Raw genomic sequence first — 72,089 nt, forward strand, 5'->3', positions numbered from 1 at the left:
AGAATAAGCTGGCGTTTGAAGCTTGGGTAGAAAAATCATATTAACGGTAAAAACCGCGAACCGAGCCCCAACCGCAGCAAAACCATCAGCGGCCGAACCGCCCGAAGAAGAAGAAGACCCATCGTGACAAAGTATTCAACGAAGACGTTAACGGAGGAAAAAGGAGGGCGCTTCACACAAACAACTCCATCGCCTCGCCCTGTGGCCACGTGACAACGACGAACCTCAGAGGACAACAAGAGTGAACCCCAAAACCCACAACCAGTTAAATCAACAGGTTTCGAATTGGCGAGCATGAATTCCTGTCCCCTCGAAGCTTAATCTAGTTAGGTATTGGGTTGGGATAAGGATAAGGGGATTTTTAATGTGTTTGTTGCCTCGATGTGCCATGTGTTCCTCATTCCCAAATTGTATATGCCTGTAATTATTTCAGTAATTCTCAGTAAGATTGTGTTTTATTGTGCCTTTAATAAAAATTGCGGTTTTCTTGCACCAAACCACTTGTCTACTCGATTTTCTGTATCGCCACCTGTACCTAAGTCCGGTGTCTAGAACCCAGGGGTGTGGGAGCGATTCGAACCACTCAGAGGCAGTCAGGGGCAGAGCTAACTGGGCACACGCCACCCCCTACAACAGAGACACTGACACTTTAAACAGACACAGAGACACTGTCCTTTTAAACAGAAACAGTGACACTGCCCCTTTAAACAGACACAGAGACACTGCCCCTTTAAACAGACACAAAGACACTGTCCCTTTCAACAGACAACAGTGACACTACAGTTTAAACAGAGACACTGCCCCTTTAAACAGACTCACACACTGCCTGTTTAAACAGACACAGAGACACTTTCCCTTTAAAGAGGCACAGAGACACTGCTCCTTAAACAGACACAGAGACACTGCCCCTTTAAACAGAGACACTCTCCCTTTAAACAGACACAGTGACACTGCCCCTTTAAACAGGCACAGAGCCACTGCTCCTTTAACCAGGCAGAGAGACACTCTCTCTTTAAACAGACACCGAGACACTGCCCCTTTAAACAGACTCAGAGACACTGCCCCTTTAAACAGACTCAGAGACACTGCCCCTTTAAACAGATACAGAGACACTGCCCCTTTAAACAGACTCAGAGACAACGCTCCCTGTGTTCTCCGGCACCGATGCGCCCAGCGTTTGATTGACAGCTCCCCCGTCGAGCCCCGCCCCTCTCCTCCCCAAACCGCAACCCCCCGCCGCCGCTGATTGGTGCGGAGACGCGCGCGGTGCATCGGCTGACGTGCCTTGCGGGCTCCCGCATTGGCCGCCTGGCTGAGTGACAGGGGGGCGGGTTTAAACTCGTCTGACCCTGGAGCCGCGCGGGTGGGGCGGAGTTATGCGCAGGCGTCGGCTGGGTTGGGCGGGGCAGTGCGCAGGCGCGGGGCCAGTACATTGTGGAGAGTGCCCGCGAACGGATCGCAAACGTTTCGCAGTCGTTGCCGAGGAGGTAGGAGCGGCCCCGGCGGCGCATCCGCTTTTCTCTGCGGCCTTGCACTCACTCACGCACGTGTTGGTGGGGTTTGCACACCGAGTCCGTCGTGGCGCCGTTGCGGTTGTGATCCGGTTCTGGAAGCGGGCCCTGGTTTCTAGCGGGGGGCAGTGGGGGTTGGGTTGTTGGGGGGGGAGAGTTCGTCCGGCCGCCATTTTGGGGTAGGAGGGAAGCTGCCCGCGGCAGGGAGCATGCGCGGCGGCCATCTTGCTGCAGGGAACTGCGAGAGGCAGGGCTCGGTCTGACGTCACCGGGCATATTCCCATTGTTCCGCTGCTGAAAGCGGGGGCAGTGCGCGTGCGCCATCTTACTGCAGGAGCCACAAGAGGTGAGGCTTGCTTTGACGTCACAATGCTGCTTCACAGCCTACCGCTGCTGACTGCGCAGACGCGGCCGCCATCTTGCTGCAGGGACTTGCTCTGATCTCACACGCTGCTGCTCCCCCCATTGTCTTGCTGCGGGGCAAGGGAGCATGCGTGGCCGCCATTTTGCTGCCGAGTGGCCATCAGCGACAAGATGGTCTCCACTGACAGCAACAACAGAGCTGCAGCAGCTGGGCTGGCTGCTCCTGAGAGCAGGGCAGATTTAAAAGTGCTGCTCACAATCACAGAAGGTTTTTTGATACAGAGCATAAGGGGACTGTAACATACTGAAATAAAAGTCAGACTTGCATTTACCCAGAACCTTTCACAACAACCACCCGATGTCTCGAATCTGTTTACAGCCAATTAAATACTTATTGGAGTGCGGTCACCGTTGTGATGTAGGAAACGCGGCATCCAATCTGCGCACAACAAGCTCCCGCAAACAGCAATGTGATAATGACCAGATCGTCTGTTTTTTAGTGATGTTGATTGAGGGATAAATATTGGTCCCAGGACTCCCCCCTTCACCCATGCTCCTCTTCAAAATAGTGGCCCTGGGATCTTTTACATCCACCTGAGAGAGCAGACGGGGCCTCGGTTTAACATCTCATCAGAAAAACGGCACCTCTGACATTGCGGCGCTCCCTCGGTCCCGCTCTTCCGACGGTGCGGCGCTCCCTCGGTCCCGCCCCTCCGACGGTGCGGCGCTCCCTCGGTCCCGCCCCCTCCGACGGTGCGGCGCTCCCTCGGTCCCGCCCCCTCCGACGGTGCGGCGCTCCCTCGGTCCCGCCCCCTCCGACGGTGCGGCGCTCCCTCGGTCCCGCCCCCTCCGACGGTGCGGCGCTCCCTCGGTCCCGCCCCCTCCGACGGTGCGGCGCTCCCTCGGTCCCGCCCCCTCCGACGGTGCGGCGCTCCCTCGGTCCCGCCCCCTCCGACGGTGCGGCGCTCCCTCGGTCCCGCCCCCTCCGACGGTGCGGCGCTCCCTCGGTCCCGCCCCCTCCGACGGTGCGGCGCTCCCTCGGTCCCGCCCCCTCCGACGGTGCGGCGCTCCCTCGGTCCCGCCCCCTCCGACGGTGCGGCGCTCCCTCGGTCCCGCCCCCTCCGACGGTGCGGCGCTCCCTCGGTCCCGCCCCCTCCGACGGTGCGGCGCTCCCTCGGTCCCGCCCCCTCCGACGGTGCGGCGCTCCCTCGGTCCCGCCCCCTCCGACGGTGCGGCGCTCCCTCGGTCCCGCCCCCTCCGACGGTGCGGCGCTCCCTCGGTCCCGCCCCCTCCGACAGTGCAACACTTCCTGAAGACCACACTGGAGAGTCAGCCTAGTTTTTTGTGCTCCAGTCTCTGGAGTGGGACTTGAACCCACAACCTTCTGACTCTGAGGCGAGGGTGCTCATAATCCAGAGGCCTGGACTAATGATCAGGAGATAAGAGTTCAAACCCCACCGCGGCAGCTGGGAAATTTAAATTCAGTTAATTAAATAAAGCTAGTATTGGAAATGGTGAACATGAAAGCTACCAGCTTTGTCGTAAAAACCCAATTGGTTCACAAAGGTCCTTCAGGGAAGGAAATCTGCCGTCCTTACCCAGTCTGGCCTATATGTGACTCCAGACCCACAGCAATGTGGTTGACTCATAACTGCCTTCTGAGGTTCAAGAAGGCTGCTCACCACCACCTTCTCAAGGGCAATATGAATATATATTTTTTTAAAAAGGAGAAACTGTTTCCAGTGGCTGATGGGTCGGTAACCAGGGGGGAGATGGAGAATTTATTTACACAAGTTTGCTTTGATTTGGAATGCAATGCCTGACCGGGAGGTGGGAGCAGATCCTTCAAGAGATTTGGTTAAATTGGTGGTTCAGCTGTACATAGGAACAGGAGGAGGTCTTTCAACCCCTCGATCTTGCTCCACCATTCAATGAGATCATGGATGATCTGCGATCTAACTCCATATACCCGCCATTGGCCCACATCCCTTTGGTTAACAAAAATCTATCAATCTCCTATCTTCTATGTTTCTATGTAACAATTGATCTCGCATCAATTGCCGTTTGCGGGAGAGTTCCAAACTTTTACCACCCTTTGTGGTAGAAGTGTTTCCTAATTTCACTCCTGAAAGGTCTGGCTCTAATGTTTAAACTATGCCCCCTAGTCCGAGACTCCCCAACCAGCAAAAATAGTTTCTCTCTACCCTATCTGTTCCTCTTAATAAAATCACCCCTTAACTTTCTAAATTCTAGGGAATACAACGTTAGTTTGTGTAATCTCGCCTCATAATTTAACTCTCCTTGGAGTCATGGTATCATTCTGGTAAACCTACGCTGCACTAAGGCCAATATATCCTTCCAAATGTGCGGTGCCCATAGAAACATAGAAGATAGGAGCAGGAGTAGGCCATTTGGCCCATCTAGCCTGCTCCGCCATTTAATGAGATCATGGCTGATCACCCAAATTCAGTACCCTGTCCCTGCCTTCTCCCCATATCCCTTGATCCCTTTGGCCTTAAGAAATATATCTAACTCCTTCTTAAATATATTTAATGAATTGGCCTCAACTGCCTTCTGTGGTAGAGAATTCCACAGGTTCACCACTCTCTGGGTGAAGAAATTCCTCCTCATCTCTGTCCTAAATGGCTTACCCCTTATCTTTAGACTTTGACCCCTGGTTCTGGACTCCCCCGCCATCGGGAACATCCTTCTAGTCCTGTTAGAATTTTATAAGTTTCAATGAGATCCCCTCTCGTTCTTCTAAACCCCAGCGAATATAAGCCCAATCGACCCAATCTCTCCTCATACGTCATTCCTACCATCCTAGGTATCAGTCTGGTGAATCTTCGCTGCACTCACTCCATGGCAAGAACACCCTTCCTCAGATAAGGTGACCAAAACTGCACACAATACTCAAGGTGTGGTCTCACCAAGGCCCTGTACAACTGCAGCAAGATATCCTTGCTCCTGTACTTGAATCCTCTCGCTATGAAGGCCAACATACCATTTGCCTCCTTAACCGCCTGCTGCACCTGCATGTACCTTCAGCGACTGGTGCACAAGGACACCCAGGTCTCGTTGCATTTCCCCTTCTCCCAATCTATTGCCGTTCAGATAATAATCTGCCTTCCTGTTTTTGCCACCAAAGTGGATAACCTCGCATGCACCCAACCTGTCGAAATCATACTGGAGTTTCTCGGCATCCTCCTCTCAGCACACATGCCCACCCAGCTTTGTGTCATCTGCAAACTTGGAGATATTACATCTAGTTCCCTCGTCTAGATCATCAATGTATATTGTGAATAGCTGGGGTCCTAGCACCGATCCCTGTGGTACCCCACTAGTCACTGCCTGCCACTTGGAAAAAGACCCGTTTATTCCAACTCTTTGCTTCCTGTCTGCCAACCAGTTCTCTATCCAAGTTAGTACCTTACCCCCAATCTCATGTGCTTTAACTTTACACACTAATCTCTTATGCGGGACCTTATCAAAAGCCTTCTGAAAGTCCAAATACACCACATCCACTGGTTCTCCCTTATCTATTCTACCAGTTACATCCTCAAAAAATTCCAGTAGATTATTCAAGCACGATTTACCTTTTGTAAATCCATGTTGACTTTGTCCGATCCTGTCACTGTTTTCCAAGTGCTCTGCTATTACATCTTTTATAATAGACTCTAGCATTTTCCCCACAACCGATGTCAGGCTTACCGGTCTATAATTCCGTTTTCTCTCTACCACCGTTTTTGAATAGTGGAGTTACATTAGCTACCCTCCAATCCATGGGTACTGTTCCAGATTCCATCGAATGTTGGAAGATGACCAGCAATGCATCTGCTATTTCTAGTGCCACTTCCTTAAGTACCCTAGGATGTAGATTATCAGGCCCTGGGGATTTATTGGCCTTCAATCCCATCAATTTCCCTAACACTATTTCCCTACAAATACTGATTGCATACCGTTCCTCCCTCTCATTAGACCCTATGATCCCCGACATCTCTGGGAGGTTATTTGTGTCCTCCTTTGTGAAGACAGAACCAAAGTATGTATTTAATTGGTCTGCCATTTTTGTTCCCCATTATAAATTCCCCTGATTCTGACTGCAAGGGACCTACGCTTGACTTCGCCAATCTTTTTCTCTTCACATATCTATAGAAGCTTTTACAGTCAGTTTTTATGTTCCCTGGAAGCTTACTCTCATACTCTATTTTCCCCCTCTTAATTCATCCCTTTGTCCTCCTTTGTTGAATCCTAAACTGCTCCCAATCCTCAGGTTTGTTGCTTTTACTGGCCAATTTATATGTCCTCTTCTTGGATCTTATGCTATCCCAAATTTCCCTTGTTAGCCACGGTTGAGTCACTTTTTTTGTTTTATTTTTATCCATGTTCATCCATGCGATCTTTAAATGTTTGCCATTGCCTATCCACTGTCAACCCTTTAAGTAACATTCCCCAATCCATCCTAGCCAACTCGCCCCTCATACCATCGTAGTTTCCTTTATTTAAATTCAGGACCCGAGTCTCTGAGTCAAATACTTCACTCTCCATTTTAATGAAGAATTCGATCATATGATCGCTCTGCCCAAGGGTCCTCGCACAACAAGATTGCTAATTAATCCTTTCTCATTACATAATACCCAGTCTAAGATGGCCTGATCTCTAGTTGGTTCCTCGACATATTGGTCCAGGAAACCATCCCGTATACACTCCAGGAATTCCTCCTCCACAGTAATGTTACTAATTTGGTTAGCGCAATCTATATGTAGATTAAAGTCACCCATGATAACTGCTGTGCCCTTATTGCACGCATCTCTAATTTCACGTTTAATGCCATCCCCAACCTCTGCATTACTGTTTGGGGGTCTGTATACAACTCCCACTAATGTTTTGTGCCCCTTGGTATTTCTCAGCTCTACCATACAGATTCCACATCATCTGAGCTAATATCCTTCCTTACTATTGTGTTAATCTCTTTAACCAGCAATGCTACCCCACCTCCTTTTCCTTTTTGCCTGTCTTTCCTGAATATTGAATACCCCTGGATGTTGAATTCCCAGCCTTGGTCACCCTGGAGCCATGTCTCCGTAATCCCAATTATATCATATCCGTTTACATCTATTTGCGCAGCTAATTTATCCACCTTATTACAAATGATCCTCGCATTAAGACACAAAGCCTTCAGGCTTGTTTTTTTAACACTCAGACCTTTTAGAATTATTATTTACTGTGGCCATGTTTGATTTACACCCTTGATTTCTCTGACTGCCACTTTTGCTTTTCTCCTTACTGTCTTTTGCTTCTATCCTTGCTTCCCTTTCCTCTGTCTCCCTACACAGGTTCCCAACCCCCTGCCATTTTAGTTTAAACCCTCCCCCCGAGCACTAGCAAACACTCCCCCTAGGACATCGGTCCCGGTCCTGCCCAGGTGCAAACCGTCCAGTTTGTACTGGTCCCACCTCCCCCAGAACCGGTTCCAATGTCCCAGGAATTTGAATCCCTCCCCCTTGCACCATTCCTCTAGCCACGTATTCATCTGAAATATCCTTCTATTTCTACTCTGACTAGCACGTGGCACTGGTAGCAATCCTGAGATTACTGCTTTTTGAGATCCTATTTTTTAATTTACCTCCTAACTCCCTATATTCAGCTTTTAGGACCTCATCCTGGTTTTTACCTATATCGTTGGTACCTATATGCACCACGACAACTGGCTGTTCATCCCCTCCAGAATGCCCTGCAGCTGCTCCGAGACATCCTTGACCCTTGCACCAGGGAGGCAACATACCATCCTGGAGTCTTGTTTGCGGCCGCAGAAACGCCTATCTATTCCCCTTACAATAGAATCCCCTATCACTAAAGTTCTCCCGTCCTGTGCAGCAGAACCACCCACGGTGCCAGGAAGTTGGCTGCTGCTGCCTTCTCCCGATAAGCCATCTCCCTCAATAATATCCAAATTGGTATATCTGTTTGAGAGGGGGATTGCCACAGGGGATCCCTGTACTACCTGCCTGCGCCTACTACTCTACCTGGCAGTCACCCATTCCCTTCCTGCCTGTGCAGCCTTTACCTGCGGTGTGACCAACTAATTAAACGTAATATCCACGATGTCCTCAGCATCGCGAATGGTCCAGTATGTATCCATTCGCAGCTCCAGCGCTGCAATGCGGTCTGCCAGTAGCTGCAGCTGGATACACTTCCTGCACACATGGTCGTCAGGAACACAGGAAATTTCCCAAATAGTGCAGGAGGAGCATGCCACGGGGCCGAGCTGTGCTGTCATGACTTACCCTTCATCAATTAATTTAAATTAAATTAAATCAAATCAATACCACCAATTACACTATAATTAAATGATATACTCAAGGGCCCTTGGTTACTAGCACTCCCCGATACACAACAGAGACCGTAGAAACTATAACCACAAAAATTAAGACCGTCTAAACTTTATAAGCTATTAACCTTAACTGTCAAACTATAGAGTATATATAAATACTCACCTGGCCGTGCTCACTGTGGTAAACCACTGTTATAGTTATCACTGTATATTGTTCTCACTGTTCTCACTGTCACATCACTACACGAGGTCGCCTCTTGTCGCACTGTTATACCTGGGCTGACCACCTCCGACTCCGCCCATTACCTGCCCAGGTATAAAGGTAGCTGACTGGCTAGTATTCCTCCCTGTTGGATCGGATCACCCACGAGGGTGGGCTCTGTTATTTAGCCAATAAAAACCTTCAGTTACGTTCTTAACTCGTCGCCTTTTATTGGACTAATTGATAGGCATATCACTCACCCAATCAGCTGCTTCCTCTTGCCCGCGTCACTTTTTGAATCATGGCGTGGCTCTGGAACGCCGCCGCCGGTCTGCGAGATTGACCGGCCTTTGAGAAAAAGCCAGCGAAAGTGAGTTTAAATACTCACTACTCTCCTGCTGCTCCCGATACCGGCCTCTCCTACAGGGTAAAAAGTTAGGAAAAACAAAGGCGAAGCAAGGGAGCTCCTCCTTCCACTCCTCACCTAACTCTGACTCACCCAACTCGCAGTACTCTTGAAACCGCACTCAGTCGCCCAGAACTGCTCACTACTCCAGGTGTGGTCTAACCAGGGTTTTGTATAGCTGCTGCAGCATAACTTCTACCCCTTTGTATTCGCGTCCTCTCGATATAAAGGCCAGCATTCCATTAGCCTTTTTGATTATTTTCTGTACCTGTTCATGACACTTTAATGATCTATGTACCTGACCCCCAAGTCTCTTTGGACCTCCACTGTTTTTAGCTTTTCACCATTTAGAAAGTACCTTCTTGTATCCTTTTTAGCTCCAAAGTGGATGACCTTACATTTGTGTACACTGAAATCCATTTGCCGCAGTTTTGCCCATTCACTTAATCTGTCAATATCCCTTTGTGGGTCTTTTTCCGAGTGGCAGGCAGTGACTAGTGGGGTACCGCAGGGATCGGTGCTAGGACCCCAGCTATTCACAATACAGGAAACTTTGGTTTATCCAGAGGTTGTATGTCCGGAAACCTCGGTCTAACAGCAGAAATCAGCAGCCGTTTTGGTGAGGTTTTTTTTCTTCTCCTAGCATTTTTTTAACAGTCAGGCTCTGGAAAGCGTCTCTGTAGATTAGCAACAGCTTCAGAGACGCTTCCAAGGTACGGGCCGAGTGTTTACAAGCTGTTGCTAAGCAACAGTGTTTGTTGTCAGATACGGAGATGAAAACCTCCGTATCCTTCAACATTAGCGCTGGTCTATCCGGAAGTTTTGATAGATCGGCAGCAGCTCGGTCCCGTCGGTGCCGGATATCGTGAAGTTTCCTGTATATATTAATGATCTAGAAGAGGGAATATCTCCAAGTTTGCAGACGACACAAAGCTGGGTGGGCGTGTGTGCTGTGAGGAGGATGCAGAGAAACTCCAGTATGATTTGGACAGCTTGGGTGATTGGGCAGATGCAGTACAGGAAACTCTCGATTTACCGGCACCTAAATAACCGGAAATCTCTATGCTAACCGGCAAAATTCAGGAGTAGGTTCAGGTAAGTTTTACTTCATATTAGTGGCCGTTCCTGGATCTGTGGCTGTGTAACTGGGGTTCCTGCACCTGTTGCTAAGCAACAGGGACGCCTGGATCTGTGGCTGTGTTCCGGGGCTCTCGTACCTTTTACTATACCTCTCTGTAATCTGGACTTTTTGATAAACAGGCACCACGCCGGTCCTGTCAGTGCTGGATAAAAAAGAGTTTCCTGTATAATGTGGATAAATGCGAGGTTATCCACTTGGGTGGCAAAAACAGGAAGACAGATTATTATCTGAATGGCAATAGATTGGGAAAAGGGGAAGTGCAACGAGACCTGGGTGTCCTTGTGCACCAGTCGCTGAAGGTAAGCATGCAGGTGCAGCAGGCGGTTAAGAAGGCAAATGGTATGTTGGCCTTCATGGCGAGAGGATTCGAGTACAGGAGCAAGGATGTCTTATTGCAGTTGTACAGGGCCTTGGTTAGACCAAACCTTATCTGAGGAAGGATGTTTTTGCCATGGAGGGAGTGCAGCGAAGATTCGCCAGCCTGATACCTGGGATGGCAGGAATGACGTATGAAGAGAGATTGAGTCAATTAGGCTTATATTCGCTGGAGTTTAGAAGAATGAGAGGGGATCTCATTGAAACTTATAAAATTCTAACAGGACTAGACAGACTAGATGCAGGAAGGATGTTCCCGATGGCGGGGGAGTCCAGAACCAGGGGTCAAAGTCTAAAGATAAGGGGTGGACAAGGGTGAGCCAGTGGATGTGGTGTATTTGGATTTCCAGAAGGCATTCGATAAGGTGCCACATAAAAGGTTACTGCATAAGATAAGAGCTCACGGAGTTGGGGGTAATATATTAGCAGGGATAGAGAATTGGCTAACTAACAGAAAGCAGAGAGTCAGGATAAACGTGTCATTTTCTGGTTGGCAAACGGTAACTAGTGGGGTGCCACAAGGATCGATGCTGGGGCCTCAAATATTTACAATCTACATTAATGACTTGGATGAAGGGATCGAGTGTAATGTAGCCAAGTTTGCGGATGATACAAAGATGGGTGGGAAAGCAAGTTGTGCAGAGGACTCAAAGAATCTGCAAAGGGATATAGACAGGCTAGGTGAGTGGGCAAACATTTGGCAGATGGAGTGTAATGTGGGAAAGTGCGAGGTTATCCACTTCGGCAGGAAAAATAAAAAAGCAAATTATTATTTAAATGGAGAGAGATTACAAAATGCTGCAGTTCAGAGGGACCTGGGGGTCCTTGTGCATGAAACACAAAAAATTAGCATGCAGGTACAGCAAGTAATCAAAAAGGCAAATGGAATGCTGGCCTTTATTTAAAGGGTATTGGTGAGACCACACCTTGAGTACTGCGTACAGTTTTGGTCTCCTTATTTAAGGAAGGATATACTTGCATTGGAGGCAGTTCAGAGACGACTCACTAGGTTAATTCCAGAGATGAGGGGTTTGACTTATGAGGAAAGGTTGAGCAGGCTGGGCCTGTACTCATTGGAATTTAGAAGAATGAGAGGTGATCTTATCGAAACACAAGATACTGAGGGGGCTCGACAGGGTAGATGCAGAGGATGTTTCCCCTAATGGGGGAATCTAGAACTTGGGGGCGCAGTCTCAGAATAAAGGGTCGCCCTTTTAGAATTGAGATGAGGAGGAACTTCTTCTCTGAGAGTTGTAAATTTGTGGAATTCTCTGCCCCAGAGAGCTGTGGAGGCTGGGTCATTAAATACATTTAAAGTGGAGACACAAATTTTTGCAAGATAAGGGAGTGAAGGGTTATGGGGAGCGGGCTGGAAAGTGGCTTTAAGCCCAAGATCAGCCATGATCTTATTGAATGGCGGGGCAGGCTCGAAGGGCCAAGTGGCCTATTCCTGCTCCTATTTCTTATGTACTCTATTGGCAGGATGTGACTAGTGGTGTTCTGCAGTGATCTGTGTTGGGGCCTCAACTATTCACAGTATTTATTAACAACTTAGATGATTGCATAGAGAGCCACACATTTGACGATGACACAAAGATAGGCGGCATTGTAGGCAGTGTAGATGAAAGCATAACATCACATAGAAGTTAGGAGCAGGAGTAGGCCATTCGGCCCCTCGAGCCTGTTCCGCCATTTAATGAGACCACGGCTGATCATCCAAATTCAGTACCCTGTCCCTGCTTTCTCCCATATCCCTTGATCCCTTTAGCCTTGAGAAATATATCTAACTCCTTGAATATATTTAATAAGTTGGCCTCAACTACCTTCTGTGGTAGAGAATTCCACAGGTTCACCACTCTCTGGGTGAAGAAATTCCTCCTCATCTTAGTCCTAAATGGCTTACCCCTTATCCTTAGACTGTGACCCCTGGTTCGGGACTCCCCGCCATTGGGAACATCCTTCCTGCATCTAGTCTGTCTAGTCACAGCCTGCCTTCCTGAAAAAGACCCGTTTATCCCTACTTTTTGTTTTCTGTCTGTTAACCAATTCTCGATCCATGCTAGTATATTACCCCCATTCCATGTGCCCTAATTTTGTTCACCAACCTCTTGTGTGGGACCTTATCGAAGGCCTTCTGAAAATCCAAATACACATCTACCGGTTCCCCTTTGTCTACTCCACTAGTTACATCCTCAAAGAACTCCAATAGGTTTGTCAAACAGGATTTCCCTTTCATAAATCCATGTTGACTCTGCCCAATTTTACTATTAGTTTCTAAGTGCCCAGTTATTGCATCCTTTATAATAGATTGCAGCATTTTCCCAACTACTGATGTGAGGCTAACAGGTCTGTATTTCCCCGTTTTCTCTCTCCCTCCTTTCTTAAATAGCGGGGTTACATTTGCTATCCTCCAATCTGCAGGAACTGTTCCAGAATCTATAGAATTTTGGAAGATGACAACCAATGCATCCACTATCCCAATGGCCACCTCTTTCAAAACCCTAGGATGTAGGTCATCCGGTCCTTGGGATTTATCAACTTTTAGTCCCATTAATTTTGCTAGTACTGTTTTTTTTACTAATAATTTCTTTAAGTTCTTCATTCTCGCCACACCCTTGGTTTTCTCGTATTTCTGGGAGGTTTTTTGTGTCTTCCTCCGTGAAGACAGAAACAAAGTATTTATTTAATTATAGACTAGCAACCTCCTCACAACAGATGTTAGGCTAATTGGTCTATAATTCCCTGGTATTCCCCTCTTGCCATTCTAACATAGCAGAGTGACGTGCAATTTTCCAATCTAAAGGGACGGTTATAGTTAGGGCATCTGCAGTGTGCTCACCTACTTCCTTTAAAATCCTGGGATGGAAACAATCTGGTCCTGGGGATTTGTCACTCTTTAATGTCATTGTTTTCTTCATTACTGTTACTTTACTTGCGTTAATTTTATTGAGTCCCTGTCCCTGATTCAGTATTAGTTTCGTTGGGATTTCTGGGATGTTATCCTCTTCCTTTACTGTAAATACTGGGGTAAGGAGGAAGGTCAGGGAAACATAGAATAGAAACATAGAAAAATAGGCGCAGGAGTAGGCCATTCGGCCTTAAGAGCCTGCTCCGCCATTCAATATGATCATGGCTGATCCTCTATCTCAATACCATATTCCCGCTCTCTCCCCATACCCCTTGATGCCTTTTGTGTCTAGAAATCTATCTACAGTATCTCCTTCTTAAATATATTCAGTGACTTGGCCTCCACAGCCTCTGTGGTAGAGAATTCCACAGGTTCACCACCCTCTGAGTGAAGAAATTTCTCCTCATCTCAGCCCTAAATGTCCTACCCCGTATCCTGTGATCCCTCATTCTATACCCCCCCAGCCAGGGGAAACATTCACCCTGCATCCAGTCTGTCTAGCCCTGTCAGAATTGTATATGTTTCAGTGAGATCCCCTCTCATTCTTCTAAACTCTAGTGAATACAGGCCTAGTCGACCCAATCTCCTCATACAACAGTCCTGCCATCCCAGGAATCAGTCTGGTGAACCTTCGCTGCACCCCCTCTATGGCAAGTATATCCTTTCTTAGGTAAGGAGACTAAAACTGCACGCAGTACTAGGGTTGCAAAATTCCGGGAATTTTTAAAAGAGGTAACTTTCCATGGGAATTTTGAGTTTTTTTGCACACTGATGGTTTTTGTCGCTGACCCTTATATTTTTGTCATCAAAATAGACATACTGTTCCATACAAATAAAAACAGGCTTTCAAAACATTATTTAGCTTATAATTTTGAACTTTATTGAACCCCCACAAAAAGACCCTTCTAAAATAAAATAAAAAGAGCGTCCGCTTATTTAGCCTGTAATTTGTCCTTATTTTGTCCCTTTGAGTCTTCTACTCATGAGTCTTCTATGTCTTCTACTCATCATTGCTCCTCCTGATTCTCTGGCTCTGACGTGTCCATTTCCTCCTCTGTGTCACTGTCTAGCTGTGTGGCGGACACTCCAGTATCTGGCTCAGTAAGTTGTAGGTTCGCCCGGATAGCCACCAGTTTCTCCACTCTCTTGTTAGTCAGCCTGTTGCGCACCTTTGTATGCGTATTCCCAAAAAGTGACCAGTTTCGTTCAGAGGCCGCTGATGAAGGTGGGATTTGGAGTATCACCGATGCAATAGGTGACAGGGCCTCAGATGCACAAAGTCCCTTCCACCAGGTATGTGCACTGATATGCTTGCATGATTCCCATATCCCGTCCCCATTCCAAAGACCTTGCTTGGTAGAGAACTTTGCCAGACTTCCCCCATGTCCAGATTGAGGTGGCTTGAGAGGGTAGAAATCACACTAAGCGCTGTTGATCTGTTCTCCAGAAAGTATTGGTCTCCCAACATGCTTTGGGTCCAGCATGTATGCTGCAGCATGAATCGGCTTGACACAAAATTCTTGACACGTCTGTATGAATTGAACAATTGCCTTCTCTGCTTTGAGCAGCAGGGATGTGGGTAGGGCAATGCTGATTTGTTCTTTTAAATCGGCAAAAAGCCTGAACATCTGACAAGACAGCGTCATCTCCTTCAATCTGAGCAATTGCAGATGCTACTGGTGAGAGTAGTTTAAGGCTGCTAACCACTCTCTCCCAAAACACATCATCCAGCAGTATTTTCTTGATGGTGGTTTCCATATCCCCAGACTGAGATATTGCCATTTCTTGCAGTGACTCCTTACCCTCCAGAAGGCTGTTGTACATTATGACAACACCACCCCATCTAGTGTTGTTGGGCAGCTTCAGTGTGGTGTTCTTGTTCTTTGTCATTTGCTTGGAGTTGTAGGTTGCTACAACTACCTGTTTTCTCCTGACATACTTAACAACTTGCTTGCCTCTCTTGTACAGTGTTTCCATGGTTATCAAACCCATGGGCCCAGAAATTCGTGTCGGGGGCTTCCCGCGGGTGCAAGCCCCCGACCTACACTTACCTAGCGCGCCGGCAGTTGAGGCCTGGGCCTGCGTGGATTTCCTGTCTGTGGCCCGGTCCAGCTCCCGGTGCGCTGTGCTTGCGTGATCCAGCGGCGTACTTAGTGCGATGCGTCGGCTAGGATCACATGAGCACTGGGCAACCAATCGGAGGAGGGAAAAGTCCATTCATGAGTTTGACAGTAAGAACTGTCAAACTCATGAAAACTCCGGGCGCCCAAAACAGTACTTAACCTTAAAATAAATTTGAAAAAAAATCACACTATTTAAATCAACTATAAATAACATTAAATAACTATTTTAAACAATAATTTAAATTTTTGAAAAAAATAATTTTATAAAAAATCAGGGCTAAAAATACACTTACCTTACTGTAAAGTATTTAAAAATAATAAACCTGTGGAAAAAATGTTCTAATTTTAATTAGTTGACCACTTACCTTTTAAAATGAATTCCTTACGCCTGGTTTTTAGATGTGCAAAAAGTAGAGGCCTTCACGCACGGGCAAACCTGTAAAAAAAAAAGGGAAGTTCAACGCGCAGACTCCTGCGCGCACGCGTTCGACCTCTGAACCCCTTGGTTCAGAGGATCGGAAATGCCGGTTTCCCGTGCATGCAAGAAACCGGCACTTCCATTGGGTCCACGCGTGAGTACTCCGTCCGTACTCGCACGTTGGGACCCGAATTTCTGGGCCATGATGTCCTTGAGGAGCAGGTTGAGCCCATGAGCTGCACACCCAATAGACGTAATATGAGGGTAGGCCTCCTCCACTTGAGCCCGAGCAGCCTTCATGTTCACAGCATTATCAGTAACTACTGCAAAGACTTTTTGTGATCCAAGATCGTTGATTACTGCTTTCAGCCTGTGTGTCTGTTGTCCTTCGTGTCTGTGCTCTTGAAGAACACTGGGAGAGGAGTGGAGACGATGTAGTTTATGATGCCCTCCCCTCGTACATTTGACCACCCATCTGAGATAACTGCAACACAGTCTGCCATCTCTATCGTTTCTTTGAGCTTTCCTTAGATTCTGTTATACTCAGCCTCCAGCAAATACGTAGACAAAGCATGTCTGGTGGGAGGACAGTATGCAGGGCGAATAACATTGAAAAATCTCTTCCAGTACACACAGGCTGTGAGCATGAGGGGTGAGCCTGTCGCATATACAGCTCGAGCATGGCACTCATCTGTATTCTTCTGGCTATGGTTATCCATTGTATCAAAGAACCTTCCAAGTGGGCCAGGAGTTGCTGATAAGGAGCCTGATGCTGAATGTGAACCATCATCTTCTTGAATGGAAGCAGAGGAACTCTGGGCTGATTGCTGTGAGCTTTGAGTGAAGTTGTTGCATTTGGATAAATGCTGCTGCATCTTTGTGGCATTCTTTACATATGGCTTTGTACAGTGTTTGCACATGTACACAGTCTTTCCATCTTTAATGCCTGGGGTAAAATGCTTCCACCCATCCCACGGTAAACGTGGCATTGTTCTACGCAGAGAAATAAAGGGCATTCATCTCTGTGTCGAACTGCAGTCGATCAGCACGATTGCAACAGGGTGAGTACATTTTTCCTGATGCTCCATGTGATGGAAGCATGACCTGTACACACACGACACTACATCACCAATAGAGGGAGCTAATCGCTCATCCAACCAATCAGGACACATTTGTTCACAGTCACACACAAAACTTGTAATTATTAAAACACAAGCCAAGAGAGAAGATAAAGAAGAAATTCCTTAATAATTAAAATTCCATCTCTGTTAGTAATTTTAAGAGAGGACCTGTGGGGAAAAAAATGAAAGAAATACAAAAAAAAACAATGCATGTGCTTTTTTGGGCAAAATTCCCACGCTAAATTTCCTGTGGAAAATTTCCGGAAATTTACCAGAAACTTTTCACCCCTTCGCAACCCTACACAGTACTCCAGGTGTGGTCTCACCAAGGCCCTGTATAACTGTAGTAAGGCATCAATGCTCCTGTACTTACATCTTCTTGCAATGAAGGCCAACATACCATTTGACTTACTAACTGCTTGCTGCACCTGCATGTTTGCTTTCAGTGACTGGTGTACAAGGACACCCAGGTCCCTTTGTACATCAACATTTCCCAATCTATCACCATTTTGGATAACTTCACATTTATCCACGTTATACTGCATCTGCCATATATTTGCCCACTCACTCAACTTGTCTAAATCGCCTTGAAGCTTCTTTGCATCCTCCTCACAACTCACAATCCCACCTAGTTTCGTGTCGTCAGCAAACTTGGAAATATTACATTTGGTTCCCTCATCGAAATTATTGATATATATTGTGAATAGCTGGGGCCCAAGCACTGATCCCTGCGGTACCGACCCCACTAGTCACCGCCTGCCACCCTGAAAAAGACCCATTTATTCCTACTCTCTGTTTCCTGTCAACCAATTTTCAATCCATGTCAGTATATTACCCCGAATCCCATGTGCTTTAATTTTGCGCACTAACCTCTTTTGTGGGACTTTACCAAAGGCCTTCTGAAAACCCAAATACACCGCATCCACTGGTTCTCCCTTATCTATTCTACCAGTTACATCCTCAAAAATCTCCAGTAGGTTTGTCAGGCCATCTTAGATTGGGCATTATGTAATGAGAAAGGATTGATTAGCAATCTTGTTGTGCAAGGCCCCTTGGGTCGGAGCGATCATAATATGATAGAATTCTTCATTAAGATGGAGAGTGAAGTAGTTGACTCAGAGACTAGGGTCCTGAATTTAAATAAAGGAAACTACGATGGTATGAGGTGCGAGTTGGGTAGGACTGATTGGGGAATGTCACTCAAAGGGTTGACGGTGGATAGGCAATGGCAAACATTCAAAGATCGCATGGATGAACTACAGAATTTGTTCATCCCAGTTTGGCATAAAAATAAAACAAAAAAGGTGACTCAACCGTGGCTAACAAGGGAAATTAGGGATAGCATAAGATCCAAGGAGAGGACATATAAATTGGCCAGAAAAAGCAGTAAACCTGAGGATTGGGAGCAGTTTAGGATTCAACAAAGGAGGACAAAGGGATTAATTAAGAGGGGGAAAATAGAGTGAGAGTAAGCTTGCAGGGAACATAAAAACTGACTGACTGTAAAAGCTTTTATAGATATGTGAAGAGAAAAAGATTGGTGAAGTCAAGCGTCGGTCCCTTGCAGTCAGAATCAGGGGAATTTATAATGGGGAACAAAGAAATGGCAGACCAATTAAATACCAATTTGGTTCTGTCTTCACAAAGGAGGACACAAATAACCTCCCAGAGATGTCAGGGAACATAGGGTCTAATGAGAGGGAGGAACTGAAAGAAATCAGTATTTGTAGGGAAATGGTGTTAGGGAAATTGATGGGATTGAAGGCCGATAAATCCCCAGGGCCTGATAATCTACATCCCAGGGTACTTAAGGAAGTGGCCCTAGAAATAGTAGATGCATTGCTGGTCATCTTCCAAAATTCGATAGACTCTGTAACAGTACCCATGGATTGGAGGGTAGCTAATGTTACCCCACTATTCAAAAAAGGTGGTAGAGAGAAAACGGGGAATTATAGACCGGTAAGCCTGACATCGGTAGTGGGGAAAATGCTAGAGTCCATTATAAAAGATGTAATAGCAGAGCACTTGGAAAACAGTGACAGGATCGGACAAAGTCAACATGGATTTACAAAAGGTAAATCGTGCTTGACTACTGGAATTTTTTGAGGATGTAACTGGTAAAATAGATAAGGGAGAACCAGTGGATGTGGTGTATTTGGACTTTCAGAAGGCTTTCGATAAGGTCCCACATAAGAGATTAGCGTGTAAAGTTAAGGCACATGGGATTGGGGGCAAGGTATTGACTTGGATAGAGAACTGGTTGGCAGACAGAAAGCAAAGAGTTGGAATAAACAGGTCTTTTTCCGAGTGGCAGGCAGTGACTAGTGGGGTACCGCAGTGATTGGTCCTAGGACCCCAGCTATTCACAATATATATTAATGATCTAGACGAGGGAACTAGATGTATTGGCCCAGTAATTCCTCTCTCAACGCGTGAGTACGGTCGGGGTACTCACGCGTCTGGCCGGAGGAAATGCCCGTGTTCAGCATGCACAGCGCATGCGGGGAAAACCGGCATTTCCAGTCCTCTGAACGAAGGGGTTCAGAGGCACAGCGCGTGCGACTGCACAGGCAGCGCGTGCGCAGTGAAATTCCTTTTTTTTTCCCAGAGTTGCCCGAGTGTAAAGGCCTCCGGTTTTTACGTGTGGAAAAACCAGACGTAAGTACTTAGTTTTACAGGTAAGTGGGCTTTTAGTACAATTTAGAATTTTTTTTTCCACAGGTTTGTTATTTTTAAAGAATTTACAGTAAGGTAAGTTTAGTTTTAGCCCCGATTTTTAAAAAATTTATTTTTTTCAAAAATTTGATTAATTGTTTAAAATAGTTTTTTAAAGTTATTCATAGTTAATTTAATTATTGGGATGCTTTTTAAAATTTTATTTAAAGTTTAAGTAGTGTTTTGGGGTGCAGTACTTTTCATGAGTTTGACAGTCTTTACTATCAAACTTATGAATGAAGTTTCCCCTCCCCTGATTGGCTGAACAGTGCTCACCTGATCCCAGCCGGCACATCGCACAAACTACGCCGCTGGGTCAGGTTAGCACAGCGCGCCGGGATCAGAACCGGGCCACTGACAGGAAATCCACTGCGGGCCAGATTTCAGATGTCGGCGCGCAGGGTGAGCGCACATCGTGGGCTTGCACGCGCGGCAAGCCCCCGACAGGAATTACTGGGCCATTATCTCCAAGTTTGCAGATGACACAAAGCTGGGTGGGCGTGTGTGCAGTGAGCAGGATGCCAAGAAACTCCAGTATGATTTGGACAGGTTGGGTGATTGGGCAGAAGCATGGCAGATGCAATATAACGTGGATAAATGCGAGGTTATCCACTTTGGTGTCAAAAACAGGAAGGCAGATTATTATCTGAATGGCAATAGATTGGGAGAAGGGGAAGTGCAACGAGACCTAGGTGTCCTTGTGCACCAGTCGCTGAAGGTAAGCATGCAGGTGCAGCAGACGGTTAAGAAGGCAAATGGCATGTTGGCCTTCGTAGCGAGAGGATTCGAGTACAGGAGCAAGGATGTCTTGCTGCAGTTGTACAGGGCCTTGGTGAGACCGCACCTTGAGTATTGTGTGCAGTTTTGGTCGCCTTATCTGAGGAAGGATGTTCTTGCCATGGAGGGAGTGCAGTGACGATTCACCAGGCTGATACCTGGGATAGGCAGGAATGACGTATGAGGAGAGATTGGGTCGATTGGGCTTATACTCGCTGGAGTTTAGAAGAATGAGAGGGGATCTCATTGAAACTTATAAAATTCTAACAGGACTAGACAGACTGGATGCAGGAAGGATGTTCCCGATGGCCGGGGAGTCCTGAACCAGGGGTCACAGCCTAAGGATAAGGGGTAAGCCATTTAGGACAGAGATGAGGAGGAATTTCTTCACCCAGAGAGTGGTGAACCTGTGGAATTCTCTACCACAGAAGGCAGTAGAGGCCAATTCATTAAATATATATTCAAGAAGGAGTTAGATATATTTCTTAAGGCTAAAGGGATCAAGGGGTATGGGGAGAAGGCAGGGACAGGGTACTGAACTTGGATGATCAGCCATGATCTAATTGAATGGCGGAGCAGGCTCGAGGGGCCGAATGGCCTACTCCTGCTCCTATCTTCTATGTTTCTATGTCAAACACGATTTCCCTTTCATAAATCTATGTTGAATTTGTCTAATCCTGTTGATATTTTCTACGTGTCCTGTTATCACATACTTTATAACAGACTCGAGCATTTTCCCTACTACTGATGTTAGGCTAACCGGTCTATAGTTCCCTGTTTTCTCTCTCCCTCTTTTTTTTTAAATAGTGAGGTTACATTTGCTACCCTCCAATCTGCAAGAACTGTTCCATAATCTATAGAATTTTGGAAGATGACAACCAATGCATCCACTATTTCCATGGCTACTGCTTTTAGTACTCTGGGATGCAGATTATCAGGCCCTGGGGATTTATCAGCTTTCAGTCCCATTAATTTCTCCAGCACAATTTTTTTTACTAATACTAATTTCCTTTAATTCTTCCTTCTCACTAGACCCTTGGTTCCTTAGCATTTTTGAGAAGTTATTTGTGTCCTCTATGGTGAAAATAGAACCAAAGTATTTGTTTAATTGCATTTCCTTGTTCCCCATTATAAATTCTCCTGTTTCTGACTGTAAGGGACCTACATTTGTCTTCACTAATCTTTTTCTTTTTACATACTTGTAGAAGCTTTTACAGTCTGCTTTTCTGTTCCTTGCAAGTTTACTCTCATACTCTATTTTTCCCCTCTTAATCAATCTGTTGGTCCTTTTTTGCTGAACTCTAAACTGCTCCCAATCCTCAGGCTTACTACTTTTTCTTGTCAACTTTATATGACTCCTCTTTGGATCTAATACTATCCTTAATTTCTTTTGTTAGCCATGGCTGGGCTGCTTTTCCTTTTGTGTTTTTGCGCCAGAAAGGAATGTATAACTGTTGCAATTCATGCATTCGTTCCTTAAATGTTAGCCATTGCCTAACCACCGTCATGCCTTTTAATGAAGCTCCCCAATCTATCATAGCCAACTCACTCCTCATACCTTCGTAGTTTCCTTTGTTGAGATTTAGGACCCTAGTTTCGGATTGGAATACTTCACTTTCCAGAAACAATAGTGAATAGGGGATTAAATAGTTATGGCTGCAGACGTGACTCCAGGATGGTATGTTGCCTCCCTGGTGCCAGTGGCTGCAGGACATTGAGGGGGGTGGAGGGTGAACAGCCAGAGGTCGTGGTCCATATCGTTGCCAATGACATAGGTCGAAAGAGGGATGAGGAGCTGCAGGTAGACTTTAGGGAGCTAGGAAAGAGATTATTAGCCGGGGCATAGAATATAAGAGCAGGGAGGTTATGCTTGAACTGTATACAACACTAGTTAGGCCACAGCTAGAGTACTGCGTACAGTTCTGGTCACCACATTACAGGAAAGATGCGATTGCACTAGAGAGAATACAGAGGAGATTTCCGAGGATATTTCCAGGACTGGAGAATTTTAGCTATGAGGAAAGATTGGCTGGGGTTATTTTCTTTGGAATAGAGGAGGATGAGGGGAGACCTGATTGAGGTGCATAAAATTGAGTGGCCTATATAGAGCGGACAGGAAGAACAGAATTTCCCTTAGCAGAAGGGTCAATAACCAGGGGGCATAGATTTAAAGTAATTGGTAGAAGGATTAGAGGGGAGTTGAGGAGAACTTTTTTCACCCAGAGGGTGGTGGGGATCTGGAACTCACTCACTACCTGAAAGGGTGATAGAGGCAGAGACCCTCATCACATTTAAGTAGTACTTGGATATGCACTTGAAGTGCTGTAACCTACAGGGCTACAGACCAAGAGCTGGAAAGTGGGATTAGGCTGGATAGCTGTTTTTCAGCCAGCACGGACACGATGGGCCAAATGGCGGCCTCCTGTGCCGTAAATTTCTATGATTCTAAATACTTGAAGGGGAGAAACCTTCGCTAAGGTACCACATATCAGACTAACGAGTACGGTCAGAGCACGTGGAGTCAGGGGGACAAGCAGCAGAATGGATCACTGGCTTCAAGACAGAAAGCAGAGAGTAGGGGGTAAAAGGGAATTTGGCAAATTGGATCCAAAATTGGCTTAGTGGCAGGAGGCAGAGGGTGATGGTCGAAGGTTGTTTTTGTGACTGGAAGCCTGTGTCCAGTGGTGCTGGGTCCTTTGCTGTTTGTATTGTACATTAATGATTTAGATATGAATGTAGGAGGTATGATCAATGAGTTCGCAGATGACATGAAAATTGGTGGAGTGGTAAATAGCGAGGAGGGACGCCTCAGGCTACAGGACGATATAGACAGGTTGGTCAGATGGGCAGAACAGTGGCAAATGGAATTTAACCCTTAAAAGTGTGAGGTGATGCATTTTGGGAGGACTAACAATGCAATGAATGGTAGGACCCTAGGAAGGACAGAGGATCAGAGGGACCTTGGTGTGCATGTACATAGATCCCTGAAGGCAGCAGGACAGGTAGATAAGGTGGTTAAAAAGGCATATGGGATACTTGCCTTCATTATCCGAGGCATGGAATATAAGAGCAGGGAGGTTATGATGGAGCTGTACAAAACGTTAGTTAGGCCACAGCTGGAATAGTGTGTGCAGTTCTGGTCACCACACTATAGGAGGGATGTGATTACATTGGAGAGGGTGCAGAGGAGATTCATCAGGATGTTACCTGGGCTGGAGCGCTTCAGCTATGAAGAGAGACTGGACAGGCTGGGGTTGTTTTCCTTAGAGCAGAGAAGGCTGAGGGGGGACCTGATTGAGGTGTACAAAATTATGAGGGGCATAGATAGGGTAGATAGAAAGGAACTTTTCCCCTGAGTAGAGGGGTCAATAACAAGGGGGCATAGATTCAAGGTAAGGGGCAGGAGATTCAGAGGGGATTTGAGGAAAAACTTTTTCACCCAGAGGGTGGTTGGAATCTGGAACGCACAGCCTGAAAGGGTGGTAGAGGCAGGAACCCTCACAACATTCAAGAAGCACTTAGATGAGCACTTGAAACGCCATAGCATACAAGGCTACGGACCAAGTGCTGGAAAATGGGATTAGAATAGACAGGGCTTGATGGCCGGCGCGGACACGATGGGCCGAAGGGCCTCTTTCTGTGCTGTATAACTCTATGAAAAGGTAGTTATTCACAGTGGCACAAGGTGGGTCATGGTGTTCCACAAGGATCAATGCTGGGACCACTGTTTACAATTTATTTTAACGATTTAGACTTTAGAATCAGAAACACAATTTCTAAATTTGCGGATGACACCAAATTGGCGGCGGGGGTGGGATAGTCAACACGGAGGAGGACTGCAACAAATTACAGGAGGACATTAATAAACTTGCAGAATGAGCATCTAATTGGCAAATGAATTTCAACATAGATAGGTGTGATGTACTACATTTTGGGTAAGTAAAATGAGGAGGTCACATATTACTTAGAAAATAAGAATCTAAGTGGGGTAGAGGAGCAAAGTAAAGGAGCAGGAATAGGTCATGTGGCCCCTCGAGCCTGCTCCGCTATTCAATAAGATCATGGCTGATCTGATCTTGGCCTCAACTCCACTTCCCTGCCCACTCCCCATAACCCTTGACTCCCTTACCTTTCAAACATCTTGTCCATCTCCACCTTAAATATATTCAATGACCCAGCCTCCACAGCTCTCTGGGGAAGAGAATTCCAAAGATTCACAACCCTCGGAGAGAAGAAATTCCTCCTCATTTCCGATTTAAAAGGGTGCCCCCCCTTATTCTGAAATTATGCCCCCTAGTTCTAGATTCCCCCACGAGGGGAAATATCCTCTCTGCATCTACCCTGTCAAGCCCCTTCAGAATCTTAGATGTTTCAATAAGATCCCCTCTCATTCTTCTAAACTCCAATGAGTATAAGCTCAACCTTTCTTCATAAGACACCCCTTCATCTCCGGAATCAACCTCGTGAACCTTCTCTGAACTGCCTCCAATGCAAGTATACCCTTCCTTAAATAAGGAGACCAAAACTGTACTCAGTACTCCAGGTCCAACGCCCTGTACAGTTGTAACAGGACTTTCCTACTTTTATACTCCATTCCCTTTTGCAATAAAGGTCAGCACTCCATTTGCCTTCCTAATTACTTGCTGTACCTGCATGCTAACTTTTTGTAATTCATGTACAAGGACCCTCTGTACCTCAGTATGTTGTAATCTCTCCCCATTTAAATGATAATTTGCTTTTTTATTTTTCCTACCAGAGTGGATAACCTCGCATTTTCCCATATTAAACTCCATCTGCCAGATTTTTGCCCACTCACTCAGCCTATCCATATTCCTTTGGAGATTCTTTGCGTCCTCCACACAATTTGCTTTCCGACCTATCTTTGTATCATCAGCAAATTTGGCTACATTACACTCAGTCCCTTCATCCAAGTCATTAATATAGATTGTAAATAGTCGAGGCCCCAGCACTGATCCCTGTGGCACCCCACTAGTTACTGATTGCCAACCTGAAAATGACACATTTATCCCGACTCTGTTTTCTGTTAGTTAGCCAATCCTCTATCCATCCATGCTAATATATTACCCCCAACCCCGTGAGCTCTTATCTTGTGTAGTAACCTTTTATGTGGCACCTTATCGAATGCCTTGTGGAAATCCAAATACACGACATCTACTGGTTTCCCTTTATCCACCCTGCTCGTTACATCCTCAAACAACTCCAGCAAATTTGTCAAACATGATTTCCCTTTCATAAAAGCATGCTGACTCTGCTTGACTATAATGGGGCAGTAATTCCTCCCCAAACGCGTGAGTATGGAAGGGGTACTCACGCGTCTGGCCGGAGGAAATGCCGGTTTTCAGCATGCACAGCGCATGCGCTGAAAACCGGCATTTCCTCTCCTCTAACCCAAGAGGTGAAGAGGCTAGCGCGTGCGCTGTAGGGGGCAGCGCGTGCGTCTTGGATTTCCTCTGTTTTGGGGGATTTGCGCATGTGTAAAGGCCTCCGGTCTTTACGCTTGTAAAAAGCACACGTAAGTATTTATTTTTGCAGGTAAGTGGTGTTTTAGTGCAATTTAGAATTTTTTTTCCCACAGGTTTATTATTTTAAAGAATACAATAAGGTAAGTTTAGTTTTAGACCCTTTTTATTAAAAATTTATTTTTTTCAAAAAAAAAATTATTGAATAAATTATTTTTTTTAACTTATTTATACTTAATTAATTAATGATTGGGATGTTTTCTAAAATTTTATTTAAAGTTTAAGTAGTGTTTTGGGGTGCAGTACTTCTCATGAGTTTGACAGTTCTTACTCTCAAACTTATGAATGAAGTTTCCCCTCCCCAGATTGGCTGAACAGTGCTCACCTGATCCCAGCCGGCACATCGCACTAACTACGTCACTGGGTCAGGTTAGCACAGCGCACCAACATCAGAACCTGGCCACTGAAAGGAAATCCACTGCGGGCCAGGTTTCAGATGTCGGCACGCAGGGTGAATGCACATCGGGGGCTTGCACGCGCGGCAAGCCCCCGACACCAAGTTCTGGGCCATTATGATTTTCTAAATGTCCTGCTATCACTTCCTTAATGATGGACTCCAGCATTTTCCCAATGACAGATGTTAGGCTAACTGGTTGATAGTTGCCTGCTCTGTCTCCCGCCTTTCTTAAATAGGGGCGTTACATTTGCGGTTTTCCAGTCCGCTGGGACCTCTCCAGAATCCAGAGAAATTTAGTAGATTACAACCAATGCATCCACTATCTCTGCAGCCACCTCTTTTAAGACTCTAGGGCCCAGAAATTCGGGTCGGGGGCTTCCCGCGGGTGCAAGCCCCCGACCTGCACTTAACTTGCGCGCCGGCCGTTGTGCTGTGGGCCCCCATGGAATTGCGATCCTGGGCCTCCTCCAACTGCCGGCGTGCAGTGCTTGCATGTCCCAGGGGCGCAGTTAGTTCGATGCGTCCCCTGGGATCACGTGGGCCATGGAGAGCCAATGGTAGCGGAATGCTTCATTCATAAGTTTGACAGGAAGACCTGTCAAACCTATAAATACTACAAGCCCCAAAACATCACTAAATCTTCAAATAATTTTTTTTTTAAATCACATTTTTAAAATAAACTATAAATTACATGAAATAACTATTTTAAACAATAATTTAAATTTTTGAAAAAATGAATCACATTTTCTAACGGGGCTAAAAATAAACTTACCTTTCTTTAAAGTATTTATTTAAAATAATAAACCTGTGGAAAAAATGTTTTAATTTTACAGGAAACTTTGTGCTATCCGGCACCGACGGGACCGAGCTGTTGCCGTTCCCTCAGAACTGCCGGACACTCCAGCGCTAATGTTGAAAGATACAGAAGCTTCTGAGCTCTGTATCTGTCAACAAACCCTACAGCTTCTAAACAGTCCAAGCGTCTCTGTAGCTTAGCAACAGCTTCAGCAGACCTTGCAGAGCTTGACTGTTGAGGAAAAAAGCAATGAGAAAAAAAAACCCTAACGAAAACGGCACCTGATTTTTGCCGGTGGCTCGAGCATTCCGGACAGTTAGCCTCCGGATAACACAAAGTTTCCTGTAATTAATTCACCACTTACCTTGTAAAAAGCAGGCCTTGCGACTGCTTTTTAAAAGTGTAACTCCTGGAGACTTAACTCTCCTGGGAAAACTGCAAAAAAACGTAAGTTCGATGCGCACGTGCAGCCTCTCCTGCACACGCGTTCGACTTCTGAATCCCTTCTTTCAGGGGAACGGAAGTGCCGGTTTCCCACGCATGCGCAGTGCATGCAGGAAACCGGCACTTCCATTGGGCTTACGGGTGAGTACTCAGTGTGTACTCACCCGTGGAGACCCGAATTTCTGGGCCATAGATGCATGCCAGTGGGTCCAGGGGACTTGTCCACCTTTAGTCCCATTAGTTTGCCTAGTACTTTCTAGTGATAGTGATTGTTTTAAGTTCCCCCCCAACCCCAATAGCCCTTTGATTATCCATTATTGGGATGCTTTTAGTGTCTTCTACCGTGAAGACCGATACAAAATATTTGTTCGAAGTCTCCGCCATTTCCCTGTTTCCCATTATTAATTCCCCAGACTCATCCTCTAGGGGACCAATGTTAACTTTAGCTACTCTCTTCCTTTTTATATACCTGTAGAAGCCCTTACTGTCTGTTTTTATATTTCTTGCTAGCTTACTCTCATAAGCTATCTTCTCTATATATCATTTTTTTGGGAGTACAAATACACAAATCACTAAAAGTTGCGACGCAGGTTAACAAGGCCATAAAAAAGCAAACCAGGCACTAGGGTTTAGTTCTGGAGGGATGGAATTGAAAAGTAGAACTTATGCTAAACTTGTATGGAACCTTGGTTAGACCACATTTGGAGAACTGTGTATAGTTCTGGTCGCCAAATTGTAAAAATGATAGAGGTACTGGAGAGGGTGCAAAAAAGATTGACAAGGATATCACCAGAAATGCGAGGTTATACCTGTCAGAAATGGATGGACAGGCTGGGGCTCTTTTCTTTTGAAAAGAGAAGGCTGAGGGGTGACCTAATAGAGATCTTTAAAATTATGAAAGGTTTTGATAAAGTAGATACAGAGAGAGTGTTTCCACTTGTGGGGAAGAGCATAACTAGAGGCCATCAATATAAGATAGTCACCAAGAAATCAAATAGGGAATTCAGGAGAAACTTCTTTACCCAGAGAGTGGGGAGAATGTGGAACTCGCTAGGAGTGGCTTAGGCCATAGATGAGTTTAAGGGGAAGCTAGATAAACACATGAGGGAGAATAGAATCGAAGGATGATGGGAAGAGGCTCGAGTGGAGCATAAACACCGGCATGGACTGGTTGTGCCGAATGGCCTGTTTCTGTGCCACAAACTCCATTCCCTAGCCACTGACTCCATTCCTCTCCCTAACAATTCCAATTCCAATTCAAATGCTTTATTGGCATGAAAGTTTACAGAGAACCATATTGCCAAAGCTTACATAGCAAAAAGGTACAGTTTTCCAACATTCTGTAGGTGTCAATCGATTTGACATTTGTTGGGTACATACAATATTACTTTTAAACAATATTAATTTTAAACAGTCTTACTTTTAAACAGTCCTCAGGTTGTGACATGTTGTTACATATTTGGCCCCAAGGTATGGTCTGTCTCCTTCTCCCAGGACTAATCTCAATTTTGACAGATCATCCAATTCCTTGAAATCTGGGGTTGTTTGGCTTAGCTTGTTGAATAATATGTTTCTTGATGTGTTGAATTTTTCGCATTTTAGGAGGAAATGCATTTCTGTTTCAACCTCGCCGGCCAGACATTGATCGCATATTCTATTCTCTCTAGGCTGCCAGGATTTCTTGTATCTGCCTTTTTCAATTTCCAGTTGGTGGTCGCTTAGTCTGTACCTGGTGAGGGTCTGTCTCTGTTTTGTGTCTCTGATGGTCGTGAGGTAGTCTGCCAGTTTATAATCTCTTTTTAGGGCCCGGTAACATTCTAATCTGCTTTGGCTTTCGGTTATTTTGTTCCAATGTTCCAGGTAGGTTTCTTTGCATTGTTTAATGATTTGGTTCACTCGGATTGGTGTTTGGACGGCTGTGTTGGTCTGGGGCTGGTCAGGGTCCGGCTGAGTACTTAGTTTCAGTAGCAGCTGACTCAGGGGACTCTTTTCTGGGTTTAGCTCTTGGGTCTGAAAGGCTTTGAAATGAAGGGTGTCTGGGGAGCTAGATTTGAGGTGATTTAGGAAGTTTAGTGCTCGTTTTTGGATGTTTATTATCAGTGGGTATCTGCCTAGTTCGGCTCTGCATGCATTTGTTGGCGTTTTTCTTTGGGTGCGAAGGATGCTTCGGCAGAATTCTGCATGTAGGGCTTCTATTGTGTGTTTTTCCCATTTAGTGTAGCTTTGGTGATTTAGCGGGCCCCATACTTCACTACCGTACAGTGCAATGGGCAGGATTATGCTGTCAAATATTTTGAGCCAGATTTTGATTGGGATTTGGATGTTGTAGAATTTTCTTTTTATTGCATATAGGGCTCTTCGGGCTTTTTCTTTTAGTGCATTCACTGCTATGCTGAAGCTCCCTGATGCTGTAATAGTCAGACCAAGGTAGGTGTAGCTCATAGTGTGTCCTATAGTGGTATCACTGAGGGTAAACTGGTATTTGTTTTCCTGACATCTGGGTCTTTTTTGAAAAATCATGATGTTGGTTTTCTTTAGATTTACTGTTAGAGCCCAATTTTGGCAGTATTTGTCGAGTAGGTCTAGTTGTTGCTGTAATCCCTGTTCTGTGGGAGACAGCAGAACCAGGTCGTCCGCATAGAACAGGGATTTCACTTCTCCATCCAGGAGACGGAGACCTGGTGACTCGCTTTGCTCCAGCATGTCTGCTAATTCATTTATGTATATGTTGAACAGGGTCGGGCTCAAATTGCAGCCCTGCCGGACGCCTCTTCTCTGGGTGAAGAAATCGGTGCGTTTGTCTCCAATTTTGACCCCGCATTTGTTTTTCAGATACATTGATTTAATAAGGTCATAGACTTTGCCCCCTATTCCACACTGAAGAAGTTTATAATAGAGCCCTTCGTGCCATATAGAGTCAAAGGCTTTCTTGAAGTCGATGAAACAGGCGAATATTTTCCCATTTTTTGTTTGGTGTATATGTTTTTCAATGAGGGTGTGAAGGGTATAGATATGGTCGGTGGTGCGGTGTTTTGGAAGAAAGCCTATTTGGTTTTTTCTGAGGATATTATGTTTGTTAAGAAAATCAAGTAATCTACTATTTAGAATACTGCAGAATAACTTCCCTAGACAACTGTTGACACAGATGCCGCGGTAGTTATTTGGGTCTGATTTGTTTCCACTTTTATATATGGGGGAGATTAGTCCTTGGCACCAGATATCGGGAAAACAGCCTGAGCGTAATATGATGTTGAATAGTTTGAGTATCGCACCCTGCATCTCCATATTGCTGAACTTGAGCATTTCATTTTTGATGTTGTCTGGGCCACAGGCTTTCTTTAGGTGGAGAGATTTTGTTTTTGTGGCCAGTTCTTTCCATGTGATTGGGGAGTCTAGAGGGTTTTGGTTGTCTTTAATTGTTGCTTCTAATGTGTGGAGTTTTTCTGTGACCTGATGTTGACTTGGGTTTGTTTCGTTTATTGGGATGTCTTTGTAGAGGTTTTCAAAATGTGTTCTCCAGATGTCGCCATCTTGGATTGGTAATGCTTGCAATTGTGTTGTACTCAGGTTATTCCACATTTCCCAGAATTGTTTTGGATTGGTGGAGTTTTCAATTTCTTCGAGTATTTTGTGGGTATAGTTTTGTGTTTTGTTCCTAATGGTGTGTTTATATCTTTTGAGGGTTTCATTGTATCTAGTACGTAGGTCCGGATTGTTTGGTTGCCGATGCTTTTGGTTTGATATTTTTCTCAGGTCTTTTCTGGCATTTTTGCATTCGTGGTCAAACCATTTCTTATTTTTATTTTGTCTTTTGTGACTCTTCCTCTTCTGTTTCACGAGGTCGGCTTTTACAGCTGCCTCATGGAAGATCATATTTATATCCTCTATGGCCATGTTTACACCATCTCTGGTGATCTCATATAGATTTTCTTTAAATTTTGAAATTTTACTTGTGAGATCAGGTGAATTTAGTGCTGTGATGAATTTATCTCCACTGTCTGGGGCCCATCTGTATGTCTGGTTTATTTTATGTAGCTTACTGGGTTCCTTTTTTGTGTCTGTAGTTTGGGCAGAAAGTTTAAGGTACACATTTATTTGGTTATGGTCTGAGAGGGGGGATTGCTGCCTGACAGTGAATGCGTTGATATCGCAGGGGTCCAGGTCAGTGATTGTATAATCCACCACACTAGACCCAAGAGTTGAGGAATATGTGAGTCTCCCTAAGGAGTCCCCTCTGAACCTACCGTTAACTATGTACAGGCCTAAGGCTCGGCAGAGTTGCACTACCTCCCTACCGCTTTTATTTATTTCACAATCGAGGTTGTTTCGGTTTGCGATGGCTGGTGTGACATATAGAGGGGTCTGGCCAAACACATGGTTGTTGCCCTGTGGGTCTATGAAGTCAGGTTCACATCCTGTCCTTGCATTTAGGTCCCCACATAGTAGCACCTTTCCTTGGGCCTGGAAATGGCTGATTTCCATGTGGAGAGTGTCAAATATCTCCTCTTCAAAATATGGCGATTCTATTGGAGGTATGTAGATCGCACATAAGTAAACATCGTTTTTTGCTATTCCTATATTTTTATCTAATTTTAGCCATACGTGTGATTTTCCCTGTTTTATCGGTGAGATGTGTTTGTTCAGTTCTCCTTTATACCACACCAGGATTCCCCCGGAGGTTCTGCCCTTGCGTGTCTTAGTGTTCTTTACTGAGGGCACAATGATTTCATGGTACATTGGAGGACAGTGGGTCGGCATGTCCTTTTGGCACCATGTTTCTGTTAACACAATTATATCAATGTCTTTTATAGCTTTTAGGAATTCAGGGTCTGTACTCTTCATCCCAAAAGTTGAGGAGCGGAGGCCCTGGATATTCCAGCAGCTTATGTGGAAAGAACGCATTTATATAGTTCAATAAAACGAAATAAAATGGACCTATTTTGTGGGATGCGTGTGGAAACACTATTTTCTATAATGCTAAATGATGATTTAGTATAAATTTCATGAGGCATGCACATATATCTATCTAATAATAGTAATAATACTGATAAGATAACAATAATGATAATGATAAATAACAATATTAATAATTTCTCCGGCTTTCTATCAGGCTGTTCAGCATCGTCATGATCTTTCTCAGTTCTTGGTCTACAGTCTGTGGTCTAGAGGGGGGTCTTGGGTCAGGTATAAAAGCACGGTTCTGTTGTTGGTTTTGTAAAGGGGGGTGGGGGACATTGGTGGTCCTGTTTGGGTTACGGCTCCCAATGGTAGAGGGGGTGGGAGGGCTGCGTCTTTTGGCAGTGTTTATGAGGTTTCTTGCGAAGACCCACATCCGCTGTTTGAGTAGATGTATTTCGTCATAGAGGTCCCTTGTGTTGATGTTTGGATGATGGGCCAGGTAGACGTTGGGGAAGACAGAACATCTCGTGTCGATCTCCCTGTTGGAGTTGTGGATTATATAGGCTGGGGTGTCCTTTCTGGGCAGTAGTGTGGAGATCACGATCCGCGCCTCGGGGAATTCCTTGCTGGCCTTTTCCGCCATCCTGCTCACCGCCCTAGCAGTGCCTTCCTGTCGTTTGTGCCTGTGTGGATCACAAGCCATTTGGGGCTTCCAAGGGATTCTTTGTTCAGGATCTTCATTGCATGGTCTGTGTTGCTGCACCATTTTTTCAGGACTTGATGACCTGGGAACAGCCTCTGGGGGTCCAGAAACTTTCCGTTGGAGTCGGTCAGCAGGACCGCCTGAGGGGCTGGTTTTTCAGACTGGGTAGCAGTAGTCTGGGCAGGACTCGACTGATGGCTGGTTGTTGGCTGGGTTTCTGGGATATGTTGTGCGGCAGGAGCAGGGTTTGAGGCTTTCGGTGTGTCCTCGTGTGGGGGGGCATCTGACGGGTTCTGTGTCCCTGTGTGTGAGGACTGGGTAGCGGTAGTCTGGGCAGGACTCGACTGAGGGCTGGTTGTTGGCTGGGTTTCTGGGATAAGCTGTGTGGCAGGAGCGGGGTTTGTGGCTTTCGGTGTGTCCTCGTGTGGGGTGGCATCCGACGGGTTCTGTGTCCTTGTGTGTGTTGTTTTTTGGACCTTAAGAGGTTTGTGTTGCCTGCTGAGCCTTTCTACGGCCTCCATCGTTTTGTTTAGCTGGGTATGGAGTTCTTTGATCTTATTTCTTTGTTCCTCTACGGTCTTTCTCAGCTTGTGGATGGTGGACTCGTTTTCCGTTTTCAGCTGTTTGAGTTCCTCCGTCCAGTTCTTGGTCTGTGTTTCTCTGTATTCGTTGAATTCGAGTTCTAGTTTGGACAGACTCTCTTTCAGCAGTTTGTTTGCGTTGAGAGGTGTGGGAGGGGTGGAGATGGTCAGGGAGGTGTGTGTCTCTGCTGGACTCTCTTCTTCCTCCGCTTGGCTCTCATCATCCTCTGTTCGACTCTCTTTTGCCTCCTGTCCATTGGTCCTATTTGTGTCTGCCTTAGTTTTCAACTGGGGGAATTCCTTTTCGAAGGAGTCCAGATTTTCTACATTCCCCTGTATCATGATCTTTCCTTTTTTGTTGTAGTAGCTTATGGTTAGCAGGGGGTCATCTTTATCTAGATTTCCATCTTTACATATTTTCAGTCTGCCTCCACTGCCAATACCTTCGCTGGAGACGTATGCGTAGTATTTTTGTAAAGTCTCCTTCCATGAGGGAACGGAGTCGGTGTAGAATATGAGGTTGTTCTTCGTCTTAATCCCTTTGTGTGTGGTATAGTCAACGTAGAGGACCTCTGGGTTACTTTTTAGTGTTATGTCCTTGTGTTTTTCCTTTGCTTTATTTTTTGTGCATTGCTCAGGATATTTCATTTCCCTGCTCATTGAAGTCGTTAGTTTTGTCTCAGGTAGATAACTTTTTTTCTCTTTTTTGTGTCGTGTTCCACCTTATCCCACTTTTAGGTCCAAAATTGAGAGTTTTTCAGGGGTTCATCTTTGATATAGCTGCTCTTAAAAGTTTCTCTCTCTCTCTCTCACAGGTTCCTGGTTCGGGTTGTTTATCGTTTCTCTCGGGTTTCTATTCCTTTTTTTCTCGCGGGTTTGTTGTTCTTTTTCTAGGTTAATTAAATTTAGGTAGATCTAGGTAAAGCTTTTTTCCTCCGGACCCGGAGTTTTCCTCTCTCTCCTCGCGTCGGTCTCCGGAGGCTTCTGCCCTGGTCCCAGCCCCTCGGCTCGGCTGTGCAGTCCCCGCCCAGCCCGGTGTTTGTCCGAGTTTCTCCGACCCCGGAGTTTCTCGGGTTTCAGGCCCCGGGCTTGCTCGCTCTCCGGGCTTCTGCCCTGGTCCCAGCCCCTCGGCTCGGCTGTGCAGTCCCGGCCCGGCCCGGTGTTTGTCCGAGTTTCTCCGACCCCGGAGTTTCTCGGGTTTCAGGCCCCGGGCTTGCTCGCTCTCCAGGCCCGACAGTCCCGACCCGATCCGGCACCCCTACCTCTCCACTCGCCTCTTTGACTGGCTCGGGCCGCTCCTCCCGGTCTGGGTCTAATCCTGTTGCTGCTCGCTCTCCTTCTCTCCGGTGCCTCGCTCGGCCCGGTTCCTCGGGCCTTTCTCCGGCTTCAGGCTCCATGCTCCGGTTGTTGCTCGGGCTCTACACACCTGTAACTGATTCTCTCTCTCTCCCTCACTCCTGTAACTGTAGGGTCTCTCTCTCTCTCTCCTATAATTGTTGTAGGGTCTCTCTCAGTTCAGTTCAGTTCAGTTCAAATGCTTTATTGGCATGAAAGTTTACAGAGAACCATATTGCCAAAGCTTACATAGCAAAAAGGTACAGTTTTCCAACATTCTGTAGGTGTCAATCGATTTGACATTTGTTGGGTACATACAATATTACTTTTAAACAATATTAATTTTCAACAGTCTTTCTACTTCATTTGGTACGTTCAATATTAATTTTAAACAGTCTTACTTTTAAACAGTCCTCAGGTTGTGACATGTTGTTACATATTTAGCCCCAAGGTATGGTCTGTCTCCTTCTCCTAGGACTAATCTCAATTTTGACAGATCATCCAATTCCTTGAAATCTGGGGTTGTTTGGCTTAGCTTGTTGAATAATATGTTTCTTGATGTGTTGAATTTTTCGCATTTTAGGAGGAAATGCATTTCTGTTTCAACCTCGCCAGCCAGACATTGATCGCATATTCTATTCTCTCTAGGCTGCCAGGATTTCTTGTATCTGCCTTTTTCAATTTCCAGTTGGTGGTCACTTAGTCTGTACCTGGTGAGGGTCTGTCTCTGTTTTGTGTCTCTGATGGTCGTGAGGTAGTCTGCCAGTTTATATTCTCTTTTTAGGGCCCGGTAACATTCTAATCTGCTTTGGCTTTCGGTTATTTTGTTCCAATGTTCCAGGTAGGTTTCTTTGCATTTTTTAATGATTTGGTTCACTCGGATTGGTGTTTGGACGGCTGTGTTGGTCTGGGGCTGGTCAGGGTCCGGCTGAGTACTTAGTTTCAGTAGCAGCTGACTCAGGGGACTCTTTTCTGGGTTTAGCTCTTGGGTCTGAAAGGCTTTGAAATGAAGGGTGTCTGGGGAGCTAGATTTGAGGTGATTTAGGAAGTTTAGTGCTCGTTTTTGGATGTTTATTATCAGTGGGTATCTGCCTAGTTCGGCTCTGCATGCATTTGTTGGCGTTTTTCTTTGGGTGCGAAGGATGCTTCGGCAGAATTCTGCATGTAGGGCTTCTATTGTGTGTTTTTCCCATTTAGTGTAGCTTTGGTGATTTAGCGGGCCCCATACTTCACTACCGTACAGTGCAATGGGCAGGATTATGCTGTCAAAAATTTTGAGCCAGATTTTGATTGGGATTTGGATGTTGTAGAATTTTCTTTTTATTGCATATAGGGCTCTTTGGGCTTTTTCTTTTAGTGCATTCACTGCTATGCTGAAGCTCCCTGATGCTGTAATAGTTAGACCAAGGTAGGTGTAGCTCATAGTGTGTCCTATAGTGGTATCACTGAGGGTAAACTGGTATTTGTTTTCCTGACATCTGGGTCTTTTCTGAAAAATCATGATGTTGGTTTTCTTTAGATTTACTGTTAGAGCCCAATTTTGGCAGTATTTGTCGAGTAGGTCTAGTTGTTGCTGTAATCCCTGTTCTGTGGGAGACAGCAGAACCAGGTCGTCCGCATAGAACAGGGACTTCACTCTCTCTCTCTCTCTCCTATAAACATCTGTCTGAGGCTGAACCACACTGTTTGCAACCTTGGTGTCATATTTCACCCTGAAATGAGCTTCCGACCACACATCCACAGCATAACAAAGACCGCCTAATTCCACCTCTGTAACAGGCTACCCGTGTCCTAACTCGCACCGAGTCCTGTTCGCCCATCGCCCCTGTGCTCACTGACCTACATTGTCTCCCGGTTAAGCAGCGCCTCGATTTCAAAATTCTCATCATTGTCTTCAAATCCCTCCATGGCTTCGCCCCTCCCTATCTCTGTAATCTCCTCCAGCTCCACAACCCCCCGCCCTGAGATATCTGCGCTCCTCTAATTCAATTCAATTCAATTTTATTTGCCATATCATAGAGTCATAGGCCTAGAAATTGGGTTCTGGTCTTGCCAGCGCTGTAGCGCCAGAAAGTTTGCGCCAGCGGTAATGCGGCAGCGCCCGACGAAAGTTCGGGTGCGCCGGGCCCAGACGGCGGCGGGCGCTAATACCCTCCTTTAGCGCCTCAAAACGGGCGTGAACTTGGGTTTCCCGGCGCTAATCCCCCGCTGCGGCACCCGATGCGGTGCGGCAGGCGGGGGAACTGCAGGCCTCTTCCTCCTGTTAAGGAGGAGCTGCCTGCAGCCGACAACTGTCCGGCGGATTGACCCGACATCTGAGCCCGGCACCTCGGGGAAGTGCCGGGCTCGCATGAGACACTGATCAGGGCCGCGGGGGGGGAATGCAGGAGTCCGGGAAGGGAGGTGCGGGCAGGCGGCCGCCGGGAACGCGGCCGGCCGCCGCTCCACCTTTATGCGCCGGCGCACACTGGGGGAAGACTCTGTTGCCAGAGTCTTAGTTGCGCCTGCCACGGGCGAGGCGGGCGCAACTGAATTTCGGCTTGGGGCCGGGTTACCACGGCAACCGGGACGCTGCGCACATCGATGATGTCATCGGTGCCGGCGCAGCGCTACCGGTCTACCGCCGCGGAAGGGCCCCAGGCAATTTAGGAACCGGCGCCAATTGCAGCGCTAGGCCCTCTAGCGCCACAAAATCGGTGCTAAGGGCACTGAATTTCTAGGCCATAGAGTTATACAGCACAGAAAGAGGCCCTTCGGCCCATCGTGTCTGCGCCGTCCATCAAGCCCTGTCCAATCTAATCCCATTTTCCAGCATTTGGTCCATAGCCTTGTATGCAATGGCATTTCAAGTGCTCATCCAAATGCTTCTTGAATGTTGTGAAGGTTCCTGCCTCTACCACCCTTTCAGGCAGTGAGTTCCAGACTCCAACCACCCTCTGGGTGAAAAAGTTCCTCCTCAAATCCCCTCTAAACCTCCTGCCCCTTACCTTGAATCTATGCCCCCTTGTTATTGACCCCCCTACTAAGGGGAAAAGTTCCTCTTTATCTACCCTATCTATGCCCCTCATCATTTTGTACACCTCAATCAGGTCCCCCCTCAGCGTTCTTTGCTCCAAGGAAAACAACCCCAGCCTGTTTAGTTTTTCTTCATAGCTGAGGCGCTCCATCCCAGGTAACATCCTGGTGAATCTTCTCTGCACCCTCTCCAAAGCAATCACATCCTTCCTATAGTGAGGCGACCAGAACTGCACACAGTACTCCAGCTGTGGCCTTACCAGCGTTTTGTACAGCTCCATCATAACCTCCCTGCTCTTATATTCTATGCCTCGGCTAATGAAGGCAAGTATCCCATATGCCTTTTTAACCACCTTATCTACCTGTTCCGCTGCCTTCAGGGATCTATGTACATGTACACCAAGGTCCCTCTGACCCTCTGTACTTCCTAGGGTCCTACCACTCATTGTGTATTCCCTTGTCTTATTTGGCCGTCCAAAATGCATCACCTTGCACTTTTCAGGGTTAAATTCCATTTGCCACTTTTCCGCCCATCTGACCAACCCGTTTATATCGTTCTGTAGCCTGAGGCTTTCCTCCTCGCAATTTACCACCCCACCAATTTTCGTGTCATCTGCGAACTTACTGATCATACCTTTTACATTCTCATCCAAATCATTTATGTAGATCACAAACAGCAAGGGACCCAGCACCGATCCCTGAGGTACCCCACTGGACACAGGCTTCCAGTCACAAAAGCAACCTTCGACCATCACCCTCTGCCTCCTCCCACTCAGCCAGTTTAGGATCCAACGTGCCAAGGCACCCTGGATCCCATGGGCTCTTACCTTCTTGACCAGTCTCCTATGCGGGACTTTGTCAAAAGCCTTACTGAAGTCCATGTATACCACATCCACAGCATTTCCCTCATCCACACACCTAGTCACCCCCTCGAAAAACTCAATCAGATTGGTCAGAAATGATTTACCCTCGACAAAGCCATGCTGACTATCCCCGATTAATCCTTGCCTCTCCAAGTGGAGACTAATTTTGTCCCTCAGAATTTTTTCCAATAATTTCCCTACCACAGATGTTAGGCTCACTGGCCTGTAATTCCCTGGTTTTTCCCTGCTACCCTTCTTGAATAATGGTACTACATTAGCTGTTCTCCAGTCCTCTGGTACATCCCCTGTGGCCACATCCCCTGTGGCCAGAGAGGTTCTGAAAATTTGTGTCAGAGCCCCTGCAATCTCCTCCTTTGCCTCACACAGCAGCCTGGGATACATCTCGTCCGGGCCTGGGGATTTATCCACTTTTTGGCCTGCTAAAACCGCTAGTACCTCCTCCCTCTCGATGCTAATATGTTTTCTATGTCTACATCGTCTTTCTCCACAGTGAATCCAGATGCAAAAAATTCATTTAAAACCCCGCCTACATCATCTGGCTCTACACACAGATTGCCACTTTGGTCCCTAATGGGCCCTACCCTTTCCCTGATTATCCTCTTGCCCTTAATATACTTATAAAACATCTTACGATTTTCCTTTATTTTGCTCGCCAGTGTTATTTCATGGCCCCTCCTCGCTCTCCTAATTTCTTTTTTAAGTATGCCCCTGCACTTTTTATACTCCTCTAGGGCTTCCTCCGTCTTTAGTCTTTTGTAACTGCCAAAAGCCCCCCTTTTTTTCCTAATGCATTTTTGTATATCCCTTGTCATCCAAGGTTCCCTTTGCTTGTTGGTCCCACCCTTGACCTTTACGGGAACATGTACTAGTACAATGGAATGCTTACTCCCCGTAGGGACACGTCAGCTATTTTTACAGCGCCGTGTTCAGAAAGTCAATTCTTTGGCATCCAGTGGCAGTGGGAGCACGATGTCCCTCAGCCGCTCCGTCCTCCATGTCACCGCGGTCTCCTCCTCACTGTAATTCTGCCCTCTTGAGGATCCTTGATTATAATCGCTCAACCTTTGATGGCAGGAATGAAGTATGAAGAGAGATTGGGTCGATTGTGATTATATTCGCTAGAGTTTAGAAGAATGGGAGGGGATCTCATTAAAACTTATAAAATTCTAACAGGACTAGACAGACTGGATGCAGGAAAGATGTTCCCGATGGTGGGGGAGTCCAGAACCAGGGGTCACAGTCTAAGGATAAGGGGTAAGCCATTTAGGACTGAGAGGAGGAGGAATTTCTTCACCCAGAGAGTGGTGAACCTGTGGAATTCTCTACCACAGAAGGCAGTTGAGGCCAATTCATTAAATATATTCAAGAAGGAGTTAGATATATTTCTTAAGGCTAAAGGGATCAAGGGATATGGGGAGAAAGCAGGGACAGAGTACTGAATTTGGATGATCAGCCATGATCTCATTAAATGGCGGAACAGGCTCGAGGGGTCGAATGGCCTACTCCTATCTTCTACGCTTCTATTTAACCTTTGGTGGCTGCTTATGACCTGGGGGATTGACAGCCTACTGTTTCCGTGTTGGTGTGGTTTATGACCCGGGGGATTGACAGCTCACTGTCCCCGAGTCGGTGTGGTTTATGACCCGGGGGGATTGACAGCTCACTGTCTCCGTGTTGGTGTGGTTTATGACCCGGGGGATTGACAGCTCACTGTCCCGTGTCGGTGTGGTTTATGACCCGGGGGGATTGACAGCTCACTGTCCCGTGTCGGTGTGGTTTATGACCCGGGGAGATTGACAGCTCACTGTCCTGTGTCGGTGTGGTTTATGACCCGGGGGATTGACAGCTCACTGTCCCGTGTCGGTGTGGTTTATGACCCGGGGAGATTGACAGCTCACTGTCCCGTGTCGGTGTGGTTTATGACCCGGGGGATTGACAGCTCACTGTCCCGTGTCGGTGTGGTTTATGACCCGGGGAGATTGACAGCTCACTGTCCTGTGTCGGTGTGGTTTATGACCCGGGGGATTGACAGCTCACTGTCCCGTGTCGGTGTGGTTTATGACCCGGGGGATTGACAGCTCACTGTCCCGTGTCGGTGTGGTTTATGACCCAGGAGGATTGACAGCTCACTGTCCCGTGTCGGTGTGGTTTATGACCCGGGGGATTGACAGCTCACTGTCTCTGTGTTGGTGTGGTTTATGACCCGGGGGATTGACAGCTCACTGTCCCGTGTCGGTGTGGTTTATGACCCGGGGGATTGACAGCTCACTGTCCCGTGTCGGTGTGGTTTATGACCCAGGAGGATTGACAGCTCACTGTCCCGTGTCGGTGTGGTTTATGACCCGGGGGATTGACAGCTCACTGTCTCTGTGTCGGTGTGGTTTATGACCCGGGGGATTGACAGCTCACTGTCCCGTGTCGGTGTGGTTTATGACCCGGGGGATTGACAGCTCACTGTCTCGTGTCGGTGTGGTTTATGACCCAGGGGGATTGACAGCTCACTGTCCCGTGTCGGTGTGGTTTATGACCCGGGGGATTGACAGCTCACTGTCCCGTGTCGGTGTGGTTTATGACCCGGGGGGATTGACAGCTCACTGTCACGTGTCGGCATGGTTTATGACCCGGGGGATTGACAGCTCACTGTCCCGTGTCGGTGTGGTTTATGACCCGGGGATTGACAGCTCACTGTCCCGTGTCGGTGTGGTTTATGACCCGGGGATTGACAGCTCACTGTCCCGTGTCGGTGTGGTTTATGACCTGGGGGATTGACAGCTCACTGTCCCGTGTTGGTGTGGTTTATGACCTGGGGGATTGACAGCTCACTGTCCCGTGTCGGTGTGGTTTATGACCCGGGGATTGACAGCTCACTGTCCCGTGTCGGTGTGGTTTATGACCCAGGAGGATTGACAGCTCACTGTCTCTGTGTCGGTGTGGTTTATGACCCGGGGGATTGACAGCTCACTGTCCCGTGTCGGTGTGGTTTATGACCATGGAGGATTGACAGCTCACTGTCCCGTGTCGGTGTGGTTTATGACCCGGGGGGATTGACAGCTCACTGTCACGTGTCGGCATGGTTTATGACCCGGGGGATTGACAGCTCACTGTCCCGTGTCGGTGTGGTTTATGACCCGGGGATTGACAGCTCACTGTCCCGTGTCGGTGTGGTTTATGACCTGGGGGATTGACAGCTCACTGTCCCGTGTTGGTGTGGTTTATGACCTGGGGGATTGACAGCTCACTGTCCCGTGTCGGTGTGGTTTATGACCCGGGGATTGACAGCTCACTGTCCCGTGTCGGTGTGGTTTATGACCCAGGAGGATTGACAGCTCACTGTCCCGTGTCGGTGTGGTTTATGACCCGGGGGATTGACAGCTCACTGTCCCGTGTCGGTGTGGTTTATGACCCGGGGGGATTGACAGCTCACTGTCCCGTGTCGGTGTGGTTTATGACCCGGGGGATTGACAGCTCACTGTCCCGTGTCAGTGTGGTTTATGACCCGGGGATTGACAGCTCACTGTCCCGTGTCGGTGTGGTTTATGACCCGGGGGATTGACAGCTCACTGTCTCTGTGTCGGTGTGGTTTATGACCCGGGGATTGACAGCTCACTGCCCCGTGTCGGTGTGGTTTATGACCCGGGGATTGACAGCTCACTGTCCCGTGTCGGTGTGGTTTATGACCCGGGGGGATTGACAGCTCACTGTCCCGTGTCGGTGTGGTTTATGACCCGGGGGATTGACAGCTCACTGTCCCGTGTCAGTGTGGTTTATGACCCAGGAGGATTGACAGCTCACTGTCCCGTGTCGGTGTGGTTTATGACCCGGGGGATTGACAGCTCACTGTCCCGTGTCAGTGTGGTTTATGACCCAGGAGGATTGACAGCTCACTGTCCCGTGTCGGTGTGGTTTATGACCCGGGGATTGACAGCTCACTGTCCCGTGTCGGTGTGGTTTATGACCCGGGGGATTGACAGCTCACTGTCCCGTGTCGGTGTGGTTTATGACCCGGGGGATTGACAGCTCACTGTCCCATGTCGGTGTGGTTTATGACCCGGGGGATTGACAGCTCACTGTCTCTGTGTTGGTGTGGTTTATGACCCGGGGGATTGACAGCTCACTGTCTCTGTGTTGGTGTGGTTTATGACCCGGGGATTGACAGCTCACTGTCCCGTGTCGGTGTGGTTTATGACCCGGGGATTGACAGCTCACTGTCCCGTGTTGGTGTGGTTTATGACCCGGGGGATTGACAGCTCACTGTCCCGTGTCGGTGTGGTTTATGACCCGGGGGATTGACAGCTCACTGTCTCTGTGTCGGTGTGGTTTATGACCCGGGGATTGACAGCTCACTGTCCCGTGTCGGTGTGGTTTATGACCCGGGGGATTGACAGCTCACTGTCCCGTGTCGGTGTGGTTTATGACCCGGGGGATTGACAGCTCACTGCCCCGTGTCGGTGTGGTTTATGACCCGGGGATTGACAGCTCACTGTCCCGTGTCGGTGTGGTTTATGACCCGGGGGGATTGACAGCTCACTGTCCCGTGTCGGTGTGGTTTATGACCCGGGGGATTGACAGCTCACTGTCTCTGTGTTGGTGTGGTTTATGACCCGGGGATTGACAGCTCACTGTCCCGTGTCGGTGTGGTTTATGACCCGGGGATTGACAGCTCACTGTCCCGTGTCGGTGTGGTTTATGACCCGGGGGATTGACAGCTCACTGTCCCGTGTCGGTGTGGTTTATGACCCGGGGGATTGACAGCTCACTGTCCCGTCTTGGTGTGGTTTATGACCCGGGGGATTGACAGCTCACTGTCTCTGTGTTGGTGTGGTTTATGACCCGGGGATTGACAGCTCACTGTCCCGTGTCGGTGTGGTTTATGACCCGGGGGATTGACAGCTCACTGTCCCGTCTTGGTGTGGTTTATGACCCGGGGGATTGACAGCTCACTGTCTCTGTGTTGGTGTGGTTTATGACCCGGGGGATTGACAGCTCACTGTCCCGTGTCGGTGTGGTTTATGACCCGGGGATTGACAGCTCACTGTCCCGTGTCGGTGTGGTTTATGACCTGGCGGGATTGACAGCTCACTGTCCCGTGTCGGTGTGGTTTATGACCCGGGGGATTGACAGCTCACTGTCCCGTGTCAGTGTGGTTTATGACCCGGGGGATTGACAGCTCACTGTCCCGTGTCGGTGTGGTTTATGACCATGGAGGATTGACCGCTCACTGTCCCGTGTCGGTGTGGTTTATGACCTGGGGGATTGACAGCTCACTGTCCCGTGTCGGTGTGGTTTATGACCCGGGGGATTGACAGCTCACTGTCCCGTGTCGGTGTGGTTTATGACCCGGGGGATTGACAGCTCACTGTCCCGTGTCGGTGTGGTTTATGACCCGGGGGATTGACAGCTCACTGCCCCGTGTCGGTGTGCTTTCTGACCCAGGGGATTGACAGCTCACTGTCTCTGTGTCGGTGTGGTTTATGACCTGGGGGATTGACAGCTCACTGTCTCTGTGTCTTGTGTCTTGTGGTTTATGACCATGGAGGATTGACAGCTCACTGTCCCGTGTCGGTGTGGTTTATGACCCGGGGGATTGACAGCTCACTGTCCTGTGTCGGTGTGGTTTATGTCCCCGGGGATTGTCCGCTCGCCAGTTTGTCCCCCTGTCGGTCAGTCTCAGTGGGTTTATGAGATGTGAATGATCAGTGAGGCTGGCCTGCCTTTTCCTGAGAAGGGAAGTGGGGCCGACACCTCGACTCAGATTTCCATGTGCAACGAATGCTCGTAAAAACCAGACATTCCAGACCGCAAACCACTCTGCTGTGCATTTCCCTGAGCATGAAACAAGAGAGGTGCCTGTGAGCTGCAGTCATTGAGTGCCTGGAGGGGGGAGGGGGAGGAGGGGCTGCTGTGCTCCCTCACAATATCTGCTATTAACACTGCCCCGCAGGGTGCCAGAGAGCAGTATAAAAAACAGCCAACATGATTGTTCTCTCTCTCTCTTTCCTTGGGCCTGTGGTAGAGGCAGAGCTTCAGCCTGCAAACAGCAAGAGCGGAAGCAGAGGCGGAGCGGGACAATGGATCCTGAAAGGCCACCAGAGGCTGAGCCTGCGGACACCGCTGACCGCAAGGTGAGTCAGGGCCAGGCACTGGATCCCGACCATGCACCTGAGCCTGTGCGCACGTATGGCCGTCAGGAGAGCCCGAGCCGGGCAGCGGAACCCGAAAGGGCGCTCGAGGCACAGCCTGAGCCTGTGAATACGGGCGACAGTCGAGAGAACCAGAGCCAGGCAGCGGATCCCGAAAGGCCATCGGCCCCGGCATCGCCAGAACCTGTGCACACCGCAGACAGTAAGGAGAAGCAGAACGGGACAATGGATCCTGAAAGGCCACCACCACAGCCCAGGTAAGCAGCCTGTTTGTCCCGACACTTTGAATAGTAAGTGATTGAATGAATGTGCGTGAGCTGCTTTGAGACACGGAGGAGTGTGGAATGCTGCATGGCTTGTTTCAAGCACTGCAGGGCTCTGAGGTCAGAGCAGATGGGTAGGGCCAAAGGCCTGAACATGGGGGAGAGACACAGGCCGGGAACTCAGCCAGGGCACCGCAGCCTTTCGGGCTGTGCCTGTAAAAGAGCATGGCCTTTTCCCTAACTAAAACCTTTCTTCTCCATTCCCTGGAAATCCCACTCCGGCTGCCTGTCCTCCCCCTGTTTCCTGCTCCCTGGGATGTTCAGCTACAACTGGCCTGCATCATAGAATGGTTACAGCACAGAAGGAGGCCATTCGGCCCGTCGAGCCCGTGCCGGCTCTCTGCAAGAGCACTTCAGCTAGTCCCACTCCCACGCCCTTTCCCTGTAGCCCTGCAGTTTTTTTCCTTCAGGTTCTTATCCAATTCCCTTTTGAAAGCCGCGATTCAATCTGCTTCCACCTCCCCTTCAGGCAGTGAATTCCAGATCCTAACCACTCACTGCATAAAAAAGCTTTTCCTCATGTCACGTTTGTTTCTTCTGCCAGTCATCTTAAATCTGTGTTGTCTGGTTCTCGACCCTTTCGCCAATGGGAACAGTTTCTCTCTACTCTCTACAGAGGCGATTTACCAGAATGGTTCCGGGGATGGGGGATCTTAGCTACAAGGACAGGTTGGAGAAGCTGGATTTGTTTTCATTAGAGAAAAGGAGGTTGAGGGGTGATTTGATAGAGGTGTACAAGATTATGACGGGTCTGGATAGGCTAGCCGGGGAAAGGCTGTTCCCACTAGTTGATGGTTCAAGGACTAGGGGACACAGATTTAAGTTTTTGGGCAAGAGATACAGGAGGGATGTGGGGGAAATCTTTTTTACGCAGCGAGTGGTGATGACCTGGAACTCGCTGCCGACGGAAGTGGTGGAAGCGGAGACACTCAATGTTTTCAAGGGGAGACTGGATAGGCACTTGAGGGAAATAAACTTGCAGAGCTACGGGGATAGAGCGGGGGAATGGGACTGACTGGATTGCTCTACAGAGAGCCGGCCGGACTCGATGGGCCAAATGGCCTCCTTCTGTGCTGTATGACTCTGTCTAGACCCCTCATGATTTTGAACACCTCAATCAAATCTACTCTCAACCTTCTCTGCTCTAAAGAGAACAACCCCAGCTTCTCCAGTCTATCCACATAACTGAAGCCACTCATCCCTGGAACCATTCTCGTTAATCTTTTCCACACCCTCTCTAAGGCCTTCACATCCTTCCTAAAATGCGGTGCCCAGAATTGGACATGATACTCCAGTTGAGACTAAACCAGTGTTTTATAAAGGTGCATCATAACTTCCTTGCTTTTGGACTCTATGCCTCTACTTATAAAGCCCAGGATCTCGTAAGCTTTTTTAACCGCTTTCTCAACCTGCCCTGCCACCATCAATGATTTGTGCACATAAACCCCCAGGTCTCTCTGTTCATGCACCCCCTTTAGGATTCTACCCTTTAGTTTATATTGCCTCTCCTCGTTCTTCCTACCAAAATGTATCACTTCGCATTTTTCTGCGTTAAATTTCATCTGCCACGTGTCCGTCCATTCCACCAGCCTGTCTCTGTCCTCTTGAAGTTTGTCACTATCCTCCTCACTGTTCACTATACTTCCAAGTTTTGTGTCATCTGCAAATTTTGAAATTGTGCCCTGTAGACCCAAGTCCAGGTCATTTATATACATCAAAAAGCGCAGTGAGAGAGACTTTCATTTATACAGCGGACGTCCCAAAGCGCTTTACATCCAAGGAAGCACTTTTTGAAGTGTAGTCACTGTTATAATGTGGGAAACGCGGCAGCCAATTAGCGCACAGCAAGCCCCCACAAACAGCAATGTGATCATTTAAATTGTTTTTAGTAATGTTGATTGAGGGATACATATTGGCCAGAACACCGGGGATAACTCCCCTGCTCTTCTTCAAAATGGTGCCGTGCGATCTTTTACGTTCACCTGAGAGAGCAGACGGGGCTTCGGTTTAATGTCTCATCCGAAAGACGGCGCCTTCAACAGCGCAGTGCTTCCTCAGTACTGCACTGGGAGTGTCAGCCTGGATTTTTGTGCTCGAGTCTCTGGAGTGGGACTTGAACCTACAACCTTCTGACTGAGGCGAGAGTGCTGCCCACTGGCTGACACACGGTGATGCTAAAACCGACCCCTGTGAAACACCACTGTACACTTCCCTCCAGTCTGGAAAAACAACTGTTCACCACTGCTCCCTGCTCTCTGTCCCTTGTCCAATTTTGTATCCCCTTTAATCCCATGGGCTTTAATTTTGGCTAACAAGTCTTTGTGGTACTTTGTCAAAGGCCTTTTGACAGCACAAATACACATCAACCGTACTACCCTCATCGACCCTCTCCCTTACTTTGTCAAAACTCAACCACGATTTGCCTTTAACAAATCTGTGCTGACTTTCATTTATTAGCACATACTTTCCAAGTGACAATTAATTTGGCCCCACATTATTGTCTCAAAAGTTTCCCCACCTCAGACATTAGGCTGACTAGCCTGGAATTACCAGGTTTATATCTCTTCCCCGTTTTTTTGGACTGGGGTGTAACATGTGCAGTCCTCTGGCACCAACCCAATATCTGAAGAGGCCAGAGCCTCTGCAGTTTGCGCCCTTAATTCCCTCGGCAACCTAGAATGTATCCCATGCAGACCGAGTGACTTTTCTTCTTTTAGGACAGCCAACCTTTGATGTACCACCTCTTTATCTATTTTTATCCTATCCCAATATCACAACTAACTCCTCCTTTACTGTGACATTGGCAGCATCGTCTTTAGTGACGACAGATGAAAAATACACAGTCTAGAAAGCTCCAATTGTACCACAGCCTTTTGCACGTGACGGTGGGGGGGGGGTTTCCATTGTGTGAAGAAGTGCTTCCTGATTTCACCCCTGGCTCTAATTTTAAGATGATGCCCCCTTGTTCTGGACTCCCCCCACCAGAGGAAATGGTTTCTCTCGATCGACCCTATTGAATCCTTTAATCATAACACCTCAGTTACATCACTTCTGCTCGAGGGAACACAAGCCTAGACTACGTAAGCTGTCCTCACAATTTAGCCCTGGTATCATTCTGGTGAATCTGCGCTGCTCCCCCTCCAAGGCCAATTTATCCTTCCTGAGGTGCGGGGCCCAGAACTGAACACAGTTACTCCAGATGGGGTCTGATCAGAGCTTTATACAACTTGCAAACGCTTTATATTCCCGATAAAGGCAAGATTCCATTAGCCTTTGTAATTTTTTGTACCTGTGCGCTAGCGTTTAGTGCTTTCTGTACTTGGACCCCTCAATCTCTCTCTGCTCCTCCACAATTCCTAGGCACTCACCATTTCGACAATACTCTGATCGATCTTTCTTGGGTCCAAAGTGGATGACCTCACACTTCCCCACATTGAACTCCAGCTGCCACAGTTTCGCCCAATCACTTAATCAATGTCCATTTGCAACTTTTCACTTTCCTCTGACCCCATCCCTTCTCCCAATCTCACCCCCTGCCGTGTTTTCACTATCCGCTCTGACCTTCTCTGACGCTGAATGATAAGTCCTCAGCAAAGGCCTGAGCTTCATCCCCTTACGCCCCCACCTCAATGAATTTCGAGCTCGGCACGATGCTGAGCTCTTTTTCCGCCACCTTTGTCTCCGTGCCTACTTCTTTGGCCAGGAGTCTTCCCCTCAGCACAGCAGACCCTTTCTCCGCTTTCAGAATTCACGCTCTACCTGGACCCCTCCCTCTGGCCTCTTACCCTCTCTAGATCTTTTCATTGCGAGCTACTGGCGTGACGTCGGCCGTCTCAATTTCTCTGCTCCCCTCACTCCAACCGACCTCCCTCTGAAATTGCAGCACTCCGTTCTCACCGATCCAACCCTAACATTGTCATTAAACCTGCTGACAAGGGTGGCGCTGTTGTTGTTTGGCGAATCGACCTCTACTGTGTGGAGGCTGAACGCCAACTCTGACATCTCCTCCTACCTCTCCCTGGACCATGACCCCACTACCAAAGATCAAGCCATTGTTTCCAAGACTGTCACTGACCTCATCTCCTCTGGAAATCTTCCCTCCATGGCCATCAAGCTCATAGTCCCCCAACCCCGCACAGCCTGCTTCTACCTCCTTCCGAAGATCCACAAACTGGGCTGCCCTCGTAGACACATTGTTTCAGCCTGTTCTTGCCCCACGGCACTCTTCCTATCTTGACCCTATTTTTTCCTCCTCTTGTCCAGTCTCTTCCCACCTACATTCACAACTCTTCCGACGCCCTCCACCACTTTAACAGTTTCCTGGCCTCAACCGTCTCCTTTTCACTGGATGTCCAATCCCTCTACACCTCCATCCCCTACCAGGACAGCCTGAGGGCTTCTTCCTTGAACAGAGGCCCGACCAGTCCCCATCCACCACCACCCTCCTCCGCCTGGCTGAACTTGTTCTCGCATTGAACAACTTCTCCTCTGACTCCACTCATTTCCTCCAAATGAAAGGTGTTGCTATGGGAACCCGCATGAGTCCTAGCTATGCCTGTCTTTTCATGGGATATGTGGAACATTCTTTGTCCCAGTCCTACTCAGGTCCCCTCCTTCACCTCTTTTTCCGGTACATCAATGAACATTCACTACAAGCCCACTGACTCCCACAGCTACCTGGACTACACTTCCTCCCACCCCGCTTCCTGTTAGGACTCTATTCCATTCTCCCAGTTTCTCCGTCTCTGTTGCATCTGTTCTGACGATGCCACCTTCCACACCAGTGCTTCCGACATGTCTTCCTTTTTCCTCAACCGAGGATTCCCCTCTACCGTGGTTGACACGGCCCTTGACCATGTCCGTTCTATTTCCCGCACTTCTGCTCTCACTCCCATCCCTTCCCCCCCAGAACCACGATAGGGTTCCCCTTGTCCTCACCTTTCACCCCACCAGCCTCCACATCCTCCGCCATTTCTGCCACCTCCAATGTGATCCCACCACCAAACACATCGTCCCCTCACCTCCCCTTTCAGCATTCCAAAGGGACCGCTCCCTCCGCGACACCCTGGTCCACTCCTCAATCACCCCCAACAGCCCTTCTCCTTCGCCCGGCACCTTCCCGTGCAAGCGCAGGAGATGCAACACCTCCCCTTTTACCTCCTCCCTTCCCACTGTCCAGGGCCCCAAACACCCCTTCCAGGCGAAACAGCGATTTATTTGTACTTGCAATTTAATATACTGTATTCGCTGCTCACGATACGATCTCCTCTACATTGGGGAGACCAAACGCAGATTGGGCGACCGCTTTGCGGAACACCTCCGTTCAGTCCGTAAGGGTGACCCTGAGCTTCCGGTCGCCTGTCACTTTAATTCACCGCTTCACTCCTACTCTGATCTCTCTGTCCTCGGCCTATTACATTGTTCCAATGAGGCTCTTTAGGCACTTTACAGCCTGCCGGACTCAACATTGAGTTCAGCAATTTCAGACGATAACGCCTGCCCCCCAGTTTTCAGGCTGTTGATGATTTTGCCATCCCCATTTGCAACATATATTCTCTCCTGCCTCCTACCTCCTACCCTAGCACAGAATGTTCCTTCCTCCCCTCCACCTCCCCCTCTCCCTGCCTCTGCACCTGCTTAAAACCTGTTGCATCTCTCGCCTTCTCCAGTTCTGATGAAGGGTCCCAGACCTGAAACGTTAACTTTGTTTCTCTCTCCACGGATGCTGCCTGGCCTGCTGAGTGTTTCCAGCGTTTTCTGTTGTTATTTCCACCTACACCACTTACTGTACCCCCAAACTTGTCGTCGTCAAACTTGGATATACGGCTCTCTATTGCTTCATCCAAATCATTTATAAATAGAGTGAAAAGCTGAGGCCCTGGGGCACGCTACCAGTCACATCCGGCCAATTTGTGCACATACCCATTATCCCTGCTCTCCGTCCCCTACCTCCTAACCAACCCCCTATCCAAGCCAATAGGTTGCCTCCAATTCACTGTGCTCTCATTTTTGTTAATGGTCACTTATGTTGAATGCCTCCTGGAGGTCATTATAAATAACATCCTTCGACACTCCCTCACTGACCACATGAGTTATCTACTCAAAAAAAAATTCAACTAGGTTTGTTCAACATGACCCTTTACAAATCCATGTTTGCTGTCTCCGATCAGCTCGCATTTGTCCAACTGCTCAGTCACTGTCACAAGTAAGAGAGTTTAGTAACTTTCCCACAACATACCTTAGACTAATAGGTCTATCATTTTCAAATATATCGCTCCTACCTTTCTTAAATAATTGGCAAATTTGCAATCCAAGGGAACAATTACTGAATCAAAGAGAGTGTTGGAAGATCATGACCAGAACATCTACAATTTTCTCACCTTTTAATATCCTGGGGTGGGCACCTTCAGGGGAGGAGAGGGAGGGGAACCAGTGAGTGTGGAACTGAACCCAACCAGAGTCAGCACCTTCAGGGGAGGAGAGGGCAGGGAACCAGTGAGTGTGGAACTGAACCCAGCCAGAGTCAGCACCTTCAGGGGAGGAGAGGGAGGGGAACCAGTGAGTGTGGAACTGAACCCAGCCAGAGTCAGCACCTTCAGGGGAGGAGAGGGAGGGGAACCAGTGAGTGTGGAACTGAACCCAGCCAGAGTCAGCACCTTCAGGGGAGGAGAGGGAGGGGAACCAGTGAGTGTGGAACTGAACCCAACCAGAATCAGCACCTTCAGGGGAGGAGAGGGAGGGGAACCAGTGAGTGTGGAACTGAACCCAGCCAGAGTCAGCACCTTCAGGGGAGGAGAGGGAGGGGAACCAGTGAGTGTGGAACTGAACCCAGCCAGAGTCAGCACCTTCAGGGGAGGAGAGGGAGGGGAACCAGTGAGTGTAGAACTGAACCCAGCCAGAGTCAGCACCTTCAGGGGAGGAGAGGGAGGGGAACCAGTGAGTGCAGAACTGAACCCAGCCAGAGTCAGCACCTTCAGGGGAGGAGAGGGAGGGGAGCCAGCGAGTGTAGAACTGAACCCAGCCAGAGTCAGCACCTTCAGGGGAGGAGAGGGAGGGGAACCAGTGAGTGTAGAACTGAACCCAGCCAGAGTCAGCACCTTCAGGGGAGGAGAGGGAGGGGAACCAGTGAGTGTAGAACTGAACCCAGCCAGAGTCAGCACCTTCAGGGGAGGAGAGGGAGGGGAACCAGTGAGTGTAGAACTGAACCCAGCCAGAGGGGAGGAGAGAAGGAAAATAGTTGGGGCCAAAGTGATGAATCTGAATTTCAACGCAGATTTAGGGAGTGTGTGGAATGGAGATCCACAGCTTTGGGGGAACCAGAGAGGAGAGAATGTTCTGAATTTCTGTCCTGTACTTACAATGATGGCTTTTGTAAACTCCTTTTACAGGGCATTAGAAGGGAAGAATTTGCAGATGGGAAACTTGAACGAAACATCACGTCAAGAATCTTCAGAGTCACTCGATTCATCAGGATCTGAATATCATCGGCCTTTGAATATAGAAGGAGAAGGGTTTGTCTGTTCAGTCTGTGGGAAAAGATTTAAAACATTAGTGTGGATGGAAAAGCACCGAGAGACACACACCCGAGGGAGAGTGTTCCAGTGCTCTGACTGTGGAAAGAGCTTTAATCAGTTACACAGTCTGAGAAATCACTGCAACATTCACAGCCATGAGAAACCGTACACATGCTCCATATGTGACCGGACCTTCAGCGGGTCAGACAGCCTGATGATGCACAAGTGTAACGATACGGGGGAGCAACCCTATAAATGTGGCGTCTGTGGCAAGGGGTTCAGTTACCCGTCGAAGCTGGAGACTCACTGGCGCAGTCACACCGGGGAGAGGCCGTTCAGCTGCTCCGTGTGTGGGAAGAGATTCACCCAGACATCCAACCTGCTGACCCACCAGCGCATCCACTCTGGGGAGAGGCCGTTCACCTGCTCCGTGTGCGGGAAGGGCTTCACCGGTTCGTCCAACCTGCAGATACACCAGCGCACCCACACCGGGGAGAGGCCGTTCAACTGCTCCCTGTGCGGGAAGGAATTCACTCAGGCCTCCAGCCTGCTGACCCACCAGCGCATCCACACCGGAGAGAGGCCATTCACCTGCTCCATGTGTGGGAAGGGATTCACTCGCTCCTCCCACCTGCTGACCCACCAGCGCATTCACACCGGGGAGAGGCCGTTCACCTGCTCCGTGTGCGGGAAGGGATTCACTCGGTCTTCCCACCTGGTGACACACCGGCGGGTTCACACCGATGACCGACCCTTTAAATGCTGCGAGTGTGGAAAGACCTTCAAGGGCTCTGAGGAACTGATGAAACACCAGCGCATCCACACCGACGAGAGGCCATGTGGCTGCACCCTCTGCGGGAAGAGATTCAGGCAGTTGTCCCACCTGCTGACTCACCAGCGAGTTCACACCGGAGAGAGGCCCTTCAGCTGCAACATGTGCGGGAAGGAATTCACTCAGTCCTCCCACCTTCTGAGGCACCAGCGACTTCACACCGGGGAGAGGCCGTTCATCTGCTCCATGTGTGGGAAGGACTTCGCTCAATGGGCTGAGCTGTTGACACATCAGTGTGTGGTGACCAATCAGGTGCAGGCAGCCAACACAGAGCCATTGGTGTTCCTTCAGTTCCAGGTTTAATACCGTTGATTATCAGCGTGAAGTCGAGGCTTACCTCAGAAGAACCCGGAGCTGCTGAAAGGCGCTATCTCAATGCGAGTTCCTTCCCGCAAATCCAACAAGTTGTATTTCTGCAGTGCCTTGAATGTTGAGTAAAAGGTTTCCCCAAGGTGCCTCACAGTAAACGCGTGCTGAACCAGTAAGGGAAGAGAGCGGGGGGAGGCTAACCAAAAACCTGCTCAGAGATGATGGGTTTTGAGGAGGTTTTTGTTTAGAAGAGAGGAGAGGAAAGAATTCCCAAGTGTGGGACCCAGGCAGCTGAAGGCTCGGCCCCCAATGCTGGGGCAAAGGGAGGTGGGGGGGGGGGGAGAACCCCAAGCACAAGAGGCCAGAATTACAGGGTGGGGTATCTGGAGGGAAATAGAGCAGCAGGAGGAGTTGTGTAGAGACAGGGTGAGGTGTTAGTAGACAGGGATTTGAAACTTTGGATTGGGGAGCCAGTGGAGGTCAACAGTAAAATAATTTAGAGGGAATCTCTTTACACAGGGAGCGGTGAGAATGTGGAACTCTCTGCCCGATCGAGTGGTTGAAGTATTGATGCATTTAAGGGGAGCCTTGATACCTACCTGAGGAAGACTGCAAGGGGGGCAGGGAGAGTAGAGGTAATTGGAGTGGGAGGAGTCTCGAGTAAAGTAGATGCCACGTTTTTAAAAAAAAAGTTAAACCCAGCGAACAGCAGTCAACACGGCTTCAGCACAAGTGTGTTTTCCTCACTGGCACCTCTGTGAAGCACCTTGGGATGCTTTTTTCTGTCACGGGCACGATAGAAATACAAGTTGCTGAAAGATCCTGACCTTGATTTCTTTGATGAAGTGACATCTCAAACGGACTGTGGCGAACCTTTACGATGTGGTACAAGCTAGACTTCCAGAAGGCTTCGGCCGAAGTTCCACATGAAAGTCTTCACGTAAACCTGAAGCTGTGGGATTCAGCCAAGGATGGATAAAGAAGCTAACTGAATCACAGAAAACAACGGCCACTCGTTGGAGGGGGTGGGGTGGGGGGGAGGGGGGAGATGCTGATTGGTTGTCCCAGGGCTCCGAATTGGGACCACTTCTGTTTCTAATTTACGTCAAGAACCTGGATTCAAAAATTCAAAGTGCAAGTTAGTAAAAAAAATAAAAATTGCAGATGATACCAAACTGGGAGGGTCAGTGAAATCCAAGGAGGCAGCTGAGAACTGAGCAGACGTGTAAGTGGACAGAAGAAGGGCGGATGGAATTCAATGGAGACAAGCTGAGGGTGAAACCGAAGAGCAGACTCAACTGTACCTGGGAAGGAGGAATGGAGAACACGGTGCTGAGGGTGAGACACAGAGTAGACCCAACATGTCCGACCAATGCAGAACAGCACCCAACAGAGCCGATAGGAAGCTGATCTCCGGAGCCCATACAGAGCGAGTGAGTGCTCCGGTCAGACCGCACCTCGAGGGCCGTGTCCAGTTTCAACCCCTGAGGGAACCAGTCGGCTCTTGCCCGAGCACCAGAGGGCTTGGGCTGTGAGGCAAGGCCAGAAAAATTTCACCCTGAGTGGGAGGTGACTCCGATGTGACCTGATAGCTCTTCGATTCCCTTTCCCATCTCGTAAAGCGCAAAGTCGGCAGCAGGACAAAGGTTCGAGGGGTCAGACCAGTAAACAGCCATTTTAGTGCTGGTATTTGGGAGGCACGGAACGGACTCCCAGGTGAAGCAGAAGAGATGAAAATCCTACAATTGTTTGAGAGCCCGTTGGTTGCTGCAGGAGGAGTCTCTCTGGGTGGATGAACTAAGGAGGCCTCCCTCACCCGTAGCTGTCTTGTGACTGCAGGGCTCGGATTCTGCTGTTAAATCTTGTCCTGGACTGAACTACGTTCACACTGACAGTTGGGGTTTGTTTCCGCTGATGTTAATAACCCCTGTAACTGAGCTGGAGATTAAAATTCTGGGTAGAGGTCAAATAAACCAGCTTTGTTTTAAACGCTCAGTGACTGGCCCTTGATATCTCTAAAATAAAAAGAGTAAGCAGGAGGAGGAACAGGGGCTGTAGGGCAGTGTATAATACAATAGGTTAACAGCTTGGCGTAGGTAAAGGGTATTATGGGATAGTTAGCTTACTGTAAAGGAGGCAGTGTAGAAACTAGCAGGCATACATGGGCCTTCATTCATTCGGCAGAAGACTTTGAACATCCCGTGTGAGGAGAAATAGCTGACCAATACAGATGTCAGTACTAATATCTGTACGTTCTGAATGTATTTGTGATGCAGGATAACACATGGTTTAGATTAGGCGAAAGCGCGAACAGGAGCTGTCAGTTTAATGCAATTTAAGAAGGAGCAAAGGATCTGTGTAAAGAATAATGGCCTAGTCTGGAGACAGCATGTCTGGTTTATGTTACTAATATTCTGGTTAAAGTGTGGATGTTTACGATTGTGCAAGTTTCTTATTGTCGGCTGATAAGAGGTGAAGTCCTTTGCATTCCAGTGATGACGACATATACGTCGGATATAACACGAGGATCACGCGACAATAATCTCAGAATTGATTCGTCACGATCAAGTCACCGGACATTGCTTAGAAACTCTCAGTGTGTAAATAGGAACTGTTTTCAGTAGTTTTGTATTCTGTGCTGAGAGCTCGTTCGATATAGAAGTTCACATACTCCAATGGCTATCCTATTTGTGGGTATAGACGTATAGATTGCTTGTACTTTGTGTCTATTCAATAAACCAATGAGTTGATTTATCTTTGGCGTCTGAATCTATCTCATTTGGATTAATCTCGGCTAATCCAACAGTTGGGGCAGAGGGTAACGGCACGGGTCTTGTGGAGAGAGATGGAGACACACCGCGTGGCGCGGGGGAAAGAGGAGATGACATGGGGGCCATGTGTAGAGGGGGAGGAGATGACCCACGAGCTGTTTACAAGGCCGAAACCAAACCTCAGCTTTAAGTAAACCGACCTAATAGGATAAAGTTACGCAGCTGAGCGGTAAAAGAGGCTAAATTGACATTGAAGGCGATTCAAAGCGTGACTGACAGTCAACAGGGGTATGGGGAAATCCAGCTGAGGCAAGGAAGACGGCCCCTGCAGGACCTGGTCCTGTCCAACAAGTACACGAGGTTCTTGCGAGCTCGTGAGGATAAGGAGAAATTTCAGCTGTGGGGAGAACAGCCGCCATGCATACTGAGGCACCGTGGAGCAGGAGGCAGTCTCAAGGGGGCGAGGGGCAGAATAGTCCTGGAGGAAAGACCGAATCCTCCAGTCATGATTGCGAGCCCCAAAGGGTGTGTTGCCTACCTGTCGCCAGGAGAAAGGATATCTCTGAGCACCAGCAGATGAGCCTGGAAAGAGGCGGGGGGAGGGAAAGATCCAGTTCTCGTGGTCTACGTCGGGACTAATGGCATAGGACAGAGCAGAGAGGAGGTCCCACTGAAGGGGAATATCAGGAGCTAGGAGCCACATCAAAAAGCAGAACCTCGAGGGCGGTAATCTCAAGATTATTACATACATACAAATTAGGAGCAGGAGTAGGCCACTCGGCCCTTCGAGCCTGCTCCGCCATTCAATAAGATCATGGCTGATCCGATTACTCCACATTCCCACATACCCCCGATAACTTTCCCCCCCCTTGCTTACCAAGAATCTTATCTACCTCTGCCTCAAAAATATTCAAAGACTCTGCTTCCACTGCCCTCTGAGGAAGAGAGTTCCAAAGACTCACGACCCTCTGGGAGAAAAAATTTCTCATCTCTGTCTTAAATGGGCGACCCCTTATTTTTAAACAGTGACCCCGAGTTCTAGATTCTCCCACAAGAGGAAGCATCCTCTCCACATCCACCCTGTCCAGACTCCTCAGGATCTTATATGTTTCAATCAAGTCACCTCTTACTCTAGATTCTAAACTCCAGCGGATACAAGCCTAGCCTGTCCAACCTTCCCTCATAAGACAACCCGCCCAATTGCAGGTATTAGTCTAGTAAACCTTCTCTGAACTGCTTCCAACGCATTTACATCCTTAAATGAGACCAATACTGCACACAGTACTCCAGATGGGGTCTCACCAATGCCCTGTATAACATAAGAAATAGGAGCAGGAGTAGGCCAATCGGCCCCTCGAGCCTGCTCCGCCATTCAATAAGATCATGGCTGATCTGATCCTAACCGCCAATCCACTATCACAGAACCATCCCCTGAATCTAACAGAATTAGACACACGAAATAGGAGCAGGATCAGGCTACACGGCCCCTGGGCCCGCTCCGCTACCCACAGGGCCATGACCGATCCGAATCTAGACTCATGTCCAAATTCCTGCCCGCTCCCCGTAACCCTTAATTCCCTTCTAGGAAACTGTCTATTTCTGTTTAAAATTTATGTAATGATGTAGCTTCTACAGCTTTTTGGGGCAGCATATTCCATGGACCTACCACCCTCCTCATCTCAGTTTTGAAAGAGCAGCCCCTTATTCTAAGACTATGCCCCCTAGTTCTAGTTTCACCCATCATCGGGAACATCTTCCCCGCATCCACCCGATCCAACCCCTTCACAATCTTATATGTTTCAATAAGATCGCCTCTCATTCTTCTGAACTCCAATGAGTAGAGTCCCAATCTACTCAACCTCTCCTCATATGTCCATCCCCTCATCCCCGGGATTAACCGAGTGAACCTTCTTTGTACTGACTCGAGAGCAAGTATGTCCTTTCTTAAGTATGGACACCAAAACTGTACGCAGTATTCCAGGTGCGGTCTCACCAATACCTTGTGCAACTGAAGCAATACCTCCCTATTTTTATATTCTATCCCCCTAGCAATGAAAGCCAACATTCCATTGGCCTTCTTAATCACCTGCATACTAACCTTTTGAGTTTCGTGCACCAGGACCCCAGATCCCTTTGTACTTCAGTACTTTCCAGTTTCTTGCCATTAAGATAATAACTTGCTCTACGATTTTTCCTGCCAAAGTGCATAACCTCACACTTTCCAGTATTGTATTCCATCTGCCAAATCTCTGCCCACTTACTTAGCCTGTCTATGTCCCCTTGCAGGTTTTTTATGTCCTCCTCACTCATTACTTTCCCTCCCATCTTAGTATCATCTGCAAACTTTGATATGTTACACTCGGTCCCCTCCTCCAAATCGTTAATATAGATTGTAAAGAGTTGGGGACCCAGCACTGACCCCTGGGAACAGCCTTTCTTTCCCCTCTAGCCTATCCAAACCCGTCATAATCTTGTACACCTCTATCAAATCACCCCTCAACCTCCTTTGCTACGTAGGCAGGGTGAGAGAACTGTTGGCCAAATCAGAGAGTTCTCTGCACACGTGCAGGTTGCATAAGGGATAAAACAAGCAAATTCACTGCACAGATTCAGAACTTGGAGGTACGAGGTAATAACCATTGCAGAGACCTGGCTGCAAGCTGGGCATGAATGGGGTCCTAATATTCCAGGCTATCGGGTCTTTTAGAAAGGACAGGGCAATTGGGAAAAGGAGGAGGAGCAGCAGCAATGCTAAAGGTGAACAGGCAGTGGAAACACTGGGTAGAATGAAGAAACAGCAAAGGACACAAGGCCCTGGTGGGAGTGGCCTACGGACTTCCTGACAGCAGGATGCAGAGATGCGAGAAGCATGCAGCAAAGGAAAAGCAGCCATATAATGGGAGATTTAAATTTTCACACAAGACTGGGAGAGGCAAAACAGCTCCATTCATGAAGGCAATGAATTTCTGGAGTGTATCCAGGACAGTTTTCTCCAACAATGGACCGATTGTAACTGGACTGGCCCGACGAATGGGTGGCGAACTGGATTTGCAGTACACCCCGCCTTGATGTCGCACTCCATTGACTTCAATATGTTTTAGAAGGGACAAGAAAACAGGCTAGACTATCCATCTGCCTTGGAAATATATCGACCGTTCCTTCATCGTCGCTGGGTCAAAATCCTGGAACTCCCCAACAACACTGGGAGGACCTTCACACGGACTGCAGCGGTTCAAGAAGGCGGCTCACCACCACCTTCTCGAGGGCAATTAGGGATGGGCAATAAATGCTGGCCTTGCCAGCGACACCCACATCCCACCATAAGCGAATAAAAAAAGTAGAGTTGGTCATGAGTAACAAGCCAGAATTAATGAATAAATCTGACAGCACACTGTTGTAATGATCAATAACGTCATTCTATAGTGGACACTAGGTGGAGCCGTAGAGCTGTATATAACTATGTATAAGACTACACTACCCAGCTGTATGTATATTAAGACTACATTACCCATGAGGCACTAGGCTACCCACAAGGCAGCAGTCAAGATGGATGCCTCTACAGATACTGTACCTAGTCCACATGTGCTCAATAAAAGTGTCTAGCAAAAGCTAGCTGTGTTCATAATAAGAATGTCTATTTATTAATGAACATAAGATGGTACCAGGAGTGGGGTAGATCTGCTGAAAATTGTGAAAAGCGACATGGAGAATTTGAAGCCACCAGAGCAGGAAGCAGTTCCGGTGGATACTCCTTCCCTCAGGCCAATCTTTGGTGTTCCATTAGCGAGGCTGCTGAGAGGACTATGCTGTATGATGGGATCCAGCTGCCAGCAGTTTTTCGAGAGTGCATTGACTACATTGAGAGTTATGGCATGAAGAGTGAAGGAAACACTGAAACCCTCTCCAAGCAAAGATCGCAAGGAGACCTCGATCTATACAAGAGCAGATTGATGACAATGCCGCAACTGCATCTTGTCATTCACCGCCAGAACAATCTCATGAAGACACATCAGACTTACCCGTGTTGAGAAGATCCACACGTGAAGCAAAAGAGCCTGATAGACTTAATCTTTGAGTACAATGTAAAGCTTTGAAAATGTGTTGACTGTTTTGAAAATGTTTATGTTTCTAGAGCACTAACAAAAGTGTTACTGATATTATCTTTATTGTTTTCTTGAAAGTTGATTGATATTGATTTTGTTAAACCTCAAAGAAGGGGATGTAATGATCAATAACATGTCATTCTATAGTGGGCACTAGGTGGAGCCGTATATAGCTGTATGTATTAAGACTACACTACCCAGCTGTATGTATATTAAGACTACATTACCCATGAGGCAGCAGTCAAGATGGATGCCTCTACAGATACTGTACCTAGTCCACGTGTGCTCAATAAAAGCATCTAGCAAAAGCTAGCTGTATTCATAAGAATGTCTATTTATTAATGAACATAAGAACCGTGGCCATACGATGATCAGAGTCTGTCATCAATGTTCGAGGAGCAAGATCACACCCTAACCAAGGTTTTTTAAACTTAAGACTGACTACAAAGCAATGAGACGTAAACTAAACATGTTAAACTGGACTGAGCTGTTGACAGATGAACCCGCAGGGAAAACAGTGGGAGGTACGGAAAGAAGTATTTAGCATAGGCCATATCCCTGCAGAGCAAACATTCCGCTCGTACAATCAACATATGAGGTAAGAGACACTAAAGGATGTGGCTAACACAAACACAAATTGGGTAATCCAGAGGATTGGGAGAAATATTGCAAACAAACGGGCAGCACGGTGGCATAGTGGTTAGCACTGTTGCCTCACAGCGCCAGGGACCCGGGTTCGAATCCGGCCTCGGATGACTGTCTGTGTGGAGTTTGCACATTCTCCCCGTGTTTGCGTGGGTTTCCTCCGGGTGCTCCGGTTTCCTCCCACAGTCCAAAGATGTGCGGGTTAGGTTGATTGGCTATGATAAATTGACCCTTAGTGTTAGGGGGATTAAATACATGGGGTTACGGGGATAGGGTGGGATATGTGTTGGTGTAGGGGTTACGGGGATCGGGTGGGATACGTGTCGGTGCAGGCTCGATGGGCCGAAATGGCCTCTATCTGCACTGGGGTTTCTGTGATTCTGTGAAAAGGACACAAGGGGAGATCTCTGCACACTTCCCTCCAGTCTGATAAACAAGCGCTCACCTCTACTCTGCTTTCTGTCTCTGAGTCAATTTCATATCCACGGTGTCACCGTCCCTTTAAAGAACTTGCTTTTCTGTAGCTCCTTTCACAGCCTTAGGACATCACGTAGCACATCACAGCCAATGAAGTACTTGTGAAATGTGGTCGCTGTTGTAAACCACGCTGTAAACTGATCCTATGGTTCCGGGTGTAAACAGTCTCTGCCCCCTGTACACACAGGAACAGGAGGAGGCCATTCAGACCCTCATGCCTGTTACACAGGAACAGGAGGAGGCCATTCTGCTGTCGAGCCTGTTACATTAGGAACAGGAGGAGGCCATTCAGACCCTCGAGCCTGTTACACAGGAAGAGGAGGTGGCCATTCTGCTCTCAAGCCTGTTACCCAGGAACAGGAGCAGACCATTCAGCCCCCCGAGCCTGTTACATTAGGAATATGAGGAGGCCATTCAGATGCTTGAGCCTGTTACAAAGGAACAGGAGTAGGCCAATCAGCCCCTCGAGCCTGTTACATAGGAACAGGAGGAGGCCTGTCGAGCCTGTTACACAGGAACAGGAGGATGCCGTTCAGCCCCTCGAGCCTGTTACACAGGAACAGGAGGAGGCCGTTCAGCCCCTCGAGCCTGTTACACAGGAACAGGAGGTGGCCATCGAGCCTGTTACACAGGAACAGCAGGAGGCCATTCAACCCCCCGAGCATGTTACATTAGGAACAGGAGGAGGCCATTTTGCTCTTGAGCCTGTTACACAGGAACAAGAGGAGGCCGTACAGCCCCTTGAGCCTGTTTCACAGGAACAGGAGGAGGCCATTCAGCCCCTTGAGCCTGTTACACTTGAACAGGAGGAGGCTATTCTGCTCTCGAGCCTGTTACATTAGGAACAGGAAGAGGCCATTCAGCCCCCCCGAGCCTGTTACATTACGAACAGGAAGAGGCCGTTCAGCCCCTCGAGCCTGTTACATAGGAACAGGACGAAGCCATTCAGACCCTTGAGCCTGTTACACAGGAACAGGAGGAGGCCATTCAGCCCCTCGAGCCTGTTACACAGGAACAGGAGGAGGCCATTCAGCCCCTCGAGCCTGTTACACAGGAACAGGAGGAGGCCATTTAGCTCCCCGAGCCTGTTACATTAGGAACAGGAGGAGGCCGATCAGCCCATCGAGCCTGTTACACAGGAACTGGAAGAGGCCATTCTGCACTTGAGCCTGTTACATTAGGAACAGGAAGAGGCCATTCAGCTCCCCAAGCCAGTTACACAGGAACAGGAGGAGGCCATTCAGTCCCTCGAGCCTGTTATATTAGGAACAGGAGGAGGCCATTCAGCCCCTCGAGGCTGTGACACAGGAACAGGAGGCGGCCGTTCGGCTCTGGAGTCTGTTACACAGGAAGAGGAGGAGGCTGTTCAGCCCCTCGAACCTGTTACATAGAAACAGGACGAAGCCATTCAGACCCTCGAGCCTGTTACATAGAAACAGGATGAAGCCATTCAGACCCTCGAGCCTGTTACATAGGAACAGGAGGAGGCCATTCAGCCCCTCGAACCTGTTACATAGAAACAGGATGAAGCCATTCAGACCCTCGAGCCTGTTACATAGGAACAGGAGGAGGCCATTCAGCCCCTTGAGCCTGTTACATAGAAACAGGATGAAGCGATTCAGACCCACGAGCCTGTTACATAGGAACAGGAGGCCGCTCAGTCCCTCGAGCCTGCTACATAGCAACAGGAGCAGGCCGTCAAGCCCCTCGAGCCTGTTACATAGGAACAGGAGGAGGCCGTTCTGCTCCCAAGCCTGTTACACAGGAACAGGAGAAAGTCGTTCAACCCCTCGAGCCTATTACACAGGAACAGGAGAAAGTCGTTCAACCCCTCGAGCCTCTTACACAGGAACAAGAGGAGGTCATTCAGCCCCTCGAGCCTGTTACACAGGAACAGGAGGTGGCCATTCTACTCTCGAGCCTGTTACACAGCAACAGGAGGAAGCCATTCAGCCCCCCGAGCCTGTTACATAGGAACAGGAGGCGGCCATTCAGCCCATCGAGCCTGTTACACAGGAACAGGAGGCGGCCGATAGCAAAATACTGCAGATGCTGGAAATCCGAAATAACAACAGAAAACGCTGGATAAAATTCAGCAGGCCAGGCAACATCCGTGGAGAGAGAAACAGAGTCAACATTTTGGGTTGAAACCCACTTGCCGTTCAGCCCCTCAAGCCTGTTACACAGGAACAGGAAGCGGCCATTCAGCCCCTCAAGCCTGTTACACAGGAAAAGAAGGAGGCCATTTAGCCTCGAGCCTGTTACATAGGAACAGCAGGAGGCCATTCAGCCCCCGAGACTGTTACATTAGGAACACGAGAAGGCCATTCTGCACTTGAGCCTGTTACACAGGAACAGGAGGAGGCCGTTCTGCTCTCGAGCCTGTTACACAGGAACAGGAGGAGGCCATTCAGCCCCTCGAGCCTGTTACACATGAACAGGAGGAGGCTATTCTGCTCTCAAACCTGTTGCACAGGAAAAGAAGGAGGCCATTCAGCCCCCCGAGGCTGTTACATTAGTAACATGGTGTGGAGATGCTGGTGTTGGGCTGGGGTGGACAAATGTAAGAAGTCACACAACACCAGGTTATAGTCCAACAGTTTTATTTGAAATCACAAGCTTTCGGAGCGCTGCTCCTTCGTCAGGTGAAGTGGAGAGATGCATAAAGACACAGCTTATATAGTCAGAGAATAATGCCAGATGATTACAGGTAATCTTTCTAACTGCCATTTATCACACCTCGGCAGATAGTCACAGCAATCAAAGGTGTGAATGGTGTCCAAACAGGTTAGTCAGGAAAACATTACATCAAAGAACCATGAGGTGGGTTCACAAGGGGTCAAATGTTACAGATGTAAGGGTTTGGGGCTTCTTTAAACTGGTTTAAAGTAATTTTCCTGGTCTTGCAGCCTTTGCCTGCACATCAGACCAATTGCAATAAAACCAATTTTAAAACAGCGGTTTCGAATCGCTACCCCACCTTCCAGTTCTGACTGCAGGGCTTATAATTATTGATATTAAAACAGACACGTAGTTTGGATGAGAGAGCAAAAATCAAGCTTTATTAACTAAAAGAAACTATAATCACAATATCAAACTATCCTACATGAACACAGTAAAATTGTAAAACTATATAACAGGGGGGGTTGCAGATGGCGAAAATGAGGGATACAATGGCTACAATGTTATTTAAACAATCTTAGCAATTCCCTTAAATCACCACCCCTTACCTCCTGCTAGGTTGCCTTGTTGAGGAGTCAGAAACTCTGCTCACATGTGGCCCAGCGAAGAGAGAGAGAGAGCTCACCTATGGTCCCAGGAAGTCAAGAGAGCGAGCTGGCTTCTCAGCCCTATCTTTATATCTGGTGAGCCCCTCCCATCCTGCCTTGCAAGGCTGTGTGCAAAATTCCCCACCCAAAAGGGTCCAATACACAAGAGAAAGCTGTGATAGGCTAACTCAAAGTGGTTGGATTGAGTTAATGTGATTTTCAGAGCTCCCTGTGCTGAAACAAAAGGGAGATACAACTGCTCTATTGTCCAGTACTGGGGTGATTTAAAATCCATTCAAATGTTAACGCTTCCCATTCGAGATACAAAAGTCTCTTCTGCAGTTTAGATGAACCTTACTTCCAGACACAGAAAGCTGCATTCCAAGCCTCTTTTGTCATTCGGCCATGTGGTGCGACTGCCATTTTTATCCCTGGAAATTTAAAAGCACATCTCCCAGGGATTGAGGAAATCTACATATTATAAGGGGTTAATTTCAGGTGCTTGCTGGGTAAAAGTTTTCAGACTTGACACCGGTCAAGAGTCGATGTGTAACTAGAGCTATTGCACGTACTTGGATTACAGCCAAGAACAGATGTCTGCCCACCTAATGAGAATGTAGAAGTGAAACAATGGGTTCCGTTTCTGAAGTACCCAGTGACCTGACAACTTGCGACCGTAAGCAAACCTAGCCACCCAATACATGATTAAGATTAAAGAGGACCTCCGGTTACACGATTCATGCCCTGTTATAGATTAACGGTTGACTTATGTGTCCAGGATCCTTCTGTCAATATGTCATAAGACCTGATGATTAATCTAAAATGTATCCTGATAGAGGAACAAAGGAATGTCAATCTAACTTGTTTGTTACACTGTATAAATATGGAACGCTTACGCTGTATCATTGGAATAGTAGCCTCACCCCTTGAGTAGAGGTGCTGATTCCCCTTGCAAGTGAAATAAAAGGCCTGTCCGTCTGACAAATCCAAGAGTGTATTGAGTCATTACCCAGAGCTAAGAAGTAAGGCACTTCAACAATTTGGAGGTCCCACCGAGATGGCTTGCTGTACCAATTGGTGAGTTAACAGACGCCGAGTACGTTGCTTGGTTAGGAAAAATCCCATCGGCCGAAGGTGGTGTTTTGCCACATTTTTGGGACTTTCCCTGCCAGAAGCAGAGCTGCGCATAGTCTGTTTATTCCATTGGACAGTTCTGCCATCGGGTAATTGACTCACAAGGTTCGGAGGTTAAACTGCCGTTGTGACTGCTTCCCTTTCAGAAATGGAACAGAGGATCAGCCATGAGGCGCTGACGCCCCGCGAACAGGATCGTGCAGAAAAGGACGGTAGGAAGCACTGAAATAAAGGTACCAGAGAGAGAAGGTTAAGTCAGGAATTTGATTAACTAAGGAGCTAGCGATTTACTGGAAATTGAACTAGCAAGGTTCCATAAAGGGAGTAGGGTAGAAGGAGAGAGAGTGGGTGAAGTTAGTTGGGACAAATTGAAGGCCCTTTTTGCTAAAAATTTGGCTAAAGGGAGTAGGGTAGAGGGAAGAAGAGTGGGCGATTGAAACAGTGTCAATGTTTAATGTTTATGAGAGTGAGTATTTAACTACTTGTTATTATCAATCAACTTTGTCCAGTAAGGCTGCATAGGTTGGGGATTTAGTAACACTTTGGTTGTTGTTTAACAAGTGTATTGTTTATTGTTATATGTATTAATGTTTAGCCATGTCTGATCTGTAGAGGCGTCCCACGCAGATCATAGAATGTTACGGAATTGTTGTATGTTTTAACACTAAAGTATTTAAGCTGCTACAATGGGTTCTAGTAACAGTAAACTGCCTGAAAAAGGCACGCCAGCCGCTTTTATGTTAAAACATTGTGGTCAGTCAGCTATTGACCACTTACCAAATTGGTCCAAATGGACCTCAGGTAGTAATCACCCCTTTCCACCAGATGGAACGTTTAATATGGACAGAATTACTTGTCTCGAGGAATGCCTGCTAGAAAGAGACCCCGGAAGAAAAAGGAATAAGGGTGTGGATTGGTCTGCATTTTGTGATTGGAAAAGAGAAGCCGAAAAAAGAAGGGAGATGAGTGTTATTGCCAGCAAAAGGGGCAAAGGAAGCGGTGGATACCGGGCAGGAAGGGGAGGAAATTATAGAGGCAGAGGATCAGGTCAGCAGGGATGTTTTGGAGGATCAGGTCAGCGGAGATGTTTTGATTGTGGACAAATGGGCCATTGGAAAGCCCAATGCCCAAATAAGGGAACGGGAGGTGGAATACAGAATCCCGACTTTACCACTTCCAATCCTTTCGCTACAAGAGGTACTCAAGGACAGAGCCACTGACAGTTAGAACCAGGTGCACCAGAAACCCAAATGCCCGTAGTTTCCAAAGATGCCCGAAGTGAACCAGAAATAGAGATTGAAGTGGCAGGTCAGCCAACCACTTTTTTGGTAGATACAGGAGCTACCTTTTCCATGATAGGAAGAGACTTGGCCAAGAAAATCCCAGCAAGCGGAACAAAGGTTTCCATAATAGGAGTGACTGGGATTCCCTAAAGTTTAAAAAGATCAGCGCCAGTAACAATACAATTCGATCAATATGAACAAGGACATACGTTCTTACTATCTGAAGATTCCGGTATGAATTTATGTGGGAGAGATTTACTGTGCAAGATGAACGCGACTATAATATGTTCCCCCACAGGAATAACGGTGCAAATTCCAGAAGAAAAGGCTTGTATTTGCCCAATGAAAGAGACCCAACACCCTGTTCTGTATACATGGGAAGTGCTACAAGGAAATTTACGATCAGATTTAGTAGACCAAATAGAGGTATGGGAAGAAATGACATACGTCTTGTCTGACTATATTAATACCTTAAACATAAGAAGCTGGCACTACGATTTGCATTGTACCGTTTATTATGATAAAATCGGACACGACTGGAAATTGGAAAAGTTTTACCACCCGTTTTTAAAACTAAGTTACCTTTTATCCACCGAGATGGTTTTTGTTGGGCCAGAAGGAATCACAGCCTTAGTTAATCTAACCATGACTTCAAGGTCGTTGTTCAGGATAAAACATTCTAAGCCACATCTGACTTTAGCTGTGGCACAAGGATACCGTTCAAAGGACTTAGGGCCAATGGTACTGAGAATGAGCTCACTACCAGTAACGTATACATGGTATAAAGAGGGAGCCGCCCTTCTCCAGTATGACAGTAATGGATTTGCAGTAAAGTTAGCTACAAAGGAAATTTTTAATGGATTTCTCGAAAGAAGAGAGTTGGGACACAATGGAGTATGGTTATCCAAACAGGTTGAAGAATGGCTTGAACAAGTCCCAGGGAAATTATGGGCACAACATCCTAACGAAGTAGGAAAAATGTATACGGCACAACCCTATAAAGTTACCATAAATCCAGCGGCACCATTACCACGAAGACAGCAGTACCCATTGTCTGAAAGAGCAGAAAGGGGGATACAGCCAGTAATCGAATCACTTTTAGAACAAGGTATTATTGTTCCTACTAAAAGCCCTTGCAATACCCCGATTCTGCCAGTAGAAAAGGCGGAGTCCCAAAAATGGAGGTTTGTGCAAGATTTAAGGGCAGTAAATGAAGCAGTCTTCCCTACCTATCCGGTGGTCCCCAATCCAGTCACCATTTTAATCAGCATACCGGCAGACACTACTTTCTACACGGTAGTTGATCTATGTTCCGTTTTCTTTTCAATACCAATACATCCAGAGTCGCAATTTTTATTTGCATTCACCTATAAAGGCCAGCAGTATACTTGGACTAGACTCCCACAAGGATTTACCGAAAGCCCTACAATTTTCTCTCAATGCTTAAAGAAGGATCTGGACGATGTAATCCTAGCAGCGGGTTCAACATTAATTCAATATGTAGATGATTTGCTATTAGCTTCACCAAACCGAGAAGCCTGCGTCCAAGACTCTTTAACTTTGTTAATGGCGTTAGTAGATAAAGGACATAAGGTTTCCAAAACCAAGTTACAGATGGTTCAAGAAAAGGTAAAATATCTGGGACATCAGTTAGAACGAAATACCAGGCAGCTAACAAGTGATCGAGTAGCGGCAATTTGCAATTCACCTAAGCCAGTGACAAAAAGGGAAATGAAACATTTCCTAGGAATGTCTGGCTATTGCAGACAATGGATTTTAAATTATTCCGGGATATCCAGACCATTACTTGATATTAGTATGCCCACCATGCCGGAGAAATTGGAATGGAACCCAGGTACCGAGGAAGCCTTCCGGCAAGTTAAGCAAGCTATGGTATCGGCCCCAGCTTTGGGACTCCCAGATTACAACAAGCCGTTTAACTTATTCGTGCATCAAAAATCAGGGTTCGCACAATCAGTGCTGACGCAGCTGCATGGAGATAAACAGCGGCCGGTAGCATTTTTTAGCACTCAATTAGATCCAGTAGCAAGAGGATTACCTGGATGTCTGCCTGCTTTAGCAGCAGCGTATTATGCCGTTCAGCAGGCACAGGCGATCACTCTAGGTCACCAGACCATTTTGTATGTTCCTCATGCGGTTGAAATTCTTCTCACCAAATGTGCTACCCAACATCTAACCTCAGCCAGGTTAACTAAATATGAGGTAGAACTTTTGTCAAATACAAGATTGGTAATTAAAAGATGCAACACCCTGAATCCAGCTACTTTACTACCCACAGAGGAAGAAGGAGAACCACACTCCTGTGTAGAAATCACCCAGTTGGTTTCTAAACCAAGGGTAGATCTGACGGAAGACCCTATACCAAATCCAGATTGTATATTTTATGTAGATGGATCGGCATTGAGAGACTTGAAGGGAAGTCTATGCAGTGACTACCCAGAACGAAACAATAGAAGCGTTTCGTCTCCCAAGTTCATTTTCAGCACAACAAGCGGAATTATTTGCGCTAACCAGAGCATGTATATTGGCTACAGGTCAATCTGTTAATATTTATACCGATTCTAGATATGCGTTTGGAGTAGCCCATGATTACGGACAGATTTGGAAACTTCGTGGTTTTTTTAACATCTTCCGGAACCCAAATTAAAAACGCACAAGAGGTGAAAAACCTTTTATTGGCAATCCAAAAACCTAAACAAGTTGCGATTATTAAGTGCCAAGCGCACACAGGGCATTTGGATGAGGTTGCACTAGGAAATGCAGCAGCAGATCAAGCTGCTAAAACCATAGCCTTATCACAGATAGGATCACAGGTTAAGACTTGTCCAGTTAAAGAAAGTATAGATCAACAACAAACCCCATCCCCGAATGATGTGTTAGCCCATCAAGATAGGGCGAGCCCTGAAGAAATAGCGGAGTGGGATGTTAATCACTGTTTTAAAAACATGGACGGCTTGTGGGTCCATCATGACGGCCGCATGGTGGCACCCAAATCATTATTATCACTAATTGCCCGATGTGTCCATAAATTCACCCATGCAGGCAAAGGGGGGATGGCGGACTATATCCTCAAGACCTGGTATGCACCATGATACGCTTATCAATTACTTCATAAAAGGTGATGAGTCGAAGAAGAGATGATGAGTCGAAAGAAGAGATGAATAAGGCTGAACGAAACCCACACAGTGGTGGGTGGAGTCAGCTGAGGCATGCCTCCATACACAGCGCCACCCAGAGGTGGCAATATACAATACAGTGGTTTACCACATTCACCCCTTGTTTAATGTGAAGTCCGGCGGGGTGAAGGGTACTACAAGTTAAGTCTATCAGGAGGCCTTGTCTGACGTCCTGATCGTCGTGGTGGCGGCGGTGGTGTTGCAGCATCCGACGTCGGGTCTGGTGTCTGGGTGGTTGGCGAAGATTCCTGGGGCTTTGGCATGCCGTCTGCAGGGGTTGGGTTGGGAGGGGTGGTGGGGGATAACAGTGGTAAGGGGGATAACGGTGGTAAGGGGGATAACGGTGGTAATTCAGGGGTACCCGAGGGTGCGAGATCTCGTATGGAGACCGTGTCCTCCCGCCCGTCTGGGTATGTCACCCAGGCATACTGGGGGTTGGCGTGTAGGAGGTGCACCCGCTCGACCAGGGGGTCCGTTTTATGCGTCCTCACGTGCCTCCGCAGTAGGACGGGCCCAGGAGAAGTCAACCATGCCGGTAGCGAGGTTCCCGATGTAGACTTCCGGGGGAAAACGAACATTTTCTCATGAGGGGTCGCATTAGTGGCAGTACAAAGCAGTGACCGAATGGAGTGAAGCGCTGCAGGGAGGACCTCCTGCCAGCGGGAGGTCGGAAGGCCCTTAGATTTTAGTGCTAAGAGGACTGCCTTCCAAACCGTCGCGTTCTCCCTTTCCACCTGGCCGTTCCCCCGGGGGTTGTAACTGGTGGTCCTGCTCGTGGCGATACCTCTTGTTAGCAGGTACTGCCGAAGTTCGTCGCTCATGAACGATGAGCCCCTGTCGCTATGTATATAGCTGGGGAACCCGAACAGAGCGAAGATGTCATTCAGACACTTGATGACCGTGGTACTGGTCATGTCTGGGCAAGGGATGGCAAAGGGGAAACGGGAGTACTCATCAACTATGTTGAGGAAGTACACATTGCGGTCAGCGGAGGGGAGGGGCCCTTTAAAATTGACGCTCAGGCGTTCGAAGGGGCGGGTGGCCTTGATCAGGCTTGCTCTGTCCGGCCTATAGAAGTGCGGTTTGCACTCGGCGCAGATTTGG

General features: G+C 47.7%; 2 protein-coding genes across 2 annotated transcripts; both read left to right on the plus strand.

Annotated features, from left to right (window-relative positions):
- The first annotated feature begins 1,406 nt into the window (after positions 1 to 1,406).
- On the plus strand, positions 1,407 to 56,860 carry LOC147119919 (uncharacterized). The gene is made up of 3 exons (XM_085985313.1): positions 1,407 to 1,487; positions 45,002 to 45,385; positions 52,840 to 56,860. Exons 2-3 carry the CDS (start codon positions 45,057 to 45,059, stop codon positions 54,098 to 54,100), a joined length of 1,590 nt encoding a protein of 529 aa, XP_085841439.1. The 5' UTR covers positions 1,407 to 1,487; positions 45,002 to 45,056; the 3' UTR covers positions 54,101 to 56,860.
- A 10,281-nt stretch (positions 56,861 to 67,141) lies between these two features.
- On the plus strand, positions 67,142 to 71,255 carry LOC147119920 (uncharacterized). Its single transcript, XM_085985312.1, has one exon. The coding sequence runs from the start codon at positions 68,023 to 68,025 to the stop codon at positions 70,354 to 70,356; it is 2,334 nt and encodes a 777-aa protein (XP_085841438.1). The 5' UTR covers positions 67,142 to 68,022; the 3' UTR covers positions 70,357 to 71,255.
- The last annotated feature ends 834 nt before the right edge of the window (positions 71,256 to 72,089 follow it).

Source organism: Somniosus microcephalus, chromosome 4 (genome assembly GCF_052327205.1).
Source record: "Somniosus microcephalus isolate GS21.2 chromosome 4, FLI_Smic_1.0, whole genome shotgun sequence".
NCBI classification, from domain to species: Eukaryota; Metazoa; Chordata; class Chondrichthyes; order Squaliformes; family Somniosidae; genus Somniosus; species Somniosus microcephalus.

Excerpts from the sequence above, each read along its gene's own strand:
- LOC147119920 (XM_085985312.1), top strand. The coding sequence starts at position 68,023 with ATGAATTTATGTGGGAGAGATTTACTGTGCAAGATGAACGCGACTATA.
- LOC147119919 (XM_085985313.1), top strand. The coding sequence starts at position 45,057 with ATGGATCCTGAAAGGCCACCAGAGGCTGAGCCTGCGGACACCGCTGAC. Across the intron at positions 45,386-52,839 it reads AGGCCACCACCACAGCCCAG|GGCATTAGAAGGGAAGAATT; the intron begins GTAAGCAGCCTG and ends CTCCTTTTACAG.